General features: G+C 36.5%; 3 protein-coding genes across 5 annotated transcripts in view; 1 reads left to right on the top strand and 2 right to left on the bottom strand.

Moving 5' to 3' along the window:
- Nucleotides 1-657: 657 nt before the first annotated feature.
- Nucleotides 658-2,715, top strand: LOC117335456. Its single transcript, XM_033895463.1, has 2 exons — nt 658-890; nt 1,160-2,715. The coding sequence occupies exons 1-2, from the start codon at nt 830-832 to the stop codon at nt 1,675-1,677; spliced, it is 579 nt and encodes a 192-aa protein (XP_033751354.1). The 5' UTR covers nt 658-829; the 3' UTR covers nt 1,678-2,715.
- Nucleotides 2,716-2,929: 214 nt separating this feature from the next.
- Nucleotides 2,930-33,307, bottom strand: LOC117335455 (nuclear receptor subfamily 1 group D member 2-like). Of its 2 annotated transcripts, none has more exons than XM_033895462.1 (7): nt 33,142-33,307; nt 11,297-11,532; nt 10,900-11,053; nt 10,559-10,791; nt 9,703-9,931; nt 8,710-8,928; nt 2,930-7,688 (listed from the first exon to the last, which is right to left on the bottom strand). In XM_033895462.1, exons 1-7 carry the CDS (start codon nt 33,164-33,166, stop codon nt 7,441-7,443), a joined length of 1,344 nt encoding a protein of 447 aa, XP_033751353.1. In that variant the 5' UTR covers nt 33,167-33,307; the 3' UTR covers nt 2,930-7,440. The 2 variants fall into 2 exon arrangements, with proteins under 2 accessions (XP_033751353.1, XP_033751352.1); XM_033895461.1 differs by lacking the exon at nt 33,142-33,307 and adding an exon at nt 19,779-19,946.
- Nucleotides 33,308-41,994: 8,687 nt separating this feature from the next.
- Nucleotides 41,995-57,744, bottom strand: part of LOC117335675 (vitamin D3 receptor-like) — a 23,319-nt gene continuing 7,569 nt past the window's right edge. The window contains exons 1-7 of one of the 2 annotated variants that reach the window (XM_033895831.1): nt 57,484-57,607; nt 54,823-55,344; nt 53,654-53,801; nt 52,645-52,973; nt 52,101-52,329; nt 51,068-51,292; nt 41,995-48,629 (exon numbers count right to left, since the gene is read on the bottom strand). In XM_033895831.1, coding sequence (XP_033751722.1) covers nt 48,388-48,629; nt 51,068-51,292; nt 52,101-52,329; nt 52,645-52,973; nt 53,654-53,801; nt 54,823-55,281 — 1,632 coding nt within the window. In that variant the 5' untranslated portion in view covers nt 55,282-55,344; nt 57,484-57,607 and the 3' untranslated portion in view covers nt 41,995-48,387. Of the gene's footprint in view, nt 48,630-51,067; nt 51,293-52,100; nt 52,330-52,644; nt 52,974-53,653; nt 53,802-54,822; nt 55,345-57,483; nt 57,608-57,744 lie in introns of those variants that run through there. The other variant, XM_033895830.1, reaches the window with a different exon arrangement.

Here is a 57,744-nt window from a genome sequence, read left to right as displayed (position 1 = left end):
GTCAAATCCTGTCAAACAAATGTCCCTACTATCTGCTAAAGAAACCTGTGAGCATAACGTCATTGTTATTTGTTGCAATATACATGAGCTTACTGTGTTCTGATACCAGCATTTTTACGCATGTTTTGCCGGCATTAACAGGCAACTTAGCAAATCACATGTTTCAGCAAGACCCATTTATAGCCATGATACATCCAGTAACAATACATTACAATACATTAACATACATGTATATCAAGTTGCTTCCGTTTTATTGTACATGAGCCGTGCTTTATAGGATTTAAAATATTATTGGATATATTATTTACAATAACCTTAAGTCACATGACATATTGAGAGCATGGTGGTGACAACGGAACAGCTAGCATATCAGCACTCATCGAACACGTTTGATTTCAAATGACACAAGTAAAACCGTTCCATGAGCATTCCGTTACTGACGGTCAACTTGCGTATATGATATCATAATTCTGTAATTTGCCCATCTGTCAATACGTAGATATGTCCTTTTTATGTTGTTTATGATAGTAAATGTGTCTCAACGATTCCCTGTATCTGCAGATAAACACTTTTTTTTCGTAATTTATGTGAGCAGTCTTAGCGGTCAGTAAATACAATCCCAGGAATACAGTGTTTATGCGGTCTATCTAATATAAGCCATATCTTGAAAGCCGTTGACACATGATCGTAACGACGCCAATGCTCCCGATCTCGACCAATTGGCGAAAATCTTTTGCACGCAACATATAGCTTACATTTGGCCACTAGCGCGCTTACCATAACTAACGACGATCAAAGGCAGGTGAACACTCGTACAAGCGAACACAACATGAGGTCGGTGTCTCTTAGCGTGTTGCTTCTACTCTTTGGAGTGGTTTGCTGTGTTGAAGGTAATCAATTTTATCTAGCTTCATCTTTGTTATACTTAAATGTAGATCAAGCTATTTTCAATATCATACACGTAAGAATTGTAAAGATGTCCATTTAATGTCGTATCAAACTTGAACAAGACAATTAATTATTACTTCTTAGCCAACAAAACATTCGAAGCAATTTCTATGAAAAGAATATTTTAAATGTAAACTGAAAACAAATCGATATGCATATTATCAAATCATTATCAGTACGCTGTATATCTATATGCCTTTTTTCGAAACAGGTCGTGGCTACTTGAGTAAGAGACCACGTCCACAAATAGATCTGCCTGAAAAGGGGGTGTCAAAAGCTACCCAGATGGCTAAGCCTGAGAAGACATCCATAAACCGTCCAGCTAGTTCTCGATCATCGAGATGCCCGCGACCTCGATGTACCTTTGGTCGCATCCCAGACGCCTGTCGACAGGAAACGTTTTTCACAACAAAAGCCGGTAGACGGTGTAAAGGATGCGATATTGACATTTGCCCAGACGGAAATTTTGATACCGGAAGTACTTCTTTCACTGATCAGATATCTGCCGGAAGTGATCTTTTCCGTGATTCCGTTTCAAGAAGTCGACAGGCTGAAAGGAGACAACCGCCCAGAAGAGTTCAAGATGATTTTCGCAACAATGAACTTTTTGATAATCAGAGTACACGCAGAGGATCAAGAAGGCAATCTAGTGGACAGTCAACGTTTTTGCGAAGCAATCGTAATCGTATTCCAGTGACAGATAACAGCTGGGCATCTCCAGGTTTCTAAATAATGTAACATTTAGACTGCAAATAATTCATTGATATCAAGTTCAAATGAACCATACTAAGATCTGTGTTTTAAATTAGATTTCATAATACTTAGATAGTAGGTATTGGTATTTTTATGATATCATATACGCGTCGTCTGAATTTATAGCGTATCGCGTTATAACAAGATAGATGAGTTGTTTTAGCAAGAAAGATAATTGTAATAACAAATAGATTTCTTGCATGGTAATAATGAGTAATAGAATCTTCCCCTACCTTGGGGTTGTAACAGAGAAATGTCAAACCAAATAAGTAATATTCTCTTTTTCTATATCTCTGCAAAGCCTCGGGTTATACAATCAGGAATATCAACCGGAGACGTGTGCTCAAGATAGGGGGTTGTTATTTTCCTCTCATCATACTATTTTATTTATTCAGGTCCAGTTGTTCAAATATTTTTAAAGTATTGCAATGTAACGCATCATTGATATGACATCATTATATTGGTGCCGCGAAGTCCTTGTATCATTGGCAGCACGTTATATGGTATACCATGTGGATTGACTGAAGAAAAGAAATCACACCGTTGCTAGTTACCGAGAAATATTGAGCAAATAAAACGAGGAACAAATGTGTGAATGATAGGATAGATAGTTATCTCGTCATAACGAGATCAGAAGAAAAAACATCTAGAAGAAGCATGTGCTTTGTTTGGTTTCTTCGTTGGGCATACGGAGGCACTACAACTCCACAGCTGAGACCTCTTTGGCATCTACTTTAAAAGTAAAGTACTATGAAATTATTTGAACGCTTATGACAATAAAACGTATAGCGCACACTGCAGCCAATGTAAAAATATTTACTGTACCGAGGAAATGAAGTCAACAGTACTGTAAACGATCCTCATACTACAAGACGCAATTAGAAAATCGATGAGACATCGAACCAAAAAGAAAATGACCTGTAGTAAATTTATAATGAATGGAAATTTTCGAAGATTAAAATTGAACGGAAAAGGTAGGTGAATGGAAGGAAAAATAAACTTCCGAAATCGTTATTCCTGTATTTTCAATTGTGATGGAAGATATTGAAGACAACCATCTTTGTTTCTGTGAAGACGAGATATAATTCGTTGTTACGACCATGTAAAGCGGCATGTGTGTTATTTGTGCGAATACTTAGTATCGAAATCTGGGAACTGAAAAGTGACTATGTGATGAAATGCACTTTCCGATAAACATCTAGCTTAATGAAGTGAAAACAAAGAAATGTTTATTTTTGGATGAATTTATTTCCCATTAGAGACACACACATGTATATGAAATAGATTCTCGTTATATCAAAACTCTCTAAAATAGGAAAACAACAACGATCTGTTAAACTACTGCAACATTTCATTAGAAAACATAAAATATCGTACTTTCAAACAATTACTTATCTTTGGATGGAATTAGTTCCGTATTTCGGACAGCTGCGGACACACACCAATGTCAACAATCAATGAATATCAATGACTTCTTAACTCGACAGCATACTCAAACCTCAAGGAAATCAGAAGTATTATTGCGTTAAATCAAGTGTATAGGTGTATAAGATTTTAATAAACATTGTAGTATTACAATACTCGTGTAGTTTTCTGAATACGTTACTATTGTATACGAAAGTTCACTTCAAAGCGTTATATAATGGAAATTTTATTTTAGATTATTTAAATTGACATTTGTATATTCGATTACATGTAGCACAAAAGAAAACATTGCCTTTTGTGTTCATAAAAAGAAAAATAGTTTAATCACATCATGTTGTGGTAGGAAGTTTAACTTTTATTAAAGACGATCAATAACAGTTGAAATTTCCAGGCAAAAGATTCATTTTACAGAAAAGCAACCAAAATAAGTAGGTTTTGCTAATCCATTACTCATCCTATCTAAAACATACATTAAACACAACATATATATGTATTCAAATGGTAGGAACGGCTACAATAAGCCAATTAAGGTACAATCATTTCAGTATCTTGTTAATTAAATCGACCTCACCAACATCTAGTACATGTATGTAGGAGGTTGGAGGGAAATGTCCAGTTATTTACTTTATCTTCTTTTCTCTATACATAAGCACACCAATGTGTTATCCATGTGTTCCGACAAGATTTCACCCATTGTAGTATTCGGTAGAGCATAGGCGTGTTTTATATAAACTACAGTCTGCACATGTCGATATAATAACGAACACTAATTCAACCTCATAAAGCTAACTATATCATCGTAGACACACGTCAGGTTGATGACTAATTGTTGTTTAAGATTGTAGAAGGTTGCAACTACATAATTATATACATCTGAAGATGGTAATCAAAGCGCTGTTGCTTAGCAAATATACGAATTTCTTATTTACTAAGCACCTGTTATAAACAGCTTGATACATATATACAACGGTATGGTGACACACCAATGTAGCCACAAACCTAAGCTACAACTCCGAATTAATTATCATAGGCATGCTATAGATTGGCGAGATCGAACGACAACAGACATTTATTGACATCCTAGTGACAGGTCATGTCATTTAAACAAAGATCAAGTTCTATAAGGATGCATACAATATACACGCCGACACCAGGATGACAAATGTTTTACCGGAGACTTACAGGCTAAATATGTTTCTTTTCACAATATAATAATATAATATATATTTTTTTTGTTCATTATTTACTAAGAACCGAAAGAAATTTAGAGTTCCGATATGATGTGAAGAACATATCTGTGCTTTTATATTTTGTGAAATACTGTATTTATATATATATAAACGACTTATAGCACAGATTACTACAGAAGGTTTAAAAGGCGTGGTTGTGGGGAATTTAATACCGCAAACTACGTCAGACAAGGCCAACTACAAAATATAAAAATCAAAATTTCGTGAAATTTAACTATACAGTACATATTCCTGTGATATCCGAAACTTGACCCTCACACTCAGCTATTATCTGGTTATTTCATACACACCTTGTTAATGGGTAATTTTCCATTATTTATACGAAATACCAGAAAATTGTTTCCCAGAGATTTTAAACATTTCTAACTGTAACTTACATTCCATAACGAGAATGATCTTTTAATATATAAGCTTCGACAGACTTAATGAACTTCACTCAAACATAATATAAAACTTAAGAGCGGACAATAATAAAATATTTGTCATTTATCACAGTAATTAATGAAGTGTATAACTAAATATTCAAACTCGTACCAATAAATTCAGTGAGGTTATTATCAATTCCAGATGGATTATATCAAATGAAACCCTACAGTGCTGCTGGCAGGAAGTAGTTAAATATGTATTGTATATATCTTTGATTCATTTGAACACCAATTGAATACACATAGGAAATATCGAGGCACTCTAAGTATTGACCTACATTCAGTATTTCAGATTTCAGATTACATTAACGACATTGAGACACATTACTGAGACTGCATTGCCTATTGAAATTCAATTGCATAACCGTGACATCTATAAAATGGTTTATATCAAAATCACTGGGTTGTATAGTAGTTTTGTTTCTTATTACATTGTGGTGTACATCATTTAAAGGGTTAGATCCATTAGGCTGCACTATTCGCACTTGATTATCATGTGATATACTTTAAAGTCAAAATAAAAATCGACAGATTATTAAAGATGGCTGGAAGGGTTAAATCCACAACTATTTTCTCTCTGTTTAATTTACTCGTATATCTAATACGACAAATATGTTATAAAACACTCTGAAATATTTTTTGAGTTTTTTTTCTGAAATATAGTTTTAATGCCAGAACTAAGAATTTAGTTTTAGATATAACAGAATAAAACAGAAAACTATCAAACCAAACAACCTCACACAAAACTCACGCGTTCAAGTCTACTAGAGAAGATACTGAAAAATCTTTTACACTCTTTATGTATACGTGGAAAATCGTCTGCTATAACAGCAGGCCATCGAATGACAAGTGATGAAACATGCTGCCACAATATATTCATCAATTACGTGAACATTTTCAGATTAGATTCCATCAAAAATGGTCAAAATCATTATGCAGGGTATACGTCAATTTTTTTTTAAATAGGACCAATTATTAAATCAACTATTGGTTAAGCAAGTAAAGCACACTGGTAACACTTGACATAATTTACCTTAGCGTCATTTATGTCAGACGCTTGTGATATAAAGATCAAACCAAACTATCAACATGACAGAATTACAATTACTGTAGTTACACCCCTTATATCGAGATGATAACAATCGTACTTAACTCCCTTGCATTGAAGTGTATCACAGCTAGTGTATAATGTGAGTGCGATGTTTCAGTGACTACATTACCACCTTAATCAGGCAAATGACCAGTTAGCAGCAATGTGTACTTAGGTGTTATGGGCCATTTGTTTGGTTAAGATGACAGGGTAGTCACCGAAACGGCCCAAATCGTACATTTTATTAAACATTAAAAGGTTGCCAACCTGAAGACCATATTTCATGATTTCGACCGTAGTAATCTCCCTTCGATTGAGAGAAACGGTCTATCATTTTTGTTAAAAAGGAAACATAACAGTAAACATCAGAAATAGTATCACACACAGGTAATTAACAATAAACAAAGGCAATCGTACATATAATCAACTAATCATCGAAATTGACAATCACCAATTATAAACTTTTCAAATTGTGTGAAAATCTTTCTTTAGAAACAATTTGAAGATATTCTCGTTGATGTCTCGTTATCGATTTTTAAATGAACCTATTGTCAGGGTGGTTCCCGTTTGGCTAACATATGTATAGTCAATACTTGTCACCCTTTACAATTGTACGTAGATAGAACAAAATAACACAAGCTTTTTTTTATTCTAAGGAATTCAAATTAAAGTGTATATCAAAAAAAGCAAATGTACAAGCTATCGGAAGGAGAAATTCTAGACTCATTGAGGAAGATCCGATAATGACGTCCCCATACATAACAAAAGTAAACTATCAAACGTTAATCAGTGAGGATAAAAAAAACTATTAAAATATTCCAAATAACATCACAGGTTGGTCTACCTGGTGATAATATAGATCTATAAATGCATTTCATGGTAGTAGTTTCTGCCACAATTACCCTGTAGATTACTTCATCGTACTATTCAAAACAAATACAAATGAAATGAAATAATAATCGTCTATAAAGTTTTACCAAAAATAAAGCAAATTTTAGTATGGATAAAACTCATTTCTTTTCCCATCAACATCAAATCGATAGTCAGTATGCCGTAGATGGAGCACTGGTTGCGCTTCTCAGGATATTTGCTTTACATTATCAAATTAAGATATTGGCATCCATAAAAACAGTTCACTTAATACATGTAACCCAATACATATATATTCGTTTTATATTCACTACACACTGACACATGGCACACACATATATATTCTTAAGAGTTTGGTATCAACTCCATCCTAATATATCTTTAAGCTCAGAATCACGTGGGTGCACGATATCAATGTCATAGATATAATGCCAAACGGTAATGGGTTTGTTGTAAGCTATCGCGTCTCACACGTTATACTACACATTGTAAAACACAAAAAGCTTTGCAGAAGTATTTTAGAATATTTTAAAGAAGCCGATGGATTTCTTCCTTGTTATTAAGCCAGTGTCATATGTTCCAGAGAAGCCGAATTTGATATTCTTTAACATCGATCTCTTTGATTTGTATATTGTGTTGCAGATGTCCGTAAGGTTGGTATTCCTAATTGCAAAATGTTTTATGCTGGTGTACTTTTGATTAAGTCCAGTAGAAGAGGGTGTTTCGACATCACCGGCCATCCCGATTTGATCTTGTTCATTTTGTGACTGCATTCCGTCAATGACCGTAATGCTGTCAAACGTTCTAGTAACAGACGTATTCTTCTATCTGGATTGAGATCATTTTTCTTTGCCAACCACCGGATACAATTTAAAAGTTTCCACTGGATTTTCTCCACCTTCTCTGGCTCCTGAAGTTTACAGCGATCTGAAAATGCAAAAAGCAAGAATGGTCAATAGGAATATGAAGCCCTAGAAAACAGAAGAATAGAAAAATCAGTTAACAGTTTCAAATGATTCAACAAGAGGCCCGGATGGCCTGCATCACTCACATGGATATTTCAGTAAGGCAAAATATTCTAATTTAAGTTATATTTCAAATATGTTCCTACTTTTGAACCGCCTCTTCCAACAATGGTTCAAAATACAGGTGAACTAACTATCCTGTCATTTATGAAAAAGGATTTTAAAGTTGTTTTTTGTTTAACTATATTTTCCCTGTCGGGCCCCTTTTCTCCAACCCATTGAGTTCCACTTACTTCGTTTATACAACATTATATCTCATTTGGCCAATAATGCTCCAGACCAAATTCATCGAAATAAATTCAGTTTTTCATGACTAATAGTGATTTAAATGATTTACCCCCATTTTCATTATTGAGCCCCGCCCCTCCGGCCCCATGGGATCCACACCCTAAATGTATACAACACTAGATCTCCTTGGCCCAATAATGCTCCAGACCAAATTTCATCAAAATCCATTCAGGCGTTCAGTACAAGTAGGGATTTAAAGGAAATGTTGCCAGACGACGGACGCCACACCATAGCAGAAGCTCATAAGCTTTTAGCTGTTACCTCTAAATGAGATATACTAATATAATAATAATACTAGAACAAACATAGATTATGTTTCAGACTCTAGCAGATGTAAGTTTGGTAATGTGATTTTGGACTGATACATCCATACCAAACCGGTGATTCATATTTAACTCTTTTAGAAGCTATAAGAACATTACTAAAACGTATAAGGGACATATGCTCTGACCAACTGCAACATGCATAAAATACCTAATTTTCCCATATATAAGTGCGGTAATAAACTTCAACCTTATAATAAGGTAACCGACAGAACAACCATAAACTTTGCGACAAACATAATTTTAGCGATGTCCGAATGTCCATTATTATATAAGTTGAATATGTAATACACATATGATTTATTCACGCACCTCTGAATGTAGCAACTACTCCACGAAGCAGAACTATTTCCTCAGTATTCATATTCAAAGCATGCAATGTTCTTGCGAAGTTAAACACTTCGTCTGTGTGTTCTGCTGCAAACAGTTTTGCAAAGTCATCCTTATGGGCATTGATACAACCGGACACCACCGAGAGCTCAGGGTTGATCATTCGAAATTCCATGAGAATCCAGAATTCAAAATGGCTCGCTACAAATATTGAAAAGGTTTTATTTAATTATATAAAAGACTGTTTTATGCTAAACAACAAATGTAATGGGTTGATATTCTTACTACTGCATCCTTGAAGGCTAGGGGACAATTATTCATGATACATAGGACATTGTTGATATACTTATATCTGCAATATTGCCATATGCTAGATCAAGTCAGATTGATGGATTTCCTGTGCAACGTCATATTGGTTTCAATAACACACTGATATTGCTATGCTGTTTCTAAACTCGATAAATGGGATAACATCGTACCGCTACCTTATATGGTGTAATATGAAATTCTCTTATTTTCATTAATGTTGAGGAAATGACATTCTATCCGCCATACTATTTTAGCAGCTGCTGATTTCATCAAATGATTTCAAAACGTTCTATTGTTAATCACTGCTGCATACTTATAACATATATAACACCTCGCCTGCTTATCTTTTAGGGAGGGATACTTTGAGTTACTGAACTCAACAACCTGTCGAACTAAAGTCAGTTATTCCGAGGGTGGCTAAAAACTCATTTAAGACAATAAAATATTACTGTTTATCAAATTAAAACAATGTTTTATGGTAATGATAAGTGAATAACAATTCTCCATGTGCCTTTAACTTCAGATTTAAGTATCATAGCACTTCACACTGAATAACAAATTAACATCATAACAATTTACACTTCCTCAAATCCTTCAGAAAAAAATCCTCAGACAGATAAAAGATATCACGCAAATGTATGTTTGCTTACAGCATAAAATATTTACATTTTATTAAATTTGTCTGGTCCTCCACAGATAGTTCCGAAAAGCCCGGTATGAGACGAACAAGCTCCACCATGTTTCGCAAACCATGCTCCATCTGACAGGCAATGTTTGCCATCAACTCCTCACGGTTATCCAAATCGATACCAGTCAGTTGTTTAAACTCTTGGTGAACATCTGGAGGAAGGGTGGACATAGTTCCAAATAGTTCTACCCGGGATTTGTATTGTTCCTGTAAAAACAAAAATATCAAACCTGTAATCACCGATACGTGACCAGTTATGGGCGACAGCGAAATTCAAACATCGAAAATGCAATAACTTTGTACTACCACCAGTTAAACTTGTATCAAATTAAACGATCTCTGGAAACTATATAGGTATGGACTTCAAATTATAAATACAGCCATTTTAAAGCATATACGTAGATGAAATAGTCGAACATTGTACAATCTCTTTATCCATGACAGGAGATTAAACTGAAAAAAAATCCCCAAATGTGTTTTTTTTTTCTTGCTATTTCTGGCCTGTCGGAATCGTATTGACATTAATTACACTTCAATGTCCTTACATGACCTATTTGTGTCGCAGACAGAGATTTGAAACTACAAAATGACATTTATCAACAAAATACGCAATTCCTTGCTAGGTCGCATCCTACGATAAACACTTAAGGCCCCTGGCATCACTGATGAATATGTATTACAAGCCTTATAACAGTTGGACGTTTAACCAACAAAATAAGATTCCGCAATCATGAATGTAGCGAACGAGACTCGAAAACTGGATGGAGAACCGATATCGCTGAAAAAGCAGTCCCAATCAAAGTACAAACCGATAAAATTCGTATAAGATCTTACGTATATAATTTCCTGTCGTTTCCGTAGCTCTAACTTCATATCCGGGTCTAGATTGGTTAAAGGACAGTATCTTTTCTGGACTTCCAACATTGGTTCGATGATGGCCAAAGCTTCATCGTCGTCTAAGTCGAGTTCTGACCGATGATCGACGGAATTATTCTGCTGCTGTAACTTTTTAACCTCTTGTGTATCACGCGTACGTTTCTCGTAGGTGTAACGTCCGGTCTTGATTGCTGTAACAAAAAGAATGTTAAATTAGAGTGAAGCTAGAATGCACAGCTCAAATGTTAATACTATACATATGTGTATACATATTAACTAAAGCATCTGGAAAATCTTACCTTCGTGAGACATTCCCACTTCCAAACACTTCTTATACCGACACAATGGACATGCGCTTCGTTTTCCCGGCTTGATGTTACACTTGCCTTCCCCGATACATTTGTACTGTTCTTTGTTGTTCTGAACCTTGACAATACTTCGTCTAAAGAATCCCTGAAAAAGAATAAAGCTTTAATAATTACTGGAGACACAATAAAACGAGAGGGCAAGCACGTGGTAACATACGTTTTATGAAACGATCAAGCACGTACATTTCGTGTGATGAAAACATCAAGCACGTGGCAATTCCTGTAGGTTTCTTGTTATAGTTCTTAAGATTAACCCCTTTAAAGTCTTACAATCTCATAAAACGAGTACATTGACAAATATAAAAACAACCACTGGATTGTACCTCACCTTGCATGCTTCACATGTGTTTGCTCCATAATGGAAGCCTGACGCTTTCTCGCCACAAACCCTACAGGGTGGAAGAAGGGGTGAGGGCGCTGGCGTCGTGGTAGAGTCCGGACTAGTTGGTTTCTCTATGGTCTCATTCAGAATGTCCGCCACGTCCATCTGGTGCTCAATGGTTGTGCCAAGCATCTCCTCCTTCAGGAACAAGGCATCTTCCTCTGACGTGAATTCCAAGATGTCTGAAAAAGAACATGAAATTAGTAAGTAACATTCGTAAGGTTTATTTTGTTTAACGTCCTATTAACAGCTAAGGTCATTTAAGGACGGCCTCCCGTGCGTGCGACATGCATGCGTGTGGTGAGTGCGTATGTGTGTTTTGGGAGGCTGCGGTATGTTCGTGTTAAGTCTCCTTGTGATAGGCCGGAACGTTTGCCGATTTATAGTGCTACCTCACTGAAGCATACTGCCGAAGACACCCAGCAGCACACCCCATCCGGTCACATTATACCGACAACGGGCGAACCAGTCGTCCCACTCTAAATAAACTACCATTTTTAAAGACTCTGGTATGCCGGCTAGGGGACAGAACCCAAAGCCTTCCTCACAGCGGCGAACGCTCAACTAAAGGCCAAATGTGAGGCATTGTCAAGGGAGACATTAGGAAGAAGAAAGTTGTTAAGAAAGAAGAGAAAAGATAAGATCCCAAATTTAGTCGCCTCTTACGACCATGCAATGGGGCAGCAGGTACAATTCTTACGCCCTACCTGCAGGGCAGATGTCTTTGATGAAACTATTAAAAATCTGTCATGAAATATTTTGGAAAATGATGATGCTTCGATCTGCATTACGGATATTTTCAATATTTCTGTAAGAAAGTTTCTGTTGCGAAAGGTTTGTAACATTTAGATTTGTACATGCATAACCCCGAATATACATGCATATCTGTTTTGGTAGGTATGTCTTACGTACTATCTTTGTGAGGCTGTGTTATGCTGGTATTCTTTTTTGTATAGTGTACCTATTACAGCTGTATTTTCATGATATATTCAACTCTTTAGGAGAATCGTTTTGATGCTTATATATCAGTAAGCAAATCTGGAACTTATTCAGAACAGGACCAATACATCAAATAGGGAAGGAACATTTCTACAGGAGATATTTAAGAAACCTAAAGATGACTAACGTTGGCCCCGTTGGCACGTTTCGTATGTATTCTTCCATTCAGTAGAGATTGACGAAAGACTACAATTGACCTGCAGCCACTGCTGCAACGCCTCCTTATCTTATAAATTGTTAGTTTTCTTCTTATTCTTATTTTTTGTTTTTATTTATTTATTTTTCCAAGCATGCATGTATTCTCTTTCCCTGGACACACCCAACCTCATAATATTCAAAATGCTACCAGACCTATAAACCTCGGAGAGCTAAGCAATGTACAAAAAACTTTTTGATTATGAAGAATATTGCTAAATGAGAGCAACAGAGAATATTGATATAAAAAAGAAACAGCCATTCTTGTTCGATAACACAATATGCAAATATCAACAAAATACAGATTTACAAGAAAACCCATGCAAATTATAAGTAGAATATAAACAGGTGTTCCGGAAGAGTAAGAGCATTTCGCTACATTGACGACATCTGTAATACATATAGGTCAAATCCGACTTAAGACACATTCTCAAATCGAGAACGTAACTTGGGTGGTGACAACAGAAACATTCGGCATATCAGCAAGTACCGAACAACTTACAAACAAGCCTGTCAAGCCGCCCATGAATGAAATATCAAGATCAAAATCACAAAGGAAAACATGAAAATCCTTGACTTGCGTATCAAAACCTTTTTTAAATGCGAAATATAATCTTGAATTTCAATTAATTCATTAATTAAATGGGAATCAAAAAAGTTATGTACACATAAACTACTGTCTCGTGGAACACTCAGAAGTGCATTCTATAAAAATTATTGACATTTTGTCAACATATATTCAAATTATTATCAAAGATGTTGAACACATTATTTAATGTTTACTCCATATGTTGAGTAAACAAATAATCAGGATCGCTGTGAATTTGTCGAGAAAATATATACAAAAAATACCAGATATAAATATTTACTTTTTTTAAACAATGACCCTCTAAACATCGGTGCAAACAAAGAAGTTCATCGGTGTTATCTTCATTTCCAATAGAAACATCCACTACTAGCTCTTACCGCTTTACAGGAAAATAACACTACACCCCATTACTCAACATTAAATTATATCCACTTATACAAAATAGCAGATCATATATGGAGTCGTCTGCAGAAGCAGATATCAGTGTGTACTTTTAGGTGATTTCCTTTAACAATGTGCGCGACATTCCAGGTCTACCATCACACTTACAAACGGATAAAGGAGAATCAAGATAGGGATCAAAACGTTCCAGGCGGATTACTTCTGCATATTTACATGGGAAAATAGTTGATGTGAAAGGTGTAGATTTATTGGGATGGTGAAAAATAAATAACAACCCCAAATATGAGTTATCACCATACAATAGAGTGGAACCTCTATAAACCGAACATGCATGGGACATGAATATTTGTTCGGTTTACAGAGGGTTCGGTTTGGAGAAGTTCATCGAAATGACCGGTCGAATTCCGGATATAATTGGTCGGACGATGTTTTGTTAGAATGTACCCGATTAAAACCCGGCACGTACGTACGTAGACAAATTGGTTTGTCTACATAATATGAAAATTGTGAAAGTTAAGTATATATTTCAGAATATATAAGAAAGGCAAATGACTACAACTGTAGTTTTAAATAGTATTTGTACATGTACAACTGCACTTTACGATCGACCTACATTTTGTTACATCCGGTGAAGCTTCGTCATGTGGATGGGGCCGATACGGAATATTTTACACATCAAATAATATGAAAGATGTTTTGTTTCAATACTAATTACAATTTATCAGTTTGGTCGTATTTCCGACATCGGTATTGCCTTTAAAAAACATCACGGGCTTCGCCTCATTTACGACCATGCAAAAACAACCCCCTTTGGGCCTCATTTAAATTAGATACGAAACTCAGGCTTCTAGCTCTACTTGCTGTTGTATAAACATTGTGTAATGTCTGCTATGTATTCAGATATTGATACAATATGATAGACGATTACCATTATGTTAATATCGATGTGCGTGGCTGTTTATTAGGACATTGGAACATGCAGTGATAAGAAAGACCTTCCTTCCTCGTTTTTAAATTGTGTTTCTAGGTTAAGAGTTGAGACGATTCACATGGTGAGAGTAACAGAGCCACATTACAGAGCCACATCACAGCTCCCACAGATTGAGAAAATTGCGTTTGACACGACGTGCTAATTGGTTTGGCATTTGTGGTAATCGACAAGAATACACAACCAGCAAATAAATCCTGAACAATACCTAACGGTTGATAGAAAGAGAGGCTCTTTATAGTTTGGCGATCTCAGCCAAATCCAATAGTGACCCAATACCGTTATTTACACACTCACTGGCTGTTATACAGGTCCAAATGCTATTTATCAGTATTGGTGATATCGATTAGTAAATGCATTGTGTGTGTATATATATATATAATGACATCGCACTGGATGGTACATTGTAGTAATGGCCTAGGTAACAGCTCTTCGGAATACATAAAATCTCAATTACAATATTTCAACATTCAGTCACTATTCATATACGGCTGAAGTGATTTTGGATATTGTGAATACAAACCGTAAAGTACAATGAGTATACATATTAAATTGTGCGAAAAAATAGTATCTTGTTTCATTTATAGATATATCAATATAACTCAAGATAGTAACTCTTCGAAACAATCGTCAATTTATCAGTTTATTCCTAATTGCTCTTCAAGAAAATAAGGCCAAACTGGGTCAAAAATGTAAAAACCGTTAAGATATAGGCGGCTTAAAAAGACATTAGAATTATAGAAACAGGCTGGTCCAATATGCCCGTACCACCCACCTAGCAACCTGAGAAGTAGGTTCCTAGCATGCATGTCACTGGCTCAATATCACCACCCTAGACCTCTTGATTCATCAGAATTAAACGTTACAAAAAATAACATATTTCATCCCATGTAGCCTTAACAATGGACAAAGGCATTGGTTTGAACAGTCTTGTCTTCTCTCATCCCAACATATAACTGGCCCAATAAACACCATGGCCTTTTGTGTATTAAGAAGAAGAGGTTGAAAGATTATCAGCATATTTAACCTCTGTGACCTTGAATATAAGTAAAAATATTTCAGATTAACACACTTGGCAGCCCTTCATCCCAACATATCACTAACAAGCCTCTTGGAATTTCTAAAGAGGTTGTTTAAAGATTTTAAACATATCTGACCCATTTGACTTTTAATTTGATTCAGATTCATTCATTTAAACAAACGTGCCAGCTCTTCATGTCAAGATGCTACTGACCTAATAATCGTAACCTTTGGCTTGTTTTTGAGAGAAGTCGTTAAAAGATTTTTACCAAATCCTGGTTAGATAAAAAGACATTAAAACAACATACGATATCAATATAACAAGCCTGCACAGGTATGCTGGAGTACACATTACTATAGGTAAACTGACCTTGTGGTCTATTAGTGATGATATAAGTACATGTATCATTGTACGAGTACACCCATTGACCTTATTCGCGAAAACTTAAATTTTGTGTTTAAATAGATTTGATTACGCAGCAAGTATTTAAGAAAATATTAATTTATCATCGACTTATGGATTTGTATGGAATGCCAGAAAGGCAGTGGTTTCCACATTCTTATTATCAACTATCCTATACGGAAAGGTCTTCATGTATACATGAACAGGAAACTAAACATAGCAAGCAGATGAGGTGATTCTTATGTAAATACACTTTATTGTAAATACACGTATATGCGTCTGTAAAATATATATTTACCTTCATTTCGGTAATGATATGTAAATTTTAATTGGTCTTTCCATTTCATTATTACAAAGCCGTTGTGTGAGGTAATGCGTTAGTGTTACTCTGAGAGTTTAATCAACATTGACGCTATACCCGATACTGAGTTTGCACACGGTCTTATCTGAGGGGTTAGCCGAGGTCAAGGACCTCGTCTGTGTGGAGGCCGGGTGGACCTCGTAGCTGTATGTGAACTAACATGTTAGCGTTGCTATCCGTGTACCTGTAGTTGTGCCGGCAAGATCGGCCGACGGTCGGCTATATCCACAACGTAAACAGTAGACCGGTCCGATCGACCATACTATCCCTCAGATGTCAAGATCTTGTTATGAGAAGCCTAGTTATCTTTTTAACTTTTAACACGTGTGATTTTGTCATGTTTAAGATAGTCATACGATTGGATTGGTATTTCAAATATATTGCCACCATGAAACCTAAGTATTTCCAGTTAACCTTATGTTTCCCAAAGGCATAGCTTAGAAAACGTGAAAGTCATCTCGCTAGTAAGACAATGCTTGTCACAACTGGTTCCGATAGAAGTACTACTTCACTTACAAATTATTAATAGACACGGTGGTGATACATCAGCCGACAGTGTTATTCGCAAATCGAAATCCAACGGCAGCTCTCGTTCGGCTTAGAATTAAGCAAATATTATGCCAGCTCATACCTCTTCAAGACGCTTAATGGTTTGATTGGACTTTTTATAAACACAACCTGATTCAGGCATGCTTGCTTACATTATAGAATCGTAAGTGTACTCTGAGCTGTTATGGCCGATGTACTAATACGGTGTAAGAGCTGGTACCGGTGTTAACAGTGCTTTGTAGAAAAATAACTGTGACGTGGACATATTTCCTAATATTATACGAACCTAATACAAACTAGTCCATTGTCGCAATATTAACCGTGAGGTATTTGCAGGAAGCATTACTAATATTGAACAATTCTTGATCAACGAAAATTGCGTGATATTTCAAGTCTCGACAAATCGTCTTTTCTGTTCAATATCCAACCATACAAGGTTTCTCAAACGGTGTGAAATCGCATAATATATATCGGCAACATATCTTGCTGCATATTTCCACCAACAATCTCTAAAGTCGCATGATGCACTTAGGAGGTGGTGCATTTAATTCAATAGAGCCGCATCGGACATTTCGTGGCTAATGGAACCACAACAACTTCCTTGGATCCCAAAAGTATTATAACTACAACGAATGGAGATAGTCGGCTACAATAATCAGCTGATAGAGAAGAAAAGATGCTCCTCTTTGATATTGGCATTATTCGTGTCACCGTGCTGCTATCCTTACCATATGAACAGACAACACTTAATATAAACGTAGCAAATAAAATCGGGACAGCGGGACTGTTCATACATCTGTTAATGAAATCCAGAAAAAATCAGGATAGCTGCTGTTTTCTTATTTTCTTCAATAGAAGCAATATAAATGACATACATATTGATGGCTGTGTGCACAATTTATTTAAGTTTCTTTAGAATTCCGTCCCGTTGATGGTTATCAATCATGCACTTCCTATAATCAATCACATAATATATATATAGATTGAGCTTTGCTTGTTGTTTGGAGAAAGTATCTATTTACAATATCTGTACAGCGAAATTTGACATTAAAGTCGATTACGGAGCATACAACGGAATTGTAGTGTTAACGTCCTGTCAACAGCCATGGTCATTTAAGGACTCACGTGTTTGCGAGATGCATTAGCGTGGTGTCCGTGTGTATTTTAGGAGGCTGAAGTAATGTTCGCGTTTAATCTCCATGTGATAACGAGTAACTGATGCCAACTCTATAATGCTACCTCACTGAAGTTCCAACCAAGTCACATTATACTGACAATGGCCAAACCAGTCGTCCAACTCCCAAAATGCCTATGAAGCATGGTAGCAACTACCTTTGTTCTGGATCCTGGTATTTCTTGACCAGGGGAAAGAACCAAAAGCCTTCCTCACAAGGGCGAACGCTAAGCTAAAGGCAAAATGTGAGGCAGTGTCAAGAGAGACATTAGAAAGAAGAAAGTTGCTTAGAAAAAGAGACGACACCTGCAGATCAAAGAATTATACTCTGACAATAAAAAAGTACTGTGATAAAATGGACTTATAAAAACATGATCGGAATAAACGGTTTCTCGAAAAGTTTTTTAAAGGAAAGATGAATATTATTTATTTACGTTTTATATTGAAATACCAGCAGGATTATCACAGTGATCGTATTGTGTTTAAAATAATTAATAAAGGGGTTTGTTTTTGTTTAACGTCCTATTAACAGCCAGGGTCATTTAAGGACGTGCCAGGTTTTGGAGGTGGAGGAAAGCCGGAGTACCCGGAGAAAAACCACCGGCCTACAGTCAGTACATGGCAACTGCCCCACGTAGGTTTCGAACTCGCAACCCAGAGGTGGAGGGCTAGTGATAAAGTGTCGGGACACCTTAACCACTCGGCCACCGCGGAATAAAGGGGCATTCCTTCGTTTGAATAAAGGTTTAGGTCGTCAAAATAATAATATATAATCTTTACATCAATAAGGCAGTTTCAATCTCAAGATAAACCAAAGTTCTTCGAGTATTACGTCATGGAAATTCTTAATTCGACCCACAGTATCACTAATTAACGCAAAGACATACGGTATTTGTATACGATACGCTTTTTTTCTTGTTTCTTGTACATTTCGGCGTTAGTTTCATTACAGACACTCGTATAATCATCGTTCGGACATATATTTCATCAATAGAAATTGTGCATGTTTCTGATGTCCGAACGAAGGAATGTCCCTTTACGGAAACAATGTGAAAGGAAAATGTTTGTTCCAGTACTTATGAAACTAAAAGCTCATAATTTTTATTTATTTTTAAAACATCCTTTCATCGATGACAGCTCAGTTTACCTCAATCGCATGACAATAGACATTATAGGAGGTTTGATGAACAGTAAAATTGACACCCCAATGATGTAGAGCTTATTAACTACACAGTGGTATTTATCCATTTAATCAGAGATTTAAAGAAATCCCTAAAACGAAGAGAAGTAACTCACGTAGGTTCAATGTATTACAGCAAGATCTAGACAAATTCTGTTTTTTGGCAACTTTCTACTTTCCTGGAATGCTATCAAATATTTAATGTCTGCTTCACAATTCGTAGACGGCGACGCTTCTACATCGTAAACTACGAACCGTATAATTGAATGCTGCAAAGGTTAAACCACATGTACCACTGATCCTATTACGTATTTATGGAATCAAAAAGTTCGCAAAATTATCATATGCGTGTATTTTTCAGCGTTTTCCTGTTTTATTTTTTAGTAACAAAACCTTTTGCTCATTCAATTCCTCATTTACAAACAGCTTTAATTGCAGCTAGGAATTCCCGTAGTACACTGTACCAAAGGAAATTAGCTGTCAATCAGTCTGTTAAGGAGAGCTGGATTTTAAAGCAGGTTTAATACATTTCTAAACACATGCATTCATGTTTGCTGATTTTACATACCCCATAGGTCGTCCAAATCTGACATTTCTGTAGTATTAGTATACATGTCAGATCCGGAAAACTGGTCCAGCTTTTAGTTTCTAATTCCAATCGCTTGTCAAGTTCCGGCATATAACTTATGCCACGCACAAGTCCACATAAACATTTACTACCGAGTACGTGAATGAGAGTGAACGAGATACGCGAAGACAAGATATCACACGAGTAAAATTAACCACGTGATCGGGAGCCAGATAATCGGTGGTGCTGAATAGGAGTATACCCAGACAATATTTATTTGACATGAGGAATACTGAATATATAAAATCGTGTACGACAAGGGAGTGTATAGTAGTGTGCGCTGCTGACACATAACTAAAAATAGCTATGTCGGTAAAATGCCACGGTCGTATTTCGAAATATCACTGAGTAGACACGCTAGTGTGCATTGTATAAGATATGCTGAACGTAAAATTTAGTTGATATTTCGTCACTATGTTTTTCATCTATGTTCCAAAATATGCCCTTAATGGATTTGCAGTGTCATAGAATGATTCATGTTTATCGATGTTTCTAGAATATGCTTGAATTGGAGACGTACGTATTTGAACTAGTAAGCATATTGATACTGATATAACCGTGATTTTAATGGTAATCGCAGCTACATGTATAAACCAACAATATGTCCTAACATTTGGTATTATTGAAATATTAACTTATCTAATTCCTTATTAACCTGTTTACATGTTGCTAATATCATTTATATTGCTGTATACATGTTGTTGTGTTAATTATATTTCTGTATACGTGTTGTTATGTCATGTATATTGCTGTATACATGTTGTGTCATTTATATTTCTGTTTACATTTGTCATTCATATTTCTGTATACATGTTGTATCATTTATATTGCTGTATACATGCATGTTGTGTCATTTATATCTCTGTATACATCTGTCATTTATATTGCTGTATGCATGTTGTATCATTTATATTGCTGTATTTATGATGTGTCATTCATATTTCTGTATACATGTTGTGTCATTTATATTGCTGTATACATGTTTTTGTGTCAATTATATTTCTATATAAATGTGTCATTCATATTGCTGTATACATGTTGTGTCATTTATATTGCTGTATACATCATGTACATGTTAGTAGTATCTATATTGCGGCAATCATGTTCTTCGTGTGACATACTGTAAGCGTTATTTATGATAATAACTTTGACATTTCAAACGTTCACTATACATTAGGGTTATACGGACATATCAACCGAGTAGCTCCAGATACCTGTATAGATGGGTATATCATAGTATGGCCTATTATAATAAAAGAGTAGGGTTTGTTATGGTTTTGTTTAACAAAATGGGTCATTTTCAGATCAACTGGTGTCCCCAGCATGATTTGAAAACGTGAGATAACTTTCATTTTCTATGCTTCAAAACCCACCAAAGACAGCTTCAACTTACATGTAACATAAATTCTGCTACATACTTCCGTATTGAGTTTGGCATAAAATGTGTGGCTGAAGAATGATACAGGTGTCTTTATGGACGTGATATTTTATTATAGATATATTTGATAATACTGTTTTATCACACCATATAGTTTTTATTGCTTTACCGCCTGTACAATAGAACGTGTTGGGGGGATGCGTCTACAATCTCAAGTCACACCAGTATGCCTCATACAAACGGACGTTATGATGAAGTGACAACAGTGATATACCTTTATTAGATCGAAGGAGTATTCATCTAATGGTATATAGGAAACATATACTGAAATGTTATCAACTGAGCAAGGTGGAGACTCGCCTCCCAATTCAATCATATCCTACCCATATTTGGAAAATACACAGATGCTTAACAATGAAACACCAAAACAAAATATGACAACAGAAGATTAAATTAAAAGAAATCTAGAAAAGGGCACTGAATGAATCATTAACTACTCCAGAGTGGATAGCTTAGGTATTACACTATATTTAAGTCAACACATTGACACAATCAATCGATCAACAACAATCTGTACTCATGTTATGCTAAACATCTATTGATAGCCACAGAATTTTACAGTGATGGTATATTTGAAGGAAACAGATTTACAATTTAAATTACTGTGAAAATCGAACAATCAGCCGATATTTGTAAGACATGCTTTACACCCGTGAGGCCGGTGTACTGTATCACCCCTATCATCGACACGGTAAAGATGCGACATGGCGATTATACCAGGTCGATAAAGGTAGTACTGTTTATCATTTTGTTTCAGTTAATCAAGATGCCACCTTTTAAGTGACTGATAACACATGACCAGCTTAGACAGTACACTAAGGGTCGGCTTGTCATCTCCTACTGACATAGACCGAAGTCATTTATGCGTATAGCAGTTAGCAGACTTCTGTTTCTTCTTGGTGATATTGAAGAGACTGAAAAATTCTTTTGTCTTCATATCTATTTCCTTTGACAATTAAGATTTCCCTCACCTCAATATGCATCCTTTTCCGCATGCATATAGCAGGGTGAGGCAAACTGCCCTTGCTGCATTTCAGGCGAGGCGAGTACCTATACATGAGAGTTGCTCTGTCACCAATAGGTATATTAGACATATAGTATCATGCGAAAACATGTCCAAACATACTGTTATATGAATCAGAGATAAACGACCTCACTCACAACAACAATGTCTATGTTTACAGTTTTTTGGTTTTTTGTTTTTTATTTGGTGTTTCTGTCTGTGAAAACGTTCCCACTGTTTTACTCGTCGTAGATGATGTGGTTTTACCCAATCATTGTCGTTGCCTTCCTGACAGCGACCAGTACATTTACACATAGAGAGTGGAGCACAGCATTAAAGATTCTCCGTAATCAGTGAGGACTTTCTCGGTTTTAATTACAATTATCAAGAAATACGGTCTTGATTCTCACATTATATCATCATCGGGGTATATATTAAACATATTGTTTAATGATTTACCGAAAGGCTTTCAAATTATATCCTCCTTTTAGTCACGTTTCAAATATCTGGGTTACTCTAATATTGTATAGATAATCAATTAGACTTCTATGCTTAAATCACAACAGGTACAAACTGTACCATGCATATTTGTCCGGTTTTGTTTCACAATAGTAACTACGTAGTGATTTATTAGCATATCTGCCCTAGTTAGAAAAAACGGAACGATATCGCTCACAAAGACAATAACGTATTTCATTCAAAGTAGTTACACTATATTTGAAATCTAAATTGCCCCGATTTGTAGAGTTGTACTTGTTCGTGCCTGACAGTTTATTAACCCTTGTTTTTAAATGTCATGAGGACACTCTGATCGGTATCTCCCAAGTGGTTCTGTCGACAATAGAAAAAACTCATGGCCTGCAGTCAGATACCCTCGCTAAACCATAATACCAATGCCAGGAGTTTCCAAGTGAATTTTAATATTGACTGTTCACTCAAATTATGGCAATATGAAATGGGATCAATCCTTCAATATAACCCCAAATCTTCAAATATGAATCCCAAATCTTACATAAATCTCGTGTTTATTGTAAAGGCCATTGAATACGAACACGCAAGTTTCATCACAAGTGCTGTCGATTCTTCTACCTTTATACTGTATGTATGTGGGATGTATATTTAATGGCCGTCCATCCCGTATAGGATTTGTGACACTAATCAGTTCACTCAAACTAAATAAAAAAAACACTAGGTCTAACAAAACTTAATGATATGAAAGACTACATGTATTTCAACACCGTTAAATAAATCAATTTATGTGCGAGACCATATTACGTATGCTGTAGGTTTTAAATAATGCAAATTGATGTATACCATTGAAATTATGGTTAATATCTTTATTTCATTTTGAAGTACAGTTTCCTAGTTAAAGTTCGACATCTTCCTCTCTATATACTGTTTTGTTCATATTTGGCCGAAACTTGCACGCGTTTTGTCGATATCGAATTAGAATTACAATTTCGTTTAAAAGTCGTTATCAGTTTGTTGTCTTCAAAATAACGCCGTTCATTATCAATCGCTGTATTGGTAGTTATGCGGGTTACAAAAACATGTTTCTAATTCCTGTTCAAAAACCAATCCCTAACACCCTAATTCGACTTGCGCCTCGGGTATGATTTTGTCGCAATAAGTTCCCTGGTTCGGTTTCATTTAATAAATTGTGATCATAACGGCATAAAATGTGTTTTGATTTTGACGTTCTCTAGATCTGGGCAATTATAACAAAAAATAATAACAAAATCAAATAAAACTATTGCAAATGATAACCTTCATGTATTTTTCTAGGGAATATTTGAGGTATCAAGTGACAACATTATGTGAATCCACGAATGAGACCTGTTAAATATTTGTCTTGCTTTCTGTTAAGACTACGTTAATATCTTTTCGTTGTTCCAAATGGTTGGGATTTAAAAAGACATAATAGGTATGTTCAACGCTCTATACATACCCAGAATGCAATATGATCTGCCTCACATGGGGATCATGATCGAAGGGTCAAAAGTTGAACTCAAAAATCATTCATGCGAATTTTAAGTAGTGAAACGTGGCAAAGGAAACGTTTTATAGAGAACTAGTTTTGAAGGCAACGATATGACAGGCAAAGTGTGTTTCAAGTTTCAAGTTTTGTACTCAAACTTTGGGTCATTGGCCCATCAGTACAAAAACGCTAATATTCAGTACAATGTATAGAGAGATTGTCCTGTAACAGACATTGTATATTAATAAAGTATTGATCCCAAGACCATCAGACAACGTAGACGATTAGGACATGAAGGGAAGGTTTCTGTTGAGAACACAAAATCGGAAGTTCTATTCTGTGTTCTTGACCATGGTAGACAATGAAAGCAAATACACCAGTTGTTCATTGTTTACACACAGAAAATACACAATTAAATAGAACATTGAAAAGTCGTTGACAAAATCGCTCTGGTCCAATTTAATATCCAGAATTTATAAAATTCGAGAGCCATTGTTGATAATACTCAATATATAACAAGGGCATACAAACTGGCATATTTGCAAAGCCATCTAACGGCCCTTACTCAGTATACCAGCCAGGTACAAAAACTGTTGTCCCTAACTCTTAAGCGGTTGCTAACGAGATTCCATCACAATATCTGTGACACCAGCAGAAAAAGCCTTGGTATAATATGGTTTATTGTAATTATTAGTAAATCTAATAAAATTTGAATTCGTAGTTCGATAGTAATAAACATCAAAAATTGTATGTCCGAGTTTTTTTTTTAATCATCACTTATCATATTACCACGAGGTTATGGATTCATTGATAACAAATAAAATTGACAAAAAAATCTTCGTTTCTGTCGACAAATACTTGACCACAAGGTGTATTTCTTTAAATGCATACACGCTTTATATTAAGCGAAATATTCGGCAGGAGGGGGTATTGGAATATGTGGAATTCGTAAATATATCATCTTCATTTACCTAATACTGGGGGTATACACATATATTATATAAATTAAAACAAATATTCAGGGAAATGGTTGTCAATACCTCCCCAACCTTAACGTGTATCGGATGTCATTCCTTCAAGAAATAAGCAAATCTAGTCAGTACATAATTTAAGGGGCACATGAATGTTATTCTGATGACAGGTTCTACGACTCTTTGCAGCTTTCGATAAACTTTGACACTGAATGGAGTGAAAGTAGTAGTCAAATTCAAAATCTTAGTAAATCGAATTAAGCCGGAGCTAAGTGGAATGTAATACATTGGTGATATTTAACCTTTTCCATTATTCCGTGGGCACAATTTATGCTGATTTCATGGAGTAGTGAACCTAGAGAGATTAATAGAATCTTAACCTACCTGAAGGTGTGACAGAGGGTGTGACAGAAATCTCCAGCCTGAGGGTGTGACGGAGGGTGTGACAGAAATCTCCAGCCTGAGGGTGTGACAGAAATCTCCAGCCAGAGGGTGTGACAAAAATCTCCAGCCTGAGGGTGTGACAGAAATCTCCAGCCTGAGGGTGTGACAGAAATCTCCAGCCTGAGGGTGTGACAGAAATCTCCCGCCTGAGGGTGTGACAGAGGGTGTGACAGAAATCTCCAGCCTGAGGGTGTGACAGAAGGTGTGACAGAAATCTCCAGCCTGAGGGTGTGACAGAGGGTATGACAGAGGGTATGACAGAAATCTCCAGTCTGAGGGTGTGACAGAGGGTGTGACAGAAATCTCCAGCCTGAGGGTGTGACTGAGGGTGTGACAGAGGGTGTGATAGAAATCTCCAGCCTGAGGGTGTGACAGAGGGTGTGACAGAAATCTCCAGCCTGAGGGTGTGACAGAGGGTGTGACAGAGGGTGTGACAGAGGGTGTGACAGAAATCTCCAGCCTGAGGTGTGACAGAGGGTGTGACAGAAATATCCAGCCTGAGGGTGTGACAGAGGGTGTGACAGAAATCTCCAGCCTGAGGGTGTGACAGAAATCTCCAGCCTGAGGGTGTGACAGAAATCTCCAGCCTGAGGGTGTGACAAAAATCTCCAGCCTGAGGGTGTGACAGAGGGTGTGACAGAAATCTCCAGCCTGAGGGTGTGACAGAAGGTGTGACAGAAATCTCCAGTCTGAGGGTGTGACAGAGGGTGTGACAGAGGGTGTGACAGAAATCTCCAGCCTGAAGGTGTTATTTTTGGTTGTCTAACTAAAAATCCAACTAGAAGGTTACACAATAATATCAGACCTTGAGTTGTTAATTTATCTGTCACGTCCCCAAGGCGACCTGGGGGGGGGGGGGGGGGGGGGGATTATCAAGACTACTTTCAGAATAGCTGCACAACATAATAACAGCAACCACAGTCAGTGCTAATCAAGTCTACAAATTAACCTTCAGAAAATCTTAAAATGAAAACAAACAAACAAACAAAAAACAACCATACCAATTGGGTATCAAGTTCAGAATAATTCACTGTGTGGTGTGTAGTCTACCTTTGGAACACCAGTACCAATACCTGTTATACACTATCACGATCTTTAAAAGCATGGACCAATATGGCGTGGTAATTACCTTACGGAATCATTTTCACTCCAAACAAGCGTTTTGAACATACTGGGAGTTTTTCCTGTCCGTTTTGTTTATAATTTTATATTTGATTTGGTTAAGCGATATAACTCGGGGTTTTACCGATCATGTCACAATGTTGAGAATGAGGTGACGACAGGACCACAAAGGAGAATTACACCTGTAACAAACAATAGATAACGGATCAATCTCAAATGGGAGGGTTAGAATACATACCTATAGACTCACGGTCGTAACTCAGACAGGTTCTAGCCATGGTATTGAGTCGAATACGAACTACATGGACAGGTTTTATTAGATAGGTATAAATTCACTACAATGTACTATATGTAGGTCAGATGAATGTCCCTGTGCGATAACCATGTTTATACAGTGGTATACGTATGATCTTGCATATGTACATGGCTACATGGTGATATTACTTCAGTGGCGTTCATACTAGAGGAACAAGAAAAGTTATCCCAGTGTCTTAGCTTGTCTGATGGTGGACATAATGGTGGCGATATGAGTCTGTTAAATTATGCATGAAGAATACCTAATTTTTCGCCATGTTTAGCCAGAATAGATTTTTCAAAGATCTTTCTATGTTTTTCGATTATAGGTATACACTTTTATCAAGTTAGACTTCACGATCCCTTATGGGTTTATCTTCATTTAATTTCCGTCAAAGAGACACAGTAACACCAATAATCAATAGGTCAAGTACATGTATGGTATACACATCTAAAAATAGAAAGTAAACCAATCATGCGCACACCGAGCTATTTCCACGGATGATAAACAGAAAAGCATGTGTTTGTTTATCAAATGCCGAGACGTTTCACTGCCAGTTCATGGTAGCTTTTCACGTTTAACCTATCTTTAAGTTTCGTCTAAGAAACTAATGTTGACTCCGTAAGTCGTAGATGATGGTTGTAAATTCAACCAATTCGTTTCTTTGCTTTCTCTGCAGCAACCAGTACGTCTCATCGACTGCGGTCTCTTGATGCGTGGTTTTTTCGCCAGTCCGCCATTCTTCAAAACGAACCGTATTTTTGTGCCTGGATGACATATATTTTCCGAGATTCTTTAACATTCATAGAGTGGAGCATCGAACTGTAGATTCCCTGAAATCGGCGGATATTCGATCATTTAACTTTTATTGCGCGACATACTGGCGTTCCGGCGGTAACTTGCTCCCGATGACATTAACTTTTGATAAGTGCCAACCATTCGAACATTACACCATATGGTAGATACTGTATAGCACACATCCCAGACTATTTCCACAATCACATTGTCGCTATGTTGTTGAAATTTGTGAAGATAAACAGGAAAGACATTCTACGTGTGAGTTGAGGGATTAAACAGTGCGTGGAACGTGTGCGGCCATTCCTATCCATAACCATGAAAATGCACGTGTAATGTTAAAGCCACATACTCACGAAGAAACATATATCAATGTTTACATTTTTAGCTTTTTACAGTTTTCGGACTTGATACATACCTAACAGATTATCGTGAATCAGAAACTGAAAGAAAACGTGTATCTATGAAAGTACAAGGGGAATTCCCAAAAATAATAACTGTGGCTGCCGGACCGAGTTTCTCTGAAAATTAGTCCCACAATGCAAAGGCGGGTTTTACAATCCATACAAAATGGCGGAACGCCGCAAGCGTGGAACTGCGAAAACGCAGACAGATTCTGCCAAAAAAAAAAGACACACGTGCGTGGAATCGGCAAAATCCGAGTATTCCCTTAGGAAAGGAAATGATTCGCTGGAACTTAACGAGAGAAAAAAAAGGAATAGACTCGAATTCCGATTTTTCCGGACGTCTATTGGATTACTGGATAGCTTATGAACATATCGATGTTTTGTTGTATGCATATTGCAACATTTTAAATCTAAGTATTTAGATGTAAACTATGTTTGTTTATTTTGTTCAGTTACCTGGGTATTACGCGAATATTCTGTTAATATGTTTAAATGAAAGCATTATTAGGCAAAGTTCACGTATGTTCGATAGGTAAACAACGTTAACGGTCATGTGTGTAGTTTATGTGCAGTGCACGTTGTTATAGCCTCGTTCTCGGCTCCGTAACAAATCTCGCAATAAATATAAATGCGGCGAGTTATTTTTATACACTGATGTCTCAAGGACTCCCTCGGGCAATGTTGGGAAAGCGTGAATGAGCATCTTGGATTGCCATTAATACACGTGTGCAACTAGAATTTTAGGTTGTTCGGGAGTATGTGGCTTTAAAATGAGAACACCAAATATGTGATAAATGGATGGTAATAACCAGTAGCATCACTCGTTACCTGACCTGTTTTGTAATCGGGTAGTTACATGTATCATGCGAGCGTTCGGGTTTCGTCTGATATATCTTTTAAAAAGTTTCGCTAATTAATGTCTTATGTTACCAGCGGAAGGTTGTGTTAAGTTCCTTCGCTCAGGTGTAATATATTGAGGATTTCAGGGAGATAGTCTTCCTCTGTGTATGCCGGTCGATAAGACCAACATTTCCAGTTTTCCTTCAAATATTTAACTCATAGAAACTTGGTATGCTATTTAATTACGGTCTTCTATTTTTAAATGTCTGTCTAGACCAAACTGACAATGATACTAATATGTACATTCATGGAAGGCAGTGGACCGAAATATGTTACAGAAAACTGTATTCAATGTCGACGTGTAATTCTATTTTACTTACTGTTAAAGATGTATACAATAGCAAATGCTTTCTTAAAAGGATTTCAACAAGAAGGGATTTTGGTTATTAACTCATAATTAGTTTAAATTACATTTTTATACTTCACTCTCCATGAGTCTTACTTATTCATGCATCTCCAAAGAATGTTCGCATTACAAAATCAAAGTATTATCATAACGAATTTCAAGAGAAAAGCAGATTCTGTTGGGTCGATATTTGCCTGTCCGTCCGAATAACTAGCATGTGATAAAATGCCCTGTAGGAACCCCACGAGACTCTGTGTTGTTTTAGAACACGTGCATGGTTTTTGGAAGAGCGTTGAAGTTCCAATTTCCTACTTCAATGACTATAAATTGTTAAGCGTAAAAAACGTTAAAGAATTAAACTAAACATGCAAATGTGTACGTTTATCTTTCAAGAAAAGGTAGACAAACTGGAAAACTATCTATCATTGTTTAAAACCGAAACATGAACTACCATTCTGTTTTAAAAAGCATATCGGTAGCTTTCCCTTAATCGCGCGATCTAGCTTGGCCTGCGGATTTGAGTTTCTATTTGCATATATGTTTTTATTTCAATCATAGACCAAAAGGCAAAAGGAAATCAAAAGAACTTGAATTTGATTTAAGCCTATATATGAATCGTGTTCCGTCGGATTAAAACTGAATATCGGCGCATGTTCTTTATCAGTATAATGATGTATAACGATCGTTTGTCATAGCAACATAACTATTTTGATGTCACATTATTAATGTTATATTAAGCTAATCTGATCGGTTAGACACAGCGTTGCTAAATAAACAGACTTTATTTGTCTTAAGAATCCTTGTAATCTTAAGCATAGATAGCTTAGCAAAACTATTATACATGTATACGTGCCTAAGTAGACTTATGTCAAGTTATTTATATACATGTAGTATATGAATTCCGTTTTGGCGAACATTTTTATTTTAAATTAATCGCCATAATACGCAAATAAAGACAAACTAATGAAAATTCAGTCAAAAGCTAGGCATAAAAACACAAAAAATAACATGATATGATCACAAACACGTACAGGTAGGTCTCTAAGCCGAACAAAGCCGTACTCGTCTAGGTCCGTGTTCGATATCTCCTAGATAACAATGACACCACTATCATGTAGTCCATATCTCGTGCATGTACATTGTACGTGCAATGCTGCCTAATTAGGAGGCCAGGATAGTTTACAGACAATGCATTTGCGTGAAGACCGACGTGAATTCGAGTTTAGATATTTGTCCGTGGATATATGAGGTCAAAGGAAAGCGTAGCCCGAGTTCCCTCTGGCCTTGGCCTGACAACATCCTACACCAGACATATGGTACCAGGGCCAGAGGAAACTCGGGCTAAGGAGAGCTTTTCTAACCATTTATATTTAGTAAGGATCATATAACAGGGAAATGTCTAGATCTCCGCTGACAATACGTCCCGGGCTGTACCCTGTTCCCAGGCAGTCGGGGGTAGGTCGTACGATCCATTGACGTCCCGGGTATAGCCGATTAGTCACGAATAAACTCTCCAGAGGATATTCAACTCGGGTTTCTTAAAAATATAACTCGTTTACAGGTTTCGGTTAGAATATTAGTCTTATATATTAGATTTTTGACAAAAGACCTCTTGCCTCCAACCACAATCAGAGACTTCAACACCATGATCCATATATATATTATATATATATACATATATATGGATAGATTAATAGCTATAATGGCATGTAAATATAGTGAGGGGAATTTTGGCAATGGCCCTATATATTGTTACCAAACACAAAAAATATAAATATTATAGAGCATGTAAAGAAACCATTTGTTCAATGTTAAATGTGGTGTTTTAAGTATGTACGGAATTATAAATTAACATTTAACAAGAGTAAGGACCTACACATATGTTGCACGAAATTCATATGTATTAATTTTTGACATTATAATGTACTTCTAGATTATGTACATAGTAATTAAGTTATTTGGACTTAAACTGACCCGACAGATATTGATTCTCATGTGATATTTTATGTGTGCCAACTGTTTCACACAGGATAATAATTCACACCACACAAACACCGCCAACGGGAGCAGACACTTAATTTAGTTGTGACATGTTACAACTGAACACATTATCATTCTCCCATCCCATAATATATTCTCATTTCTGGTGAGAAAAAAATACTTAATGGGTTTAGTTTAACATCATTCTTCACCAAAGTCATGAATCAGCTATCAAGTATAAGTCCGGTTTATGTGTAAACATGCTGCGGTCATCGGGGTTTAACCAGCCTTATGCAGGGTCATGGTCGAAGCGACACTCGTTCACGCCGTGTCGATGTAGTGAATAAAAGCCACTAATCTGTCCAGGTTAATTTTGTTTGGCTGCGGTTTTACCAGGTAGTTTGTTTATATACTAAGCCTTAGTAATCAGAGCTAGATAAACGTGACCAAGTTTCCAACTTTCCTTAAAGGGCTAAAATTGATAAGTGGTCTTTATTTTGCTCAAGTTTTACAGCTAATCACAATTACACAATACATGACACAATATTTACATTCACGACCACATTGACGCGCATTAACTTTTCATACATACTTCATCTTCTCATTGAAAATTAAATAAAAATCAAACTCGATTACGACAGGACATCAAGATGAAAAAAAAAAGATTTTAGAAACAAAAGAGATATCCCACATTTAGTCGCTTTGACGAATACCCTAACTTTATTATCCCTTCTTGCAGGGCACATCATTACGGCCGGACTGCTACCCGGTATTACGGGTCAGCATGTCTAACGCGGTCCTAATATCCTATACATTTAATATCGTTTACAAACGAAAAATAAAAAGATGTACTGATTGAATATTTTAGTCCATATCCTAAACTTGCTTCGAAATTTTGATAAAACACCGACCACTTACACTGTTTCTTCAGAAAGCATTTTTTCTGTATAATGACTTTTATATTTTTTTTAAATCCAGCAAATTTAACCTATGCTAACTTGTAAATTTCACGTGCATTTGATGACTACAAAAATAATGATGAATGGTGCTCTGTACTACGGGTTACGAAAATTTATCAAACTTTGTACTTTAGAAACTGTCGAGGAAGAGTTTTGGGAATAAATTAACGATGATGTATGGCGATATATCGTGTAAACTCAGGCTTTATAATTAGTTGCACAAGCCACCTGTTCGCTTCGTCTGTATCGAGTAGGAATATAAAAACAATTCACTTCTGTTATGGACGATACATTATATAACATTTTAATATATCTCTGGTATACATATGTATAGTGATAGGCTTATAGGCCTCGGCTTAATGTCAGTATAGTAATAAAGATACAGGAAGCAAGCAAGCATACACGGGTGCTGTTCTGCCTGGGGTAAGATACATCATTGGCTACAAGTGGCAGTGCAAAATAAGGCAACGCCCACATTTTAACATCAATTTTGTTCGAATATCAATCCATTACTATAATACTTAAACCAGCGAAGAACAACTGTGTTATCTCGGGCCATGGGCCCACAGTTCCAGCTAAGTCAGCTGTGCCCCATATAGAGTATACAAGTTTCTCGAGTATTTACTTAAAAAATCGATATGCGGTGATCCTCGTTTTCTACTTACCTGTTCCTTCGGTGAAAATATCCATGCTTGTTATTCGCTCCAAGCAAAAACAGAGACACTTCCCCTTTTCAAACAAAAATTAGCGTTTTCGTCTTGACCTGTAGTAAAGAGGATGACTTATTCACAACAATCACCGTACTCGTATATGTGTGTGTGTAATGTCATGTGACTTGAAGCGTAAATAAACATCGGTTTTGTTTCAAGCGGAATATCAGTTGTACGTTTGAATATGACGAACTAACTCAGACGATATACAAGCGCTTAAAAGATATAGAAATATATAACTCAATAACCATTTCAAAGTTATATATATGTCGATTGCGAAATGTCTGTTCATTAGTGATATTAACGAAATGCTTTCACACCATAAAAGTGCACATTATCTAATATCATAAATTATCAAAACAACTGTATTGATGATCATGCCAATTGATTTAAGCTTTTAAACCGAACATATCTGTACCTATAAATGTTGAAAATACTTTTGAGATGGCCCCCAATTGGCTCCCATTGAGGTAACAAACTAGAACGTAGCCGGTGAGCCATGCAACCTCAACAAATGAAATGGGTTTCTCGGTGCGGAAACATTATCATCTGTACATATACATTTACGTGCGAATAGGTAACGTTGTTATCTGATTCTTGGTACACGTGTACATTATTGCATGGAGGTAAATGGACTATTATTAACATTGTCAGGGACATATCCTTATGGCGCTTACCTTTTTATTTCTTTTTCATACTGAAATCTAATATATAAGTCACTAATAGAAAACGGACACGGTCACTTAAGATGACTACACGAGAAGCTCGTTTTTCAGAATTTAAAACAGACATAATTAATTCAGTGATAATGAAGAAAGTCTAACTAGGAGACGACGCCTTATAGTCTGGTCACCGTTGAGACTTGAGAAATATTGGAATAACCAAACGGTTGGTACTCAATGATGAATACTATGTACCTCCACAAATATTTTGATGTGGTGTATTTGTTTAAAGTGAATTATAATCAATATAATAAATCGCGGTTTTATGCTATATAGAGTCTATATAAAGTATATATATAAAGTCTATACCGTGTGTCTCATTTTATTCGCAAACAACTACTGTATAACTGATATTCTGTCGACGAAGGAGCATAATCTCCTATTGGATAATACCATATTTTCCACATTGAAAATATCAAAACAAGTTTTCAGCTAATTACGTTCAACATCAAAGCATGATCATTAACTTGAATACTTACATAATTACCAAACTGACGACATAAAGGAAATACATCTTATCTAGTGTACTTATAACATAAATTATACTGACATCATCGAACTGTACATGTCAAACTTGTTAGAGAATTTGATATACACTGTTTTGTAGCATTTCTATGTGTGCTTTTTGCGTGAAGAAGGTGTCAATTAATTAAGTTTGTTAAAGTTTGTTGAAAAATATATGTCCGTCAGAGCTCCTCGATATTTTGTTTTCGTAATAAAACAACATCTTAATTAGTGCCCTGCTAATATTTAACGTAATGTATTGTTGGTATTTACTGGTTTTGAAGCTACATATTTTCTTGTAGATGTACTATCTGTGTCCAAAATATAGGCCAATGGCCTCTTCTGAAAGAAGTAGGATGGCCCTACAATCAGATTTGGTAGTCTGTATCGACTCTGTACAGCCAGAGTTATCCTTCTTGACGCAATGGGAACGTGTCGCCTGCAATCCCGCTGGCGTAGTTACAAAGTCCCATATACAATTATTATGGTTTAAACTTAAATCAGTTGAAAAAAATGAAATCAGGCATTAGTACGTATAACGGAGGATACTTTGATGTACAAGGTATTGCTCGAATCGCATAAAACAATTCCAATTGTTGTACCGCAATATGAAAGTTAATTACGGTTCATGTAAACAGTAAATCAAGTGATATTGATCCAGATTATTTGTACAAATAACTATTCAGTTGCAATTAAACAGAAGAAACCTGAGCAATTGTTAATATGTATCAGGGCTCTTCATGGGTCTTGATTTTGACATTTAATTTGTTAAGCTACGTGTTAAGGTCGGCAAAACAGACATAAAAAGCATGTTTCAGGTGAACAAATTATAAGCTCATGTGGATCAGTTATATTGCACAAAATAACCATGCCGTTATGGCCACAAGTGTCTATAGCAGGTAGTGCCGGGTTACGCGTTCGTTTTTGTATTCGCAAAAATGACACTCATTTTAAAAATAACATATTGGTTTAAGTTTCTTGCTTGAAATCGATTTTATAGTTTTCCCCACAAAGTTGCCAGCTACATATTCCATATCAGAACTGGACAGCTGAAACCTAACAAATGGCTGATGTAGGACCCACCGTCTGATACATCCATTACTGTAATAAACGGTGACATTTTAAAAAGATGTTAGTAAGATTATCTCTGATGACAAACAGCATGGTTTAGGCATGTAAAACTAAGTGTCATATTTTCTAAACGGATAAAACACTGCTAAAACTATCACCTCCGTAGTGTTCTAGTGTTATCTAGTGGGAAAAGTTAAACCTGCGGCAGAAGACCCTTATCAAAGATGGCGGAGGGGGGATTATGCAAAACGTCAATACGGTGGATGCTATAAAAGACTGAGTAAAAGCACCAGATATCCTGGACATAGTCAGTTTCGGAATCCCCTTTGATGCTTCACCTAGAGGCGGGCAGAACAGAAATGATACATTTTAACGGGACAGAAACAGCACATTATGCGGAAAGTAATGCAAAAAGTCTTCTTATAAAAGTAAAGTAGCTAAATGTGAAAATTGCAGATTAAAACAGTGAAAGTTCACGAGGAAAAAATCTGTTAAAAATCCATGAATTTTGATTTTAGAGTTTTGCTCTATAAAGTAGTGCACTTAACAATGCCAACAAAAACATCGCTGATATATATGTCGTTCTATTGATGCTATAAACCTTTGTATAACAAACACTCCAATAGTCTGGCCTTTCTGGAAGGTGTGACGCCTATCAAGTTTGACTCATCTGAAAGTTGTTTCTGCGGCATTCCCCTCTGCAAAAGTGTCGCAGAAACACCTTTCAGATGTGTCAAACTTAACGTTCTACAGACGATAGACCTTCCAGATGGTCCACAATCTACAGGCGACACACCTTCCAGACGGTCCATAATCTACAGGTGACACACCTTCCAGATGGTCCACAATTTACAGGCGACACACCTTCCAGATGGTCCACAATCTACAGGCGACACACCTTCCAGACGGTCCACAATCTACAGGCGACACACCTTCCAGATGGTCCACAATTTACAGGCGACACACCTTCCAGACGGTCCATAATCTACAGGTGACACACCTTCCAGACGGTCCACAATCTACAGGCGACACACCTTCCAGATGGTCCACAATCTACAGGCGACACACCTTCCAGATGGTCCACAATCTACAGGCAACACACCTTCCAGACGGTCCACAATCTACAGGTGACACACCTTCCAGACGGTCCACAATCTACAGGCGACACACCTTCCATATGGTCAACAAACTACAGGCGACACACCTTCCAGACGGTCCACAATCTACAGGCGACACACCTACCAGACAGTCCACAATCTACAGGCGACACACCTTCCATATGGTCAACAAACTACAGGCGACACACCTTCCAGACGGTCCACAATCTACAGGCGACACACATTCCATATGGTCAACAAACTACAGGCGACACACCTTCCAGACGGTCCACAATCTACAGGTGACACACCTTCCAGACGGTCCATAATCTACAGACGACACACCTTCCAGATGGTCCACAATCTACAGGCGACACACCTTCCAGACGGTCCACAATCTACAGGCGACACACCTTCCAGACGGTCCACAATCTACAGGCGACACACCTTCCAGACGGTCCACAATCTACAGGCGACACACCTTCCAGACGGTCCACAATCTACAGGTGACACACCTTCCAGACGGTCCACAATCTACAGACGACACACCTTCCAGACGGTCCACAATCTACAGGCGACACACCTTCCAGACGGTCCACAATCTACCTGGCGACACACCTTCCAGACGGTCCACAATCTACAGGCGACACACCTTCCAGACGGTCCACAATCTACAGGCGACACACCTTCCAGACGGTCCACAAACTACAGGCGACACACCTTCCAGACAGTCCACAATCTACAGGCGACACGCCTTCCAGACGGTCCACAATCTACAGGCGACACACCTTCCATATGGTCAACAATCTACAGGCGACAGACCTTCCATATGGTCCACAATCTACAGGCGACACACCTTCCAGACGGTCCACAATCTACAGGCGACACACCTTCCAGACGGTCCACAATCTACAGGTGACACGCCTTCCATATGGTCAACAATCTACAGGCGATACACCTTCCAGACGGTCCATAATCTACAGATGACACACCTTCCATATGGTCCACAATCTACAGGCGACACACCTTCCAGACGGTCCACAATCTACAGGCGACACACCTTCCAGACGGTCCACAATCTACAGGTGACACACCTTCCAGACGGTCCACAATCTACAGGCGATACACCTTCCAGACGGTCCACAATCTACAGGCGACACACCTTCCAGACGGTCCACAATCAACAGGTGACACACCTTCCAGATGGTCCACAATCTACAGGCGACACACCTTCCAGACGGTCCACAATCTACAGGTGACACACCTTCCAGACGGTCCACAATCTACAGGCGACACGCCTTCAAGACGGTCCACAATCTACAGGCGACACACCTTCCATATGGTCCACAATCTACAGGCGACACACCTTCCATATGGTCCTTAATCTACAGGCGAGCCACCTTCCTGACGGTCCACAATACGGTCCACAATCTACAGGTGACACACCTTCCAGACGGTCCATAATCTACAGGTGATACACCTTCCAGACGTTCCACAATCTACAGGCGACACACCTTCCATATGGTCCACAATCTACAGGCGACACACCTTCCAGACGGTCCACAATCAACAGGTGACACACCTTCCAGACGGTCCACAATCTACAGGCGACACACCTTCCAGACGGTCCACAATCTACAGGCGATACACCTTCCAGACGGTCCACAATCTACAGGTGACACACCTTCCAGACGGGCCACAATCTACAGGTGACACACCTTCCATATGGTTTACAATCTACAGGCGACACACCTTCCATATGGTCCATAATCTACAGGCGACACACCTTCCAGACGGTCCACAATACGGTCAACAATCTACAGGTGACACACCTTCCAGACGGTCCACAATCTACAGGCAACACACCTTCCATATGGTCCACAATCTACAGGTGACACACCTTCCATATGGTCCACAATCTACAGGCGACACACCTTCCATATGGTCCATAATCTACCGGCGACACACCTTCCAGACGGTCCACAATACGGTCCACAATCTACAGGTGACACACCTTCCAGACGGTCCATAATCTACCGGCGACACACCTTCCAGATGGTCCACAATCTACAGGCGATACACCTTCCAGACGGTCCATAATCTACAGGCGACACACCTTCCAGACGGTCCACAATCTACAGGCGATACACCTTCCAGACGGTCCACAATCTACAGGCGACACACCTTCCAGACGGTCCACAATCTACAGGTGACACACCTTCCAGATGGTCCACAATCTACAGGCGACACACCTTCCAGATGGTCAACAAACTACAGGCGACACACCTTCCAGACGGTCCACAATCTACAGGTGACACACCTTCCAGACGGCCCACAATCTACAGGCGACACACCTTCCAGACGGTCAACAAACTAAAGGTGACACACCTTCCATATGGTCCACAATCTACAGGTGATACACCTTCCAGACGGTCCACAATCTACAGGCGACACACCTTCCAGACGGTCCACAATCTACAGGCGACACACCTTCCAGACGGTCCACAATCTACAGGCGACACACCTTCCAGACGGTCCACAATCAACAGGCGACACACCTTCCAGATGGTCCACATCTACAGGCGACACACCTTCCAGACGGTCCACAATCTACAGGCGATACACCTTCCAGACGGTCCCCAATCTACAGGTGACACACCTTCCAGACGGGCCACAATCTACAGGTGACACACCTTCCATATGGTCCACAATCTACAGGCGACACACCTTCCATATGGTCCATAATCTACAGGCGACACACCTTCCAGACGGTCCACAATACGGTCCACAATCTACAGGTGACACACCTTCTAGACGGTCAACAATCTACAGGCGACACACCTTCCATATGGTCCACAATCTACAGGTGACACACCTTCCATATGGTCCACAATCTACAGGCGACACACCTTCCATATGGTCCATAATCTACAGGCGACACACCTTCCAGACGTTCCACAATACGGTCCACAATCTACAGGTGACACACCTTCCAGACGGTCCACAATCTACAGACGACACACCTTCCAGACGGTCCATAATCTACAGGCGACACACTTTCCAGACGGTCCATAATCTACAGGCGTCACACCTTCCAGATGGTCCACAATCTACAGGTGACACACCTTCCAGACGGTCCACAATCAACAGGCGACACACCTTCCATATGGTCAACAAACTACAGGCGACACACCTTCCATATGGTCAACAAACTACAGGCGACACACCTTCCAGATGGTCCACAATCTACAGGTGACACACCTTCCAGACGGTCCACAATCTACAGGCTACACACCTTCCATATGGTCAACAAACTACAGGTGACACACCTTCCAGACGGTCCACAATCTACAGGCTACACACCTTCCAGATGAGTCAGAATTGACAGCTTATGACTACCAGCAATTTTCTGAAAATCAAATGAGGTTAGTGATCATCGGTATCTATCATATGAAACCAACAAAACCTTGCATATTGGAATACCTCGATGGAGATGGTAATTTTTAACTCAGTAACGATATACCAGACACGCCTTGTCCAATCAAGGTACATGTGCATGTCAACAGCAAGAATGACAACAATATTCCGAGCTACTGTCGATCGTCAGTACTGTGACTCTGCATCATGTATACATGATTTGTTATCGCATACCTCGGATAAGGCAGGCAACAAGGTAATTAACATCGATAGGCGAAGAATAAATGGGAAATTATCGACATGCATCACAAACCTGGTGTATAATTCGAAACTAAATGTATGCATGGTTTTACCTCATAATTCCAGGTATTCGGGGATTGACTGGAAGGAAAGTGAAATCTGGCTAGCATTGTGTGGAGTGATTTAGGAAGATTGTGAACAATTTACCTGGTATTATCTGGTATTTAAATAGGTGTGTTTGAAAAAGTAATTTGTACCTTAATTAGGTTTATAGATTAATACAGGATATTGATGACAGTGTATATATTTACAACAAAGTAATAGGTATTTAAAGTTTTAACGATGTAAACATACCTGTGATGCATTTAGAATGTGACTCTAGTAAAATTATTTATTAATCTGTAGCACCATAATTAAATAATCATAATTAAAATGACTAGCTAATATATGAATATATTCAGAATACTGATGGAAGTATGTACATGTATATATAAGTTAGTATACATTATCTAATAACGACCACATTTTATCTGAAAAATATAATAATTATTTTCCCAAAATTATCTCGAGTTTACGATCCATCTGACTAGACATATACAAATGTATATGTATTTACAGGTAAATTAATTGGTAATTTACTTTAATTTACCCATATTTGATAAATTTATATAAAACTTCAAATGTTTCAGTGTTTGCTTTGTACTGTATGTCAGTTATTCACATTGCGATACCTTTTGAAATAATACATTCCGGTAAATACCTATATCATATACAGTTGTTGAAATGCATGCTTGACACGTAAATTAAAATTTCATCTTTACTTTGAACTTATATAGCTTCGCTTCCATACACCTATGTCTATATCCATACCATTCACTTCCTCTATATTGTAGTACTAATAGTACCTTTATCAACTACTTGTAATCTAAGGCAAAGAGCGTATACATATGCGATATGGTGTTGTGTTTTTATCGGACTAAAATAAGTAAGCAATTGCGTAAATAAATGCTACAGTTCAGTATAGGATACAAGAGAAAGTATGTGTTGATGAATGAGTTATAAAATGGTAGAGTTTAGATTGTCCGAATGACGGGCCAATGTCAAGGATCGAGGATACAGTGAGTTGTGACCAGGGAAGATGTTGGAATGAATTGCGAGTTGAGTGTTTGGTCAGCAATGAGTATATGTATGAAAGGTGTATTTCTGACTGTTGCAGCATCGGACACTTCGCAATGTTAATTGTTACGAGATAGAAGCTGAGAATCGGTCGTCTCGACGATCTCTGGTAAAATAATTCTAGTTAACAATCGATACTTGAAATTCAAGGTGACAAACAATTATTTGTTCAACGTGAAAGAACAATAAAAATTTTGTTTTGTTTTTTGTTTGTTTTTTTTTTTTGGGGGGGGGGGGGGGGGGTCAACGTGGATGTACAATGTATGTAATGCAACCTTTATCTTTTTATCTTATATTAATCACTCTTAGTTGCCCGGCCGGAAGCACGCGAGATGTCTCACTGTGGGAGGAACCCAAATATGGAAACTGCATCGTGATATCCTGACAACCGAAAAGACACTGAACAGCAAGACACGGCAAAGGCTATCATAACTATCACAACACAAACACGACGAGAGCACAACAATAATGGCCGTCAACTGGAGCAGCCAGTCCAAACAGTTTAACATCAGTAAATCATCATCTAAAAAGTGTATCGTATCAATGTCAGAATATTCAAATGATAACACAATATTAGGAAATGACTTCAAACATTTTACTCAACGTAACTTTTAGTTACATCATAATAGAAAAGGCACGCATACCAACACTATTTCGGATATAACAATTAATGGTGACAGGAGTGTGGGTAATCCATGGAATACCAACATGTATTGGGATTCAAGGGACCAGTCATAAGTACATTAAAAGTAGAGTTGTATATCATATAAGCAAGTAAATCCTATAACAAATATATTTAGAACGATAAACCAGAGAGTCACATGTTTTTCATCTTCGCTAACCAAGGCTTCTGATTACGTTTCACTCCACGAACTAACCACGAACTCGTGGAGTGAAACGTAATCAGAAACCTTGGTTAGCGAAGATGCATGTTTTTAGGCACAGGGTATATGTTAAGAAACCGACCTGATACTAAATATAGAATTTCTTATCTCAATTTTAAGTCTTGTGTAAACAATGTATGCTTGCAGCAGAATGAATCATGATAAAACTTATTAAAACATGCAATAACAGTACATAAGCTCCAATATATTCATTACAATGCATCTACACACGTAGGAAATACTCATAACATCACTGATCATTGCTTGAAAGACGTGTCCGCTCTCCATTAGTATTGAGTCGTCCTAAAATCTATTTTACAGAAAAATATTAATCTGATCACCACTAAATGTTAGATAATGCTAATTAAATCTAATTAGTCAATCGCTATTCATATTGATGGAAAACTTGTGTCTACATTGATTTGAAATTATATCCTATATTAGCAAGAAAAGCAGAGCAAAAGACTGACATCAAACACTACGAACAGGGTATATTACAAGTCCCGAACATAGTATTGTTTGCCATGTTATATTGATAAAGTGATCATGATTGACTACATTACTAGACTTGTACTCTGCGCTTGGCTTCGCTTCGAAAAGGTATTAAGGAGTGGAGCCTAGCGGTTAGAAGTAATTCTAGGGTAGGTGACAAGTCTAGCTTCAAACAATAACAAATAGGGGATCTGGTATAGGATGGTTCTCACTGCACACATCATTTCCACAGAATGGTAATCTATGTAAAAGGGAATGTCTTTGAACTATGGTCACCAAATATAGACCGACAATTTAATGAAATGATATATATTTTTATGAAATTAACATCGCTACTGTACATTATCATTGTGCTAACTAGTTTCTATATTCAAAGATCTGAGAAGTTTTAAGTCTTTTAACACAGTTAACTGTTCACACAATGTACATGGCACACGTACTTGGCAAGATGCAAAGATGATTTCACTCGAAATACACTGTATTACAGCTGTATATTTGTCTAATCTAACATTCATACTTCAATTTACAATACAATAAAATGTAAGATTATTCAATAATCATTATATAAAAATGTATAAATGTATCATCATTTCCTGTTTAAAATCTTTAAAAAAAACTATCAGCCAGGAAAAAGGTAGACAGAAGAGCCGAGACACATATAAACCTATATCAACATACAAACGTATATTTAATACCTACACTCAGGTGGCAAAAATATTCAACACTCGTCATTTTTCTCTTTATTTTATGCCTTTTGATTTTTTTTCAGGGATTTGAGCAAATTTTTGCACCCTTGTAGAAAATTATTTCTTCTTTTACCTCATAATAATGGCGTAATTTTTCGTTTGCTTTTTTTTTCAGAAAAAATCAATGTTTTATTGGCGAGCCTAATTTTGGATGATGCCATTTTGGTAGGGACAAAGAAGGAAATCACGTCAAAATGACGTTACAAAATGGTCCCGTGTAGAAAAATAATGTATAATAGCGGAAAATTATGCCATTATAATGAGACGTAAGAAGAGGAGACAATTTTCTAGGACTATGCCAAATTTTGCAGAAATAACGTGGGAAAATACATCCTAAACGAATGACGATGAAATTGCATGAAATGAAGAGGGAAAAACAACAAGTGTTGAAATAGTTTTGGCGCATGAGTATATAATCACGTAAGTCCGTGTTAATTAGGAATAGCATACATTTATAATATACATGTATATATAATATGCACACATAATGAATGCAGTTTTACATGTCTTTTTTAATAAAAAAAAGTATCGCGTTGTGAGGACATGTTAAGTAAAATAAATGAATGTTTTTTCCCCAATTGTAGTACATGAATGGAAACTATGACTGGACATCATCCTATATCGACATTTAGTGTAAATACATGCAACAACAAGCATTGGGATCAGTATTTTAAAGCAAAATATACCTACAGTATAACATTTAACGCTGTCTGAGAAAAGATAATTGTATACCATATCTTTAATACAAGGTAAGTAATCATTCAAGTGTATGTGATTTAATACAGAGAAAAAAAGCATGAATAATAATAGTTCATCTGCCATACATTGCAATGTGACACAAATTTGTCAAAAACGTATGATATTGTTTTCAATATATGGTTGTATAATAGGCTTATTTATCAACCAATTCAATTCCATATAAAACAACACTTACATTCCTATAAGCCTCATAGTAAATTCAAGTTCAAACAAGATATTGTATATAAGCTTCCACTTCGTATTATAGCATTAGGCACATGTATGGTTTACTTTGTCGGAAATTATTGTACTATTGACTTTGAAGTGATGATCATTAACAGCTTAAAATCATGGAACAAAAACAGGATGGAAATAGGAATGACAAATTAAAATCCAGGTAAAAGACCTTGAATTGAGCATGAAATAGCATTTATGTAACCATTTCTACAGAAACAAATTGTATCACAAGTACATTGCTGTCAAATGCATGAGATTACTGACCGGGTTTTCTGTTAAGATGCAGGGCAAAGCTTGATAATGAAAAGTTCTTCTTAGCACCTTCACCCTGTCCAGTCATCTTGAAATCCTAACTATGTTACAATTTAAACATGTAAGTCATATATCAGAAGATGGATGCTGGGTAGGTACACATATATACAAAAAATACTCTCTGTAGTTTTCTCCTTAGTTTGTAACTGTCTTGTGTCAAATCACACATATGATGAATATTTATTCTGTACACTTAGTGATAAAGTACAAATGAAATATAAAATATCAAGGAAACAAATAACATATATTGTAGACTTCACTACTTTGGTAGATTTAACGTTTCAGTGATATGCAAAACAAAATCTACATTATAATTTCGAGTGGAGAATGGGACAAAAAATAGCTTCCTATCTTAATTGACACATTTCATATTGAAAGATGCTCTGCATCTGTTTCAGTATTGGATTTACGCATATATCAAAAAGCTGTTTTATATTGTACACGTAGTACAGTGTATACGAAGATAGAAGAGTAGAGGATGCAAGTATTTGAATACAGAAGAGTAGAAGATAGAAGTATGTGAAGACAAAGAGTAGAAGATAGAAGTATGTGAAGACAGAAGAGTAGAAGATAGACGTATGTGAAGACAGAAGAGTAGAAGATAGAAGTATGTGAAGACAAAAGAGTAGAAGATAGACGTATGTGAAGACAAAAGAGTAGAAGATAGACGTATGTGAAGACAAGAGTAGAAGATAGAAGTATGTAAAGACAAAAGAGTAGAAGATAGACGTATGTGAAGACAGAAGAGTAGAAGATAGACGTATGTGAAGACAAAAGAGTAGAAGATAGAAGTATGTAAAGACAAAAGAGTAGAAGATAGAAGTATGTGAAGACAGAAGAGTAGAAGATAGAAGTATGTGAAGACAGAAGAGTAGAAGATAGAAGTATATGAAGACAGAAGAGTAGAAGATAGGCGTATGTGAAGACAAAAGAGTAGAAGATAGACGTATGTGAAGACAGAAGAGTAGAAGATAGAAGTATGTGAAGACAGAAGAGTAGAAGATAGAAGTATATGAAGACAGAAGAGTAGAAGATAGGCGTATGTGAAGACAAAAGAGTAGAAGATAGACGTATGTGAAGACAGAAGAGTAGAAGATAGAAGTATGTGAAGACAAAAGTAGAAGATAGAAGTATGTAAAGACAAAAGAGTAGAAGATAGAAGTATGTAAAGACAAAAGAGTAGAAGATTGAAGAATATAAAGAAGGAAGAGTAAAAGATAGAAGATAGAAGTATATGAAGAAGGAAGAGTAATAGATAGAAGATAGAAGTATATGAAGAAGGAAGAGCAAAAGATAGAAGTATATGACAGAAGAGTAAAGATCCAAAGTAGTTAAGGGGCCGCGGTGGCCGAGTGGTTAAGGTGTCCCGACACTTTATCACTAGCCCTCCACCTCTGGGTTGCGAGTTCGAAACTTACGTGGGGCTGTTGCTAGGTACTGACTGTAGGCCGGTGGTTTTTCTCCGGGTACTCCGGCTTTCCTCCACCTCCAAAACCTGGCACGTCCTTAAATGACCCTAGCTGTTAATAGGACGTTAAACAAAAACAACCCAAACCAAAGTAGTTTTTTGTACTGGTACTGGACAGGCATACCAGACCATAGCCACATTGGAATGTTACTAAAGTATGATGAGAACATGGTGACTACAAATACATTTCATGAATGTAAGTAAAAGTAATATGTCTATGATTCTTTAATAGGTATTATGTATTTGACAAGTTATGTTTTACCATATATTGATACAGTCTAGTCTCAGTGTGAATGTGTTCTCACATCATTATGTTAACGACCTGAACACTCATTAAAACAGACTAGTAATGGTTACATGGCTACTGTTCCCTTTGATTATTTTACTCATCATCAATGTACATTTTATTTTGATTAATGCACATAGAAACCTATACAGATTAACCACATATTGAAACCTGTCATCCACAGGGAGTATCACTTAAACTAAGACCGAGTTTTATGACCTACAGAGTCAAAAACAATGCTCCATTGATTTATTACCATACATGAAGAAAAGCACAAAAAGCAAAAGAGTTTTCATAAAGACAGGCTACACATCATTTTGTCAACATGCCTGAATGTCTGTAAGTGTTTCATGAATATAGTTAAATAACTAAAAGATTCCGGAGTTAGTGACAAATATTTAACAAGCAAATTGATTAATCATAACAGTATTTTCGTTAATTCTTCTATAATGAACAATTAGGATTTATATACCCATATATTCGTTCAGATTAGATATATTTTTGTAGATTTCATGTGTTCACATTATTTTTGGTCTGCACAAATGCTGTATGGATCGTACTGGGTTTTACTTTGGACTGAATACACTGCATTTACAACCATCAGACTGATCCCGTTTTATAATAAATGACCGACCCATATAATGTTTGCGCTTGTGGTTTATCATACATGTAATTTGTTTGTCATCAAATGACACTGCTGTCTATTTCAATTTGAACACCATCACATAAGTTTATAAAACTACTTTCTTCGGATATATAAATCATGAAAACGTGAAAATTTACGTAAGGGGGCATTTACGCTAAATACATGAAGACCATTTGGTTACAAAAATGTCCTCTAGTATTTATGGAACAGACTCAAAAGAAAAAATCATGGAAATAACCCCCATGCATATAGTTTGATTATCGAAATTGCGAAATATAACACCCTGTGGAAATAACCATATTTACAGTACAGTATATGGAAGTTGAAAATAAGTCAAGCTTTGGCATTTGAAAATTATGTGTTAAAGCAAATATGACCAAAACTCGTAATACCAAACATTTGGATACTTCTATGTATTTAGACTTTGGTATTTTTTCATACATATATCAATTTAAATGCACAATGTATGTAGATGAATTTTACATATTGCATGTTCCGCACACAATGTTTGGAAACAACGAGAATATATATATATATATATGATATTGGTCAGAGGATAATATAAAATCAAGTGCTATAACTTTGGTTTCTGGTCTCTCTATAAAATATGGACAGGCTTTAGATTGTACACGTACTAGAGACATCACTTTGGCAAAGTAAACAACTGAATAAAAAACACTAAAAGCTCTTGTTATGCTCTGTCATTGATATTAATCAATGTTTATAAACCTTATCAGTATAAACCTGTAGAACCTAAGTAGTATTAAATGTCTACCCACTCAGTTATTGATTTTTGAATTTAGTTAATTGTGTTTTGACTGAGTAATTGGTTAATTATCAATGACAATGTTTGACCTTAAAAATATCAAACGTACATTAATACCAGGAATCCAGAAAATAGGATTGTAAATTTTCAACTTACTGTAAATTGTTTGGTATATTAAATTTAGACTAAAGCACTCTCACAACAAGTGTAAAATATCCTAATTTTTGGTAATCCATAAAATATAAATGTGACAACCTTCCTTGCACAAAACTGTCTATTCCCATCAGACATGAACTTGTCATACAACAAATACTTGAAATTGTCATAATTGGAACGACACATTTCAATTTGCTCAAAAAACAACTCAAACAATCACATTTCATACGGGATGGAACAACTTCAGATAGACATGAGTTCCAACAAAAGAGGGTGGTTTTTAATCACAGGCCATTCCAGCTTGAGGCTTTGAGAGACTCTGGTGTTGATTTCTGTAAGACATCGTATTGCTGCAAGACGGTCAAAGATCTTGGAAAGGAAATGTTCCTCAGGACGATGTGTTTTTTCCACCAAGTATTTGAGGCACATGATCATCTTCCATTGGATCATCTCCACTTTTTCTGGATCTGACAAGTTACAGCGATCTACAAGAAGAATAACCAGATTACAACAATATAAAATGGGGCAAAGTCGACAAAACGGAACAAAGGGACATAACTTTATATAATAATAGAAGAGGAACAGGATTTCATTCAAGTATTTGATAGAATTTAGAAAAAAAAGATTTATATCAAAATCTACCAAAGTTATGGGAAGAATTAAAGGCTGAAGAACAAGAGTATATACATATTTCATAATTATGATCACCTCCTGTAGCACTGAGAGTTAACTTAATTACTTAGCAGTTATAATTATTATCTTAGAACACAACAAAAACAGAATATACAGTACATTTTATAACAGGAAACATTCAAAAGGTTTTTAATGACAAGAAGGAACAAATGCAGTACAAACCAGAAAATGTCTGTAGGACATGAATGCCCCAGCTTTGCAACATGCTTTCAATGAAGAATAAGACAAAAGTGACTTTTGACCCTTTAACCTTGAACAATGATCACCAGAATGTGATCAGATTATTTACTGATTAAATATCTATTGGGGCAAAGAATGAACAAATATGTCATTGATTCAAAACGAGATGGAGATGGGAGGCAACAGGAAGGAAAAAGGATGGGAAAGGACAGATTTCAAATATGGGTAACATATTCCCCCCCCCCCCCCCAAAAAAAAAAAATAAAAAAAAAAAAAAACAACACAGCCCCATATGATAACAGGGACATACCAAAAAGACACAGAGGTGGAAACAAACATAAAGAGATAGAAACCACACAGTTAATACGAGAGGATACTTATAAGACTCTTTCATATGTGTGTATGTAGGATAGGGATATTCCACCCGAGGGGTCACAAAATGTGGTGAAACCCGAGGCTTGCCGAGGGTTTTACCACATTTTGTGATCCCGAGGGTGGAATATCCCTATCCTACATACACACATAATGAAAGAGTCTTTTTCTCTCATATCATTACCGAATTTCTGGCGAAAGTGTCCCTCAGCCATCCATTTTCTTCAATTTTTTAATTTCTTTATTTGACGTTTTTACTAAATATACTTGTGATATTCTGAAAGATCATACCCTATATTGGCAAACTATGTTTGCCCCCAATTTTCATTCATTTTGTGGTTAAGTGATGAACGAATGAACAATTCGCCGATAAAAATTACCGTAACTTGACCGACTTTTACGTGGCCGTGATCAAATTGTCAACATCCGAGAAAAAGAAGTTCTATCAACAATACTGAAAGCCAACGCTGAAATGAGTTTTCCAACTTCACATATAATTTGATTTGCACCTCGACATATTTAATCATTTCACAGAACACACTGTACTTTTAAATGTCAAGTCAAATTTTTTTTATAAAATACTACGTCACTGCATGACGTCACGACTGTCATTGGAATTCCATTCATAGTTCAAGGATATTGAGAGTGATGTCGATCTCGATCACCATGACGCGGCGATGTTTCGTGGCTGGTAATTTTAAATTCACTGTGATTTTGGCAACTTCGTGTGTGAACCAGCGAACAGTGACTCTATTTGAGTATTCGTTCTTTTCTGTGACATAGGATTATATGTGTTTAACCGGTTGTCTTGATGGAATGACGAAGGTAGGTCAGTCGATAGGCTAACGATGATCAGCTAGGCTAGGATGGCAGTTAGTTTTCATGGTTACTCTACACAAATATAGACTCGAGGGGTGTCATTTTTACCGAATGTTCGTTCATTTAAGAGCCAATTCCCAACTTCCAAATACACAAGTTACTGAGTAGGCCTAACAGTTACTGACAGTACATACTGTAGAGTAAACAAATTCCAGGGCCCCCTGCTGACGCAAACGGAACCATTTCATAGGTTGTGACGTTTGACATTTTCTTTTTTATATTTTTTTATGTATGGCTTTTATTTTACTTCCTGTCATTGCCAGGTGATTGTGTGTGTTTACATGTTTTTAATGACAAATGACAAATCTGTCGGGTAGGCAAGTCTGTATTGTTCTGTAACTGTTACAACAGGCCTGTAGGCGTAGTCTAACTGTTTGTTACAGTAACAGAGTTATATGTTCGCTCAGACGAATTGTCTAATCGTTTAACCATGTAGCCCTATTGATTTACTGCTGATATGATATATATTTATCTAAGAATGTATGTATTTTTATAGTTAAGTCAAACGTTTCAAAACCGACACCGACGATAAGGACTGTCGGATGTGAACACAAGCAGACGACGTTGTGAGAGTTGTCCCCCTTGAACGCAGATTAATCCGCGCGCGTGAAATGCTATGATTTATCTTACATAGCTATCTTACATGGGCAAACTCTATCCAACATGGCGAGATATGAGAGAATATCATCTCTCTCACACACCAGCCATCTTAGCTTTAAACTGTCTTCGGGCAGTATTCAGTTATTGTAAATGGCACAAAACAAGTAGAAAAACACCTTAATTACTGCATAATATTTACCTGTGTACGTCAGAATAATACATCTGATAATGGCTATTTCCAGAACTGACAAATTCAGTTTTTGAACAGAACGCACAAAACTGAATAATGTTGTGACGAAAGTTTCATCCCACAGTTTGAAGAGTTCTCGTATGTGATAACAGTTTCCTTTTAAGTTTGTTGTAATTCCTAAGTCAGCATTGATGAACCTATAAAATCCCCAGAACCAGAACTCAAACCTAGAACCTGTAAAAAATAAAGTTTTATTACATACTGGTATAAATACAATTAGAATTATTCTATTGAGATCAGAAAACTATATTGCCATCTCTATAAGATTATATTTTAAGGCATATTGTAAGACATTGTAAGAATGTGTACCATGAAGTAATCTTACACGATTTCATGTCCTAAGAAATATCAATATTGATTAAATATTTTATAAGTAATTATCAGCAACACACCTTGAATCTACTTTTGTTCAAGGGCTTCTTTAATCTTGTGATAACTTGAAGTCATTGATTCACTGATTGGTTAAACTCAAAATTTCTTTTTAAAAAATTTCAAGTATCTTAATGGTGTGGTTGTGTCGGACAATGCAACAGATTGTGTGATATTACTACCACATATTGACAGTGACATTAACTTTTAACCCTGACTACAAAAGCAATAGAGTACCCTTTCTCATGAAGGAAAATATATCATCCGAGGTTTGATTATTTGGACTTGAGTTTCTCTGAATTATGCCGACACATTCTACACAAACTGCTGGGATACTTTATCTCTACTGCCATTAGTTGCGAGGGTGAATGATGCATTATAGCAAGAAATGGAATTCTGGCAACAATGAATTAAAAGTAGCAATTATCGTCACTAGCTGTGACCATGCTCATTTAATAATTTGATCTCTTTAAGAGTCTGTTATCAAAATACACCAGAAGTAGGTATGAAGAGATATGTTAAAATCAGGTTTTTTTGCTGCAAAATATTAATATGAAACAGATTTTAAAAGGTAATAAAATTATCTCCCTTACAATCATTATACAACACTCACTTTTCACAAGTGCTGCCTGGTCATCCAATGATAACTCTGAGAATCCAGGAATGTTTTTTGCAAATCCAATATACTTTGTGATTCCATTTTCCATGGTGGTAGCAATGTTGCTCATCATCTCAAGTCGGTTGTCCAGGTCAATCCCTGTTGTGTCATAGAAGTTACGATGTTCTTCTTTTGATATACCAGACAAATCTCCAAATAACTCTTTTTTAGCCATAAACTCTTCCTGTAGTTATATAAACATTACACTCAATTAAATAATGCATGTTGACCAAGAGGAAAACATTGTGTGAAGTCAATATCTTAACCTATTAATCACGCCATCATCAATGGCCGATGAAATGTGCATCAAAATTTATGACGTCATCAATACATGTATATGACATATCATGATGCTACTCAATTGTGAGTAGCATCATAGCATGTGCAAACTGTATTTTGCTACCTCTTGTTAGACAGTTATCCAAATCCTAGCTACAACGAAATCACACTTTTAAGTATGTAAGAAAAAATAACCTTTCATTTCAACATTTAGACTTACATGATATTTTTGTGTTTTCGTTAGGATTTCATTGTCCTCATCCAGCCAAACTTTCCACAATGGACCATACATGTCCTCCTGTGCTTTGTCCATCTTTGACAGCAACCCTTCTATTTCCTCATCACAAAAAAACTCCTGTTTTATTGTCATAGGTGGTGTTTCACTTGACATACAAGGGGATGAATTACCAGGCATGTCATTGTGGATAGGAGACAGTCTGGTAGATGATTCAGGTGTACACTCGGTAACTAATTCCTGCATCTGAAGTTGTTTAATCTCACGTATATCATTGGTACGCTTCTCATGTGTATACCTTCCTGTTTTTATTGCTGCAAAATGTAAATTATTAATATTAATTTTACTGAAAAATTGACTTTATTGATTTGAAAATAGTAATTTGAATTTGGCCAGTAAACAGAGTAATTAAGGTCATTGTAAAGGGTAATACAAAAGAAACATAAGATATTAGTACCATTCAATACAAATTTAGAGTTGGATGCAGTAGAGCTAAAATAAGTAAAAAAAAAAAAACATTTGTTTTGTCCTTTTAGGGATTGTCAGTGGTACAATGGACGTGAAATGTTGAAATTATAAAGCAATGCCCTTCACTTACATGATCCACTCTTTGATCGTACCCTACTGAAACAATCTGAACTAACAATTTTGTAAACAAAAAAGTTGACAAAGAAAAAAAAAATATTACTCCATGGCATGCATAGATGGGTAATATCTCTCTGACCAGGTGAGCTATAATCTATATAATCATTTATGTTTCAAACATGTTTGTATCTTCTTTTTCTTAATTTATATTTTTCAAACTATAAATCTTAACTCATTTGTCATTCTGTTGTTTTTGGCTTGTTTGTTCTATAGGGATTGAAGTAACTACAAAGAGTGCACACATTTTCGGTTATAATACTTGTAATTCCATGATAACCCCCAAAATAATTAATTTATAACATTCATGGCAAGAAAGTTTTGAAATAGAAAACTTTCCTTTGTGTTTTACCTTCTTTTGACATTCCCACATTAAGGCACTTTTTGTAACGACACTTTGGACAGCTGTTTCGTCGACCAGGTTCTATAATACATTCTTTGCCTATTGATCCTTGACATCTGTAGTCCATTTTCCTCTTAAGACTTCTACGGAAAAAACCCTGAAAAATTTGATAAATACATTTGTACATTTCTAGAAAGTTAACTGCCCCTACTGATCACACAACACTGCAATAGATTTGGCCAAAAAACCCATTGTTGATGTACATATATGCAAACACTCAATGCAAAAAATGTTTGGCAATATCTAATTAGTGATAGTTATAATAATAGTAATCATGAATAAACAAATTAGTAATATATTAGGCAAGGCAGCATTAAGCATGTACATTGTAATAAAGCAAACTTTACAGCATACCAGCAAATTCTGGCCAAATGCATAATACATTGCATGTACATATAACTTATCCTGCAACTGGCATCTGCATTGTCGGAATTCAACCATCATATATATTTTTGTTGTATTCGGCAGTGTCAGAATAGAGCTGCATTTTAAAATCTTAGCACATGCATCAATTTGACTGACCTACTTCCAAGTAAAACAATGTTTAAAAGGCGAACATATTTAGATATTGTTGATATGGTTTCACTTTAAAATGCTTATTTTTATGACTGTTGCAGAATAAATAGAATACATGGTCAGTGTCTTAAAATCCCTGATATAGTAATAGACTAGTACATTATCAGTCAGAGGGAGGGGAACACCTATATAATGGAACCCACAAACAGCAGAATTGACAAATGTCCATTACAGATGGCAGTCAACAACAATTTGACCAAAAGCACAAAAATGACACCATGCATATGACAACCACATCACAAAGTATGACTAATGTCGAATAAGAATGGGTACCCTCTCACATGTACAACCAATGAAAATTTACTGACAAGCCAACCAAAACAGACTTGCAAGTACAAAACATATGACATGCAGCAGAAAGGTAACTCTGTGTACAGAGGCAGATAATTAATCATTTCGAGAGGTGTTCCAAATAAAAATGCATGATTTTATCACAAAAACAGACAAAGTGTAGGCAGTAGTGACAGATCTGATTATTTTCTCTGCACTTGCAAAGAACATATAACCTTCATATGAAGTGATCCCAATTATCCGGTACTCACCTTACAAGCTTCACAGGTATTGACACCATAGTGGAATCCCGATGCTTTCTCGCCACACACACGACATGGAGGCAGCATCGGCGTGGACGTCTTTGACGTTACTGGTTGGCTGACGGAGTCTGGACTTGTTTGGCCACCATGCACATTGTCAAATGGGACCTGTTTCTCATACACAGGTGACGGAAGGCTGTTGTATTCTTTTAGACTGGGTGGTGTAAGTACTGTGGTATGGGGGCTTGCTTGGCTACTAGTATCACTGTAGGGTGGGCTAATGTGGCTGCGGTTGAATTCATCATAATAAGGCGATGTACTGCTTGTGCATATCATATCTGCATTTCTTTCTTGGCAAATGTCTTCCTGTTTAATAACATCTTTTTCATAATGAGGTTTGTCTGACAAATCACTGTGATGCACCTCAGCCATCATTGAAGTAGTATCTAAGTAGTTTGCTGTCGACATTTCAAGTTTAGGCTTCAACAGATAGCATTCATCATTGTGGGAAATTATCTTGCCTGAGCATTTCTGTAAAAAAAATGGAATCAATAAAGAAATATCAATTATAATATTTTAGATTTGAATTTTGATATCAACTAGATTTCTAACTAGGAGACGACAACAGCAACTTATTTATAATATAATGCCTGTATGCAATCACAACAACCGAATGTCATTATGCAGGAGTGAGATCAGCTCATACATATTTAAATATTTGAAACAACATGTTTTAGAATGTTCTTACAAATCAAGTTAACATTTCATCAAACTTCAGGTGAAATTCTTATTCTGATTATATATGTATGTGATGCCTTTAAAAGTAGATTTCCTTTAAATCAACAGTAGCAATTTATTACCAACTTCTATATACACATTTTTGAAATCAATACATATAATTATAGCTCTATATTGGTGTTCAATAACACCTGTATAGGTAAGTACAGTATTCTCAATCATAACCTTAAACAAGTTAGTTGGGAAAAACAATGTCACTATGCCACTTTCACTCTATTCATGCTAATTAATTAGTGAAAGTATACATGTCTCTACTAGACTAGGTGTTGCTAACCTAATGAGAATTAGACTCCCTAAAGTATACATGTACAGGCTTATATCCAACATAGAATCATTCCTACTAAAAGGTATGTTTTGTTGGATGAAAAATGTAACAAATAAATCTTAACACAAGGCTGAAACTTCTGTTATTGGCAATTATTGATATCAATTACATTTGATAACAAATCAATTTCCCTGTGACTCTCACATACAAAATTGATGTTGGCAACAAAGAAAAACTGAATTTGCCTGTATTTATAGGATACAATATTTTAAAAAGGATATCTGGCATTAATGCCTCTAGATCATCCATATCAATATAATCATACATAAAATGAATAAAACTAATATTCACTTCTGGTAATAGATTTGAAGCCAGTAAGATGGTTAAATTTTAGTTCCAATCCTTTCCAATAGCTGTCCGAATTAATTTTTATGCTGCCATTACAACTGAATTTACATAATGTAGATGTTCCATATACATGTACAGTATTTCAACAATTCTGAATCCAAAGAGGTATATTTGCAGATGTCCAATCTACAGTATAAATGTCATTATATGATCAAATTCACAGATACAGTAGTTAATTATATACATGTGGCTATGCCCACACGTGATCATATTGTAACTTATGTACATATACAAAAAAAAATATACATGCACTGATGAACACATTGATTTGTGTACAACTAAATAATATTTCCTCATTATTACTGTTGGATATGAATCACACTTCTGATTAGTGGATGTTCCAAATATATATTTAAAAAGATACTATTGGAAAGTTTTTACTTTGCCAGAGTTATTTTGCTTATTTTTTTTGATAACCCGAATTAGTATCATTCGACAATACCACTAGGCGCTACAAGACACTTGTTCAGAATATCTTTTATTTCAAATTCATATAGTATAATCAGAACATGTACAAGTTTACTTGTATGCTTGTTGCTAATAAAAGCAAATATTTGTTTAAAATGGATATCTCAAGTTTGCTCATTATGGTCTCTCAAGTTTGCTCATTATGGCCCTATAGGGCCTAGCTTGTTATTAGATCTAGAGCTTGAAAAGTCTATATGGATGGTGAACATTGAGTCAGATCTGTCAAAACTACTTCCTGTGTTGGTATGAGGACTCCGGTAGAAAGACGTCGCGAATGATCAGTTTGAAACAGAAACATGTAAGTATTTATTTATGACTTTAGACATATATAGTATATATGTTTAACCATGTAGACCTCTGTTTAAGACGGATGTTACCTGTTGACACGAGCGCATATCATGTTACCTACGACAATCTATAATTTAAAAAAAAACAACAAGAAGACAGGTACTGGTATATACGCTTGAAGTGATCCTGATTTCTTACAGAATAAGATTTGATTAAATGCATAACTCAAAAAGGCCGGGAGGTTTCGCAGAAACTGACAATGTTTGGGTGAAACGGTGAGTATATGGGTCATCGCGAACTCTGGTGTCAGTGGTGATTCAGAGAAAATGTGACACGAACTTTCTGAATGTGATATCAACAGGTTACCACCGGGATTTATGTCAACCGAAGTATCATATCTATAACGTTTATAATCAAAAAGATTTTAAATATCAAATACTTACCTGTTTCAGCGAATAAATACGGCCGAAAACAACTTGATTTCCCTGGGATCCGAAGGGTGCAGTTAACTATCAACGACCTACTTTGCTTGACAAGTGTAAACATAGCTGTTCACACAGAAGAGTTATACTCAGGGGAGGTAATTCAATATATGTCGTAACTATTGAATTCTTGAATACTATTATTGAAAACGGATTTATAATAAAGACTGTACTAGGAACTCTCTTTTTGCTTAAAGTATACAAAGAATTGAAATTGATATA

This window comes from Pecten maximus, chromosome 10 (assembly GCF_902652985.1).
Source record: "Pecten maximus chromosome 10, xPecMax1.1, whole genome shotgun sequence".
Taxonomy (NCBI): Eukaryota; Metazoa; Mollusca; class Bivalvia; order Pectinida; family Pectinidae; genus Pecten; species Pecten maximus.
Note: the sequence above shows the minus strand (reverse complement) of the source record. Positions and strands in the feature narration are given on the sequence as shown.

What these genes read in the sequence shown, in the direction of transcription:
- LOC117335456 (XM_033895463.1), top strand. Translation starts at nt 830, where the DNA reads ATGAGGTCGGTGTCTCTTAGCGTGTTGCTTCTACTCTTTGGAGTGGTT. An exon ending in AGTGGTTTGCTGTGTTGAAG is followed by an intron (nt 891 to 1,159) that starts GTAATCAATTTT and finishes TTTTCGAAACAG; the next exon opens with GTCGTGGCTACTTGAGTAAG.
- LOC117335455 (XM_033895461.1), bottom strand. Translation starts at nt 19,824, where the DNA reads ATGTATACTAATACTACAGAAATGTCAGATTTGGACGACCTATGGG. An exon ending in CCAGACAAATTTAATAAAAT is followed by an intron (nt 8,929 to 9,702) that starts GTAAATATTTTA and finishes CAATATTTGTAG; the next exon opens with CGAGCCATTTTGAATTCTGG. An exon ending in AGTAGTTGCTACATTCAGAG is followed by an intron (nt 7,689 to 8,709) that starts GTGCGTGAATAA and finishes TTGCATTTTCAG; the next exon opens with ATCGCTGTAAACTTCAGGAG.